This window comes from Patiria miniata, unplaced genomic scaffold (genome assembly GCF_015706575.1).
Source record: "Patiria miniata isolate m_02_andy unplaced genomic scaffold, ASM1570657v1 HiC_scaffold_11, whole genome shotgun sequence".
NCBI classification, from domain to species: Eukaryota; Metazoa; Echinodermata; class Asteroidea; order Valvatida; family Asterinidae; genus Patiria; species Patiria miniata.
In genome coordinates, this window is record NW_024037049.1 from 1622033 (window position 1) to 1690066 (window position 68034).

The following is a 68034-nucleotide window of genomic DNA, read 5'->3' on the forward strand; positions in this document are numbered from 1 at the left end:
TGAACATTCAAAGGAGACATCTGACTTTAAGTTACTTGCTTGCACAATGAGAAAAAAAAACCTTGTTGATTTTGCATTGTGCTGAAAATGTTTTACCATACAAACTACATGTTCTATTTAGTCACAGGGAGTAGGCCTAAGTGATTTTGTCACAATGCACGTACATACGTACCGGTATTTTGACAAAATCCTTTATGGGCTCCTTGCACCAACATAAAAGTAAGAGGGCGTTTTTTCATTACCACTTTCGATAACCCCCGTGGGCGGGACATGCCGCGTGTGCGTACTACCGTACCGGTGTCACATGAAAATCAGACTCTATGAAAATCGGACTCTTTCCCTTTTATTAGTTAAACCCTCTCACGTGACCGGTCCCTCTCCTATCTATGCATGAGCATGCGCAATACCACCAAAGAGTCCGTATTTCGTAAAACCTAAATTCATGCTACACCGGTACCATAGATATCTATGACCGGTATATGTAGTTCGTGCGCGTTTATCGCAAAGTACACACTACTTATTATATTCTGAATGTGCACAAAGCCATAGTGTCTTTGCATGAGTGTCGGGCGTCCCAGACAGTGCGTTGCCTAGAGAGTCAAGTCAGAATTGCTTTAAGTCGGTATCTTAAAAAAAAAAAAAGTAGCGAAAATCACTTAGTTTACGCCTTTCCAGATGCCCAACAAGGTACACTTCAGCGTGCGTTCCACTTCAGTGCCGTATAACAATGCGCACACACTGTATGTACATTATACAACACGCGTATTACCCCTAGAACTATGGGTATTACTTGTAATACCCATAGATAGGCATATCAACGCAAACATGCTGTATAATACATAGCCTTGGTCAAGGCGCTAGTTGCACTTGTACGCATGCGCATACTATCATTTCGCTTGTACCGTACCCCCCGCGGCGCAAACCGAAAATCATCGCTGGATCATATGCGTGCACGTTTCTAGTGTCAGGTTGGCTCAGTGCGGAAAGGGCATATTTTTCATCATTTTGGCAAAAAAACCCACAAAATCCAGCGATGTTTGCTCTGCGCATATTACGTGAGTATGTCATGAGGTGTAGTACGGAGTTTGGGGGCAAACTGTGCAGCGGTTCTGTGGGAAATGTCTCCATTTTGATGGACGTTTTTGTACTTAATTAGTGTTTTGTGCTGAAAACGATTTTGCGGGGTTCTTAATCTGCTCCTCACCATGGGATGCGTGTGCGTTCTCCGCGAAACTTTGGATGCGCGAATACGCAGACAACGCTGATTGCGTGTTAGGAATATTATCAAAACAATCTGCGCGCGTTTTTAAGAATAAAAACGCTCATTACCTGAAATACTGTGAAATGATTGGCTTCTACCGAAATCGATAGAAGCCAATCACATCGAGAATTAATTTCCATAGACTGTGTACAAACGTGGAACAAACCAGCGCGTACGCTTGGCAGATTGACCAAGTCTGGGCTGCTGCCAACCTCTTGCCCCATGGGTACGATCTTGCAGTGCCATGTTGTTTCCCATCATGCCTTGCGAGTGTAAGTGTAACCCGGAAAAATGGCACAAGATCAAAAATAAAGAAATACCTAGAAAAATCTGAACCGTGGGGACTCGCTTCTCTTCGGATCAACAAGAAAAAGTAAACAGGAATCTTTTAGGGAGGAATCGCGAGATAATCCTAAGAATAGAGACAACCAAGGCAGTGTTTAGATTTCCACTTCAACAAAAAAAAACCCAAAGAAAAATTTATTTCATGAAAGAATTATCTAAAGAGGCAATTTCTACAAAGCAACAATGTAGGGAACAAAAGGAATCAAAATATTAAATTGTATATTGAAGACCTTCATGAAAACAGATGGAAATATAATCTAATAATCAAAACTCCTTGTTCAAGTTAAAAAAGTTAAATTTGAGGTACACCACTTTTGAAAGCCAGACCCACTGTGACCTAGACCTGAAAAAATCCAATCCTTTACAGTTTAAAACAACAACCAAATATAAGTAGCAATGTCAAAAAGAAAAAGAATCTAGAACAAAGTAACCAAAAAAACCAACAACAGTGTTCAAAGAAAGTCATAAATCAAAAACACTCAAGCTTAAACAAAAAGAAAAGAAAACAAGAATATTCCAATTAAGCATCATATCAACAAAATGTGTGACAATACAGTAAAACATAATAATGTAAATAAACGGATAGTAAGTTTTGTTCTACACACAACTAATAAAGTTAAGCACCAATAAAGTTAATGTGAAACACCTGTCAACCCTGAACTAGAGATTGGCTACAGTAATTGAGACTAAAGCCAACAAAAAAAAGTCTCCGGTTTCTGGTATGCGCGCGCGTCGCCGTAGCCATGCGCGTCAGCAAAATGAAATTTTTTTTTTTCAATGAAAGATGATGTCTCAAAACCGCCACACTCACTGGTTTGACGGATCCTGTTGCTGCACAATTTTAACGTCCCATAATATTTGCACTAAGTTTAGTCGGGCACCATTTGCAGTCATCAGCCGACATTTGAAGCAAAAAAATCAGGTAAAAAAAAAAAAAAAGCCGCGTCGCCGCACCACTTTTTGGACAAGCTCCATACCAGAAACCGGAGACTTTTTTTTTTGGCCTAAGAGTGATATACTGCAAAAATACACTGCACCCGATTTGACCAATAGACAGGTCACAGAGTTCAAAAATTGTCACAGAACCACAAGCCAAAATTTTTTTTTTACCCACCGAGTTCAAGCTATAAATCTTAAATTTTTAACCTTCTGAGTTAAGTTGCCATAGAGCAGTAGAGCTTAATTCTTAACCTTGTCCTGACCTGAACGGTGAACTCAAAGTTTCCTGAACACAGAGTTAATTTATCCATCTGTCTTATTCTTAACAGAAATACTTATTTGACATAAACTACATTGCTATCCTATACAAGCTATTGTAAAAATTCTAAGAGTTCTCAACAACTGTCTTGCATAATAAAAACAAGGCGAACAAAACCGTAAAGGCCTAAACACTTGATCAAATAATTTCTAGAAATGAGTAAACTACCATACAACTATTCTAAAAAAAATCTCTTTAAATCTAAGTACAGGGAAACATATGAAACTCTTCTTACACACACACACACACCCACCCATACTTACACGAAGGCATATATGGGGTACCAGATTGTGGGGTACCGATGTAAGTACAATTGCTCCTTGTGGGCCATGAATATGGGGTCCTCAATTATTCCCCACAAGGATTATCAGTGTTTCAAAAACACAAAATACCCCACAAAGTTCCGAGTCAACAAAACTGTGCTTGAACAAGAAACTCTTTAATAAATGAAACATTGAAAACCTTAAGTACAAAAACTATGCTTGTACAAGCATGGAGGAATTCCTCCATGGTACAAGAAACTCTTTAATAAATGAAACATTGAAAACCTTAAAAGTACAAAAACTGTGCTTGAACAAGAAACTCTTTAATAAATGAAACATTGAAAACCTTAAGTACAAAAACTATGCTTGTACAAGCATGGAGGAATTCCTCCATGGTACAAGAAACTCTTTAATAAATGAAACATTGAAAACCTTTAAAGTACAAAAACTATGCTTGTACAAGAACATCTTTAATAAATGCAACAGTGAAAACCTTAAAAACACGAAACTTTATGCTCGGCCAAAAAAAAAGTTTTGCTTCCGGTTTACCCGACCAACCCTATTCGAACAGCCTCGGGGCTATTTTTTTCAGGAAAAAAGGACCCTCCCCCCCCAAAAAAAAACCACCCACCCACAACATAAATTAGGCCCCTACTACCTTTAACCTTTAAACCTCAACTACACGTAAGCTGTGTGCAAAAGAAATTCCCTACCTACCTACCTACACATTTTCAAATACCGTGTAATAATGAATCGGAAACATAACTATTTTTGTGGCCTTGTACAAGAAACTCTTTAATAAATACAACAGTGAAAAATGAAATAAAAATACAAAATTTTGAAATTTCTGGTAAAGTTCTAGGAATGGATGCATGCAGCTGTGGTGCTTTGCCCAACTTCTCGTTCAGGAATCCCTTTGGTTCAGGAAAGAACTGAATCGTTCAATACGTGACTTAAAAGCATCCACAATGTCTGACCAGTCAATATCCAATAACAACACATACTGTTGGGAAATGGCATGACATTAAATCATTCAATTTAAAAGAAAAAGATGCCATATAGACCTATTGGTTTATTTTGCATGTTCGATTGAGCAAGCTGCGTCAAAGGCAACAAGACTACAAGTTATTAAAAATGCACACATCTGGTCCGTTTTCCAAACCCCAGCTTAGGCTCCATCACTATTGCCAAACTGCATGAACGAAGCCAAAGCGGAGACGAAGCTGGGGTTTGGAAAACGGCCACTGTGTTCCAGAAGATAAACAAAGGGATAGTTTGGAGGCCAAGTTGCATATAATCTGCGAATGTCTAGCTTGGGCAAATCATCCTAAATTTCATGAACATTGTGTCCATTTTGTGCCTGAAATTATACCAGTATTGCATGAATATTGATCAATCAAGGAACGTCCGCCACCTGTTTAACTTACCATCCCATGGTATGTAAAGAATTACAATGTATTTTTGTGTGTGCGCGTTTCCAGTCTACTGTTCTTTTTCTCTTTTGATGTGCCGGTGTAGCATAAATTTAAGACTCTATGAAATACGGCCTCATTGGTAGTATTACGCATGCTTAATTAAGTGATGATCAGGATAATTAGGAGAGTGACCGGCACGTGAGAGGGTTTAACCAATAATAGGGAAAATGGGTCAGATTTTCACTGGAGTCTTTTTTTCATATCATACCATTACCAACACGTAAATTTGGCTGTATTAATCTAAAGCTATAAAAACAGTAAATACACCACGTGAATTTCCCGCTCGTTTTTTTTTTTTCCGGTTATTTTCGGTTTATTTCTTCTTTTTTCACAACATAGCTTACCTGACCCGACCCAAACCAAAAATCCCAAAGCAAAACCGAACCGAAACCGACCCGACCCGACTTAAATGATGAAAAAAACGTCCCGACTTGACTGAAATGATGGAAAAACCGACCCGACTCGACTGAAATGATGGAAAAACTGACACGACCCGACTGAAATGATGGAAAAACCGACCTGACCCGACTGAAATGATGGAAAAACCGACCTGACCCGACTGAAATGATGGAAAAACCGACACGACCCGACTGAAATGATGGAAAAACTGACACGACCCGACTGAAATGATGAAAAAAAACGACACGACACGACTGAAATGATGGAAAACCGACACGACCCGACCCCGTCAGTTTCGAGTTGGGTCGGTATCGGTTCTGTTTTGCACATTACTTGCCAGTGTGTCTGCATGGAGTCCAATTCTCTGTGTACTGGACTAAGGTCCAAATTCTACATAAAATTGGCAGCAGGTAACGTTTACTTTAAGCTATAGATTTGGATACAGTCATAGCGACTAGGCCTAGAAACAGCCCTGTTGCAGCACTGCCATGTTTGAAAATGGCCACAGTAAGAAATTACTTCACCATCAAGAAAAGATTTTGCCATTTCTTACAGTAAATGTTCCACCAAGAAATGCATCGAGATGTTACAATTATTACCTTTTCACTATGGAAATCAACTTCAATTTCTTTGTTTTACAAACGCCCATATTAAACTCTTAAAACCTGCAGTATCTATTGGTTGTCCACTTCATCTTCTAAATGAAAGTCGTAACATTTTAATTGGTACACCAAAGCAAAGTAAAATTGTTGACACGATATGGCTTACACAAAAATAAGAAAAAAACATGTACCCATATAAAAAAACTTTCACTGGGTATTCCAACATCATAATTTGTTCCTTCATCCTCATGCCATGCATAAATGGACAATAACAGTCTGTGTTTGCACTTCAATCAAGTGCAACCTGCAAAATATGGACAGAAATGATCCTATTTGATACATGTATAAAATAGGGACATTTGCTGTAATGTGGAATAAATGTTAAAGTTAACATTTTTCAACTGCAACAAGGATATACTATGCAACTCTATGAATGTTTCAGTTCTTTTCTTTGTCCCGTTCGATGCCACATAGAATAGTTTTCACCTTGTACTTAACATCCCTCCACGACCGCTGATTGAGAGCAGGATGCATTTTTTCCATGCATGCTTCACACTCACTTTTACCAGGAACTCTGTGACACTTTATTATTTCGTGTAGTCCTGTCCAAACAGCCGAAGTTTCGGATTTGCTCCATGGCCTTCGAGATTTGGGAGCAGTGCCTGAAAGAAAAATCAATGCACACTGCAACTGAGAACTCGGGCAAGATTACACAACACAAAGTGGCTTTAATAAACAGATGGCTTTTGCTAGTTTTGTTCACTGCATAAAATACGCCATTTGTGTGCAAGGATTGAATAATCCAATGTTCACATTCCACATTTAAATTGTAGCCTTTAATAGTTTTGCTATTTCAATGGTCTCATAGACTGCTAGCTATTTGACCATCTCGATATATACATGTATAGACTGGGTTGAAACTGGTTACTGCAATCTGCCTTGTTGCTCAAATGGTATAAGGAGAATGAGTTAAACCAACCATTGGACTTTCCTGTTGGCCTGGGACCTGGTTCTGGAGACTGCATCGGGCTGGACACTGCAGAGGCACGGACATCTGTCACATCTCCAGTGCGTTGTTTCTTCCTGGTGTGCGTTGTGGACCCTGCTGCTGCTTTGGAAGTACCGACAAAGCAAATATATATTATACAGCAAAGCAAAATGTTTTAATGTGTTTTAGAAGATATATCATTAGCCACACCTTCCTGTTTTGGTAGTTTTGGTATTATCTGCAAAGTCGCGTAACAAACAATCCATTACATTGTCTTGTACACAGCAGTAACCCCCAGCATGCTGTTCGATTTGCTTCCATCAAACAGATTCCGTTGTTATTTGAGTTCCACTCAGGTACTGCAATTCGTCATGTGAGTGACCACTTAGGTCTATCCAAATTTGTTTGTAAAACAAGAAATAATCTAGTGCATTAGATCACTTTGATCTGAAATTACTAGTTTGCAACTTAATTAACATATGTCACAAATCAGTATTTTGTGAGATGGTTTCAAACAGGCCTGCAGTACGGTAGCTTTCAAAAAGATAAGCTTTTTGCCATTTCTGTGTCTTGAGCCTTTACGTATTCTACCCCCTTTAAAGTGTAGCACCAGTACTCAAATACAGTAGCGAGAATGAGTTAATTAAACCAACCATTGGACTCTCCTGTTGGCCTGGGACCTGGTTCTGGAGACTGCATCGGGCTGGACACTGCAGAGGCACGGACATCTGTCACATCTCCAGTGCCTCGTTTCTTCCTGGTGTGCGTTGTGGACCCTGCTGCTGCTTCGGAAGTACCGACTGGATTATACAATGTACAGCAACAGATTAACAATTGTGCATCAGCAGAAAACAATTACGTTTTAGTTGTATTACATGCACATTTGTAAATTGTTTGCACTAGGTTGGTCTGCAAATCTTTTTGACAGCAGATGTTGCGGTAATGAGTTGCTTCTTCTTATGTGCTGGGCTGTTGCATTATACCAACATTTCTGGAGGAAAACCAGTAGTACACCCAAGGAAAAACAAACAAACAGTCATGTACATTATGCATGTATACAGCAAAAGGGGATTTTTCTCAGTAGGGCACTGTGTACAAAAACTAAAGAGGTATGTGTTTATAATGTTAAACACAAAGACACAATGGGACGTCCTTAGTTTGAGCCCATATACACAATTATTTGCACATGTATGTATGTTCACTGCAGTGATGAGCCAAGCATTAATTCAATTCCTGAACCAGCTATTTACACTTGGTAGTTCTTGGCAAAGCAATTTAGCAAGAAGTGAATCAATAATGCAAGAACATCACCCATTTCCAAACACAAATAATGGTTCTGGGCATTCAATATTAGAAACGGTTGTAACGGAAGTATGTACCTTGAGCTTCTTCAGTGTCTGAATCCATATCTGGCACAGGAATGTCTGTAAGCAAAATAGTGAACAAAAAAACCCCCAGAATAATAAGTTTACAAAATATACATTCAAAAACTTATGCATAAAATATGCATGCTAGATTCCATCAAAACACCTGCAGCTACATGTATGACTGGGCATGGAAAAATACGGAACAATTCATAACTTTGAGTGTCAACACTAATATCAATCATGTGGCATACACAACATCAAGTGACGCGGCAATGATGAATTAAATCAATTATCAGGAAAACAAAGCTTGTGTACATGTACTATGAATTTAGTCAAAATTTACTGACAGGTTTGTTTGCAACTTTCCAATGATGGAATGCAGCTGTTATTTTATATTTACTTGGGGATAATTAGGAGAAAAGTAGGAGATACGCATTCTGATCACTAGGTAAATCTTAAATTGTCTAAGCTCCACATGTATCTAAAATGATTGAAAACTTAATGAGCAATTCTAGTTATGAGCTGTTGCAAAAAATGAATGCAAAGTTGAGGTCGGTGGCATGACAGTATAAGGTGCAGGGTCTTCATCAGAGGTTAAATTCAAGACCCTGATGTAGACTCTGCAAGGGGTAAACATTAGGCTACTGACTACAACCTCTAAAGCTTGAATATGTGACACTCACCATCAAGATCTATTTCGTCCAGGGACTTCCCCACAAACTTCCCTACATTGCCACTGTCAATGGCCAACATAAGTTTGGCTACTTTTGTCAGTTCGATAGTGGGTGCAGAGAGACGATAGTAGTCTCTGTGAACATTGATGCTGTGTCCAAGATGGTCTGCTAACCAATCCAACTGAGAGTCCTTGAGGTTGAGGATCTGGCTTACTGTTGCTGTATACTTTCGCATTTTTGTGGTGCGAATTAGATGCGGTTTCTGCAAATTGGCTTCCTTAGTGAGTTCTCGCAGACTATCACAGGCTCGTAGGTTGGTGTTACAGCCAGGTCGAGCAAAGAAGTATGGATTCTCTTTGGGTACCCCACAAACATCACGACAAGTTGTCAGCTGATCCATCGCTGCCTTGGTCTCTGCCGGAATCAGAATGGGTACTTTCCTCCCGCGTTTACCACGTGTATACACCATATCCAATTCCTGCATTAGGTGGCGTTCAAGAGGCGTCAGATACTGCTTTATGTCGGAGATACTTGCTGCATCCCAGTTGGGCCGACTTGTATACGACTTGAGACTACATGAAAAAAAAGAGGTTTTTTTTAAGTACATGTTAAAGTGTAATAATAGGGTTTAAAAAGATTTTAACATTTGCTTGGTGGAAAGACAATATACACTAGTTAGAGGTTTGTGGATGCACAATGTGTTTCATCTCTTTTATGGTTACATGTATGTGTGGCTCTGAAAAGAACCAGGTTTACTCAACATATATCAAACATATGTATGCTCTGTTTGCATTCAGGAAACTGAAGATGGATAGAGCATACTGTTTGACATGTCGAGTAAATGTGGCCAGTTCTTCTCAGAACCACATACATGTATACTCACCAAAGAGATCAACAAACCTCTAGTGTAATGGGGTTGAAATACATTTTTATTGCCAATTTCATAACCAATTCACAATGAACAGGCATACATCATTGATTCTAGTAGGGTTGGTGCACCATCTGATATTTTTTTTAACTGACAAACATAGCTGGGCACATTTATCGTTACATGTTTTCAGTGGTGGCTGACATGTCCACTATTAAGTACTCAATGTTGGCAACACCCCGATGAAATTATCAGCTAAACCATAATGCATAAAAGATGTCAAGCAGGAAAAGTGTATTATTACCACAGAGAGAAAATTGGGTATTGACTCCAAGATGTTTGTGACTATTAAACATTTTAGGAAGTTGATAAAGAAGAGCAAATATGAGCAAGTCCTTGTGACATTAACACAACTTACGCAAGCTGCTCTGTTTCGCCTGTTCTTCGTTTGTTGAAGGTTGTGAGTCGAGCAAGGACTAACTCACTACATCTCCGAAAATTCACGGCAGATGCTCGTTGTTCCAGGTTCACTGTTGCTTTCTCGATGTTTTCTTGCAGGAATGATGTGAACATTTTTACATCATCAGATTCAGGAAGCTCTGTAACCTTGTTATACTTGCGCTGAGAAATTTTGCCAAGGACTTCTGATGAGATCTGCTCGGCCCATTCAGCTTCTTTGAGCTTAAGGAAACACTTGGCCTCCTGCTCAGCTTTCTTGTCTCCTCTTCTCAGGGCTGAACACCTTTTGATTGCCGCCAATTTGGAAAGAGTGTGGCCCAGTTTTAAGGCAACTGAAGGTCGCTCAATTTCATCAGTCTGGCCTGATGTCAAGCGCACACCACGTACCACAGTGTCAAACTTCTGGGGCTCAATAAAGTCATCTACTAAAGCATTTGACTGTGTGATCTCATGTAGATTGATCATAAGCCTTGCAACCAGTCGCATTTCTTGAGCAACATAATGCCTTCTTCTCTGCGGGTCCATCCCAAAAGTGCGACTATGTGCATTTCCCAGCTGAATTATTAGGGGATCTTGCTTCACCACTTGGGATATCTTGTCCTGCTTCATTCCTACTAGAACAGTTTTCACCAATGGGGATGCTTCTGCGAAATCATTCATGAGTAGACAACTTTCAAGCTTTACATTTCTGAAACTGTCTTCGGTGTCTATTTCACTTTCCTTGGCAATGCAGTAGTACTTCATGTGCTTTCGAAAGTCACTGATGCGATAAAACCCCAAGCAATCTGGGCAGGGCCCATAGTCTGTGCTGTCACTACCATCATCTGAAGGTCTTCTAACCATTATGAGCTCTCCTTGCTTCAATTCCTTGACCATTTTGTTGTGGTAATAATTTCCACGATTTCGCAAAAGTTCAAAAGCTTTGGCCCTCTCTGTGGTTTTAACTTCCATAGATGCAATCCTTTTCACTTCTTCTTCATCTTTGTGAGCATGTAGTAAGTGCTTGCTGATTTTTGTTACAAGTTTAGAACAGAAAAAGCAAGCCTGACGTTTGTTGTAAACTCTCTGTTTTGTTTCTTTACTTCTTGAGACAGGGGGGAAATATATCGTATCTCTATCAGGAGGGATTTTGGATTCATCAGAAAAGTGCATGTCATCATCTGAAACACACAGAGATTCGTCACTACCATCAGGGGTGTTGCCATCACCATGTCCATCAGAAGAGTTCTCATCAGGAACTGTCGAGCCATCAAGACAAGAACCAACAGGACAGGCCCTATCAGTAACTGGCAAACATGAAGATGGTGAATTTCTCGCACTGGCATGTGATGCAATGCCACTTTCAATGTGAGCAGTACTACTAGCCCTTTCCCCTTTGCCATTTGGACAGTTTTGCAGTACACAAGAATCAACAAGCTTAGAAGAATCTCCATTTGCCTGAGAATTATTGTCATCACAAGCAGTGTTTTCCCCCGACACAGAAATCAAGTGTTGACAATCTCCAGCACTGTCATTTTGCATACTCGCCAACAAAGACATGACGTCACAACTTACGAACTGTGCCACACCATCAGCAGCAGGTGACATGGCCATGTCTGCATGAGCAACTTCTGTCCCAAGTTCTTGAGGGGTAGAGCATGATGAATTGAGGTATGTTTCATTGTACAGAAATACAGGAACTGTGGCTCTGTTTGAAGTTTCCATCAATGGTTTTCTCGAGTTGCACGGTAGTGGAATGATGAAAGAGATCTCTGAACTTGTATCAGAGTCCTCTACATATGACTTGTTTGGAGAAACATCAGCAGGGCATTCCCTTTTGTCACTGGCTACGGAGTCCTTAGTAGCCTGAGCGTCAGCACAGTATTCCATGTGGCCATCGGCTGTAAAGTTCCTGTTAACCCAGGTGTCAATCAGCAAGACATCACCATTGGCTGCAGAGTCCCTAGATGCCTGAGTGTCAGCAGGGTAATCCAAGTGACCATACACTGCAGTGTCCCCAGTAGCCCGAGTATCAATAAGACTTTTCATGTGGCCATCGGCTGCAGAGTCACCAGAAGCCTGAGTCTCAGCAGGGCATTCCATGTGGCCATCGGCTGCAGAGTCACCAGAAGCCTGAGTTTCAGCAGGGCATTTCATGTGGCCATCGGCTGCAGAGTCACCAGAAGCCTGAGTTTCAGCAGGGCATTCCAAGTGGCCATCAGCTGCAGAGTCACCAGAAGCCTGAGTTTCAGCAGGGCATTCCAAGTGGCCATCGGCTGCAGAGTCACCAGAAGCCTGAGTTTCAGCAGGGCATTCCATGTGGCCATCGGCTGCAGAGTCACCAGAAGCCTGAGTTTCAGCAGGGCATTCCATGTGGCCATCGGCTGCAGAGTCACCAGAAGCCTGAGTTTCAGCAGGGCATTCCATGTGACCATCGGCTGCAGAGTCACCAGAAGCCTGAGTTTCAGCAGGGCATTTCATGTGACCATCGGCTGCAGAGTCACCAGAAGCCTGAGTTTCAGCAGGGCATTTCATGTGACCATCGGCTGCAGAGTCACCAGAAGCCTGAGTTTCAGCAGGGCATTTCATGTGACCATCGGCTGCAGAGTCACCAGAAGCCTGAGTTTCAGCAGGGCATTCCATGTGGCCATCGGCTGCAGAGTCACCAGAAGCCTGAGTTTCAGCAGGGCATTTCATGTGACCATCGGCTGCAGAGTCACCAGAAGCCTGAGTTTCAGCAGGGCATTTCATGTGACCATCGGCTGCAGAGTCACCAGAAGCCTGAGTTTCAGCAGGGCATTCCATGTGGCCATCAGCTGCAGAGTCACCAGAAGCCTGAGTTTCAGCAGGGCATTCCATGTGGCCATCGGCTGCTGAGTCACCAGAAGCCTGAGTTTCAGCAGGGCATTCCAAGTGGCCATCGGCTGCTGAGTCACCAGAAGCCTGAGTTTCAGCAGGGCATTTCATGTGACCATCGGCTGCAGAGTCACCAGCAGCATGAGTGTCAGGCTGAAACACAATTATAGTATTTTCATTAGATGAATTACACTAGGACTCGTTTAAAAATTGATGATAAGTGTTGATGGTGTTTGATTACGACAGTGGTTGTTGTGGTGCATCTGCTCCACCACAAACACTGTGCTGAAAGTGGTGATAGCGATGATGATGATGATATTGACAATGGTAATGACGATGACTGTGATAAAAATGATAATGATTTTAACAACGACAATTTATACATGGAATAATAATGAACATATCCATATAGCACCAGCATCTATCCAAAAGTGCTCATGGTGCTTTATATTAATATACATGTATTTAAATGAAATAATAATACAGACTGATGGTCTCTGGGAGTGGTCCCGTAGATCATACACATGACAAAATATGGATCCATTAACTTATTCCCTATTTGATACAATTCATGTTAATATAAATACAACTTACAACTCAAAAAGTCACTCATCCTTTTGACTGCAATCAGCATTTTCTTTAATGAAAAAAAACAGAGAAATGTTTGTGTTTACCTGCAGCTGGTTCCATGGGAGGTCTTTTTCAGAAATCCCATAATCATACAGGATCTCTTGTCCAGGAGATATATTGCGCAGGGCAAACAGGCAGAGTGTTGGCTGTGTGTCTATTTGAAGCACCTTTACATGTGCATTCTGTTGTCGTTTAGTGCCATGGTTGACTAGCCTCCCTAAGATCAGTCCTTCCCCATCAGGTTCTCTGGTTGCATCCACACTTGAATAATAAAAATGGGAAAAACAACAAATCCATTTTAAATGGAATCACATAGTGATGCAAATTGGTTGTTGAACAGTCGTGTACATTTGCACAAGCCATGTACATTTGCACATTTGATTAACATACCCCACATGGTAACCAGTGTGGGGTTGGTTGGTTGTGGGAACCATTTACATGTAGCACACAATGTTTGACTGTTACTACCGTATTTGAACAAGTACCCCACATGGTACCCAGTGTGGGGTTGGTTGGTGGTGGGAACCATTTACATGTACATGTAGCACATAATGTTTGACTGTTACTACCGTATTTGAACAAGTACCCCACATGGTAACCAGTGTGGGGTTGGTTGGTGGTGGGAACCATTTACATGTAGCACATAATGTTGACTGTTACTACCGTATTTGAACAAGTACCCCACATGGTAACCAGTGTGGGGTTGGTTGGTGGTGGGAACCATTTACATGTAGCACATAATGTTGACTGTTACTACCGTATTTGAACAAGTACCCCACATGGTCCCCAGTGTGGGGTTGGTTGGTGGTGGAAACCATTTACATGTAGCACATAATGTTTGACTGTTACTACCGTAATTGAACAAGTACCCCACATGGTACCCAGTGTGGGGTTGGTTGGTGGTGGGAACCATTTACATGTAGCACATAATGTTTGACTGTTACTACCGTATTTGAACAAGTACCCCACATGGTACCCAGTGTGGGGTTGGTTGTTGGTGGGAACCATAAATGTAACACACAATGTTTGACTGTTACTACCGTAATTGAACAAGTACCCCACATGGTAACCAGTGTGGGGTTGGTTGGTGGTGGAAACCATTTACATGTAGCACACAATGTTTGACTGTTACTACCGTAATTGAACAAGTACCCCACATGGTACCCAGTGTGGGGTTGGTTGTTGGTGGGAACCATAAATGTAACACACAATGTTTGACTGTTACTACCGTAATTGAACAAGTACCCCACATGGTAACCAGCGTGGGGTTGGTTGGTGGTGGAAACCATTTACATGTAGCACACAATGTTTGACTGTTACTACCGTAATTGAACAAGTACCCCACATGGTACCCAGTGTGGGGTTGGTTGTTGGTGGGAACCATAAATGTAACACACAATGTTTGACTGTTACTACCGTAATTGAACAAGTACCCCACATGGTACCCAGTGTGGGGTTGGTTGGTTGTGGGAACCATTTACATGTAACACACAATATTTCACTGTTACTACCGTATTTGAACAAGTACCCCACATGGTACCCAGTGTGGGGTTGGTTGGTTGTGGGAACCATTTACATGTAGCACATAATGTTGACTGTTACTACCGTATTTGAACAAGTACCCCACATGGTCCCCAGTGTGGGGTTGGTTGGTGGTGGGAACCATTTACATGTACATGTAGCACATAATGTTGACTGTTACTACCGTATTTGAACAAGTACCCCACATGGTACCCAGTGTGGGGTTGGTTGGTTGTGGGAACCATTTACATGTAGCACATAATGTTGACTGTTACTACCGTATTTGAACAAGTACCCCACATGGTACCCAGTGTGGGGTTGGTTGGTGGTGGGAACCATTTACATGTACATGTAGCACATAATGTTGACTGTTACTACCGTATTTGAACAAGTACCCCACATGGTTACCAGTGTGGGGTTGGTTGGTTGTGGGAACCATTTATATGTAGCACATAATGTTTGACTGTTACTACCATATTTGAACAAGTACCCCACATAGTTACAAAGCAGAATTAGAGTAAAAAAGATTGGAAAATGGAAAGCATTTTTGAAGATCAAACTTGTTTTTAAATGTAATGCATTTAAAATCAGAACGTGTTTTAAAACATCGAATGTATTTTTCCAAACCGGATGAAATTTTACATACCGAACATCTATACGATTCGAACCCATTTCCTAAAACCGAATGCAATTTTACAGACCTGTAACATCTTTTTACAATTCGAATGCATTTCTTAAAACAGAATAAAATATTACAGACCTACTGTAATATGTTTTTACGATTCAAATGCATTTCTCAAAATCTAATGCAATTTTACAGACCTAACATGTTTTTAAAATTCGAATGCATTTCCTTAAAAACCGAATGCAATTTTACAGACCTAACATGTTTTTACAATTCGAATGCATTTCCTAGAACCGAATGCAATTTTACAGACCGAACGTGTTTGTATGATTCGAATGCATTTCCTAAAACTGAATGCATTTTTACAGACCTAACATGTTTTTACAGACCTAACATGTTTTTACGATTCGAATGCAGTTCAAACCGAATGAAAGTTTACAAACCTACACTCCAATGCAGATAACCCGACATGAAACAGCCGTATATGTTTTGAATTTGAAAAGCGTTTCAATCTTTTTGGCCACATTCAGCCCGAATTTTACCGATGATCCGAAGTGCACCCAAATCTGCGTGAACCTGGCCGCGTATTCGGCCCGATCCTCCAGCCCCGTATTCACGTAGTACGGAGGCCAATAAACAACACTATAGTTATGAGTTTTAAAAACTATTGTTTTTGCAACAAAACCGCCACATTGAGGACTAAAGAGCAGTCAAAATGCCCATGACATAAATAAGGGTGTCGCCCTGTCTACACTAGATTTTTCCCTGTTTTAAAGGGGAATAGGGTTCCCCCCCTACAATTTGTTGTTCATTTTTTTACTCAGTCTTGTGAATTTCTCATTTCTTTTGTTGGTTTACTCGGGATGGGTCCACTAGGTCCCCTCGTAGTTTACTTGTTTTCAATATTTAAATGTTTATATTTTTTCATATTTCAATTTTTGATATGAAATGCCTTGTATTGATATTTTTTACATCTTTTTTTAAGTATGTTTTCCTACAACTGTTATTATTTTATGTTTAGATTGGCTTATTTTGTAAAAACTGCAAAGTGCCTTGAGGGTCTTTTAGGCGGATTTTGGCTCTTTATAAATATCCATTATTATTATTTTTATTATTATTACACTTTATTTTGGTTTCAGCTGTATGAGGTGTTGCACATCAAGTTTTGCAGTTTTTACAAAATAAGCCAATCTTAACATTATAATTACAAACAGTTGTAGGAAAACATACTTAAAAAAAGATGTAAAAATATCAATACAAGGCATTTCATATCAAAAATTGAAATATGAAAAAATATAAACATTTAAATATTGAAAACAAGTAAACTACGAGGGGACCTAGTGGACCCATCCCGAGTAAACCAACAAAAGAAATGAGAAATTCACAAGACTGAGTAAAAAAAGGAACAACAAATTGTAGGGGGGAACCCTATACCCCTTAAAACAGGAAAAAAACTAGTGTAGACAGGGCGACACCCTTATTTATGTCATGGGCATTTTGACTGCTCTTTAGTCCTCAATGTGGCGGTTTTGTTGCAGAAACAATAGTTTTTAAAACTCATAACTATAGTGTTGTTTATTGGCCTCCGTACTACGTGAATACGGGGCTGGAGAATCGCGCCGAATATGCGGCCAGGTTCACGCAGGTTTGGGTGCACTTCGGATCATCGGTAAAGTTCAGGCCGAACGTGGTCAAAAAGATTGAAACGCTTTTCAAATTCAAAACATATATACGGCTGTTTCATGTCGGGAAATCTACATTGGAGTGTTAGGTTTGTGACCTTTCATTCGGTTTTCGAACTGCATTTGAATCGTAAAAACATGTTAGGTCTGTAAAAACACGTTAGGTCTGTAAAAATGCATTTGGTTTTAGGAAATGCATTCGAATCGTACAAACATGTTCGGTCTGTAAAATTGCATTCGGTAAATTAGGAAATGCATTCGAATTGTAAAAACATGTTAGGTCTGTTAAATTGCATTTGGTTTTAGGAAATGCATTCGAAAATCATAACGCAATGTCCAGCTACGAAACACGAAACGAATTCGAAGTGTTGTTATTCCGCGAAGTTATGATGGCGCTGCACTATTGGTGGATTAAAAAGGCAAGTAACGTTCGAGTTATCCTACACAGGCAACCCATCGCGCAACACAGATCTGCGCGATCATCCAATAGTACAGATTGGCCAGATCGCGCTTAACATAAACGTGCACACAATCATGAGTATAACTGGTTTCCTACTTCGACTACGCAAAGTGTATATGAGTTTTGTGGGAATCATCGAAATTGCAGTTTCTCACATACTGCATACGTATAAGGACATGGCTTATACATTGCCTAACGCTATGTATGAATCGAATCCTTGTACACGTCCATGTGGCATAGGAATTAAGTGCTGTTTTTGTGTGCCGGTGGGGCCAGGGACGGGCGAACTTCCCATGCGGTGCGCCATCAAAAATCATGGTACTCTCGCTATTTTACCCTATTTTATTTTATTTTCCCCTCATGTTCTCAAAAATCGTACTCATATGATTTTCAACACTTTTAACAATATTTGATTGTTACTATCATTGAACAAGTACCCCACATATGGTAACCAGTGTACATTCATTGTTAAACAGCCGTACATTTCCACAAGTACCCCACGTGGTAATACCAGTGTGGGGTTTGTGGAGTTGGGTGACTCTGGAACCAATCAATTGCCAGTCATTGCTTTACAGGCCCAGCACATTTTCAATTGCACATGGCCGTTGTTATCATCTACATGTAGCACCCACTGTTTTTTACAAGCGTACATGTACAGTACATTTGCACACTAGTACCCCACATGGCAAGCAGTGTGGACTTGGCTGGTTTTGTACTATTTGGCAGTTTGTGCTTCACATACCGGGCCATTTTTAACACCCCCACCTCCCCACAGTTACAAGTCTGTTTTAGTTTTCAAAAATAAAACATGTAATACAGTAATTCCCAGGATAGAAGTAGAAATAAAATAAAACTTACCACATCCTAATTATTCCAGTGTGTGAAGTGCTTGGAGTGGTGAAGAAAAATCGAAAACATGAGCCTTCTTCCTTCTCTCTTTGCCTTCCCTCTTCCTCTGATATGAGGTCGCCATTATATATGCACAGAAATTCCCCCTTATGAATTTGTTCAGTTGCAAACACACCTCTTCCTGTTGACATGGCAAAAAGTGAACAATTCTGTAAATATACCATTTGTTCATTGTAGTCACTGAAAATAGAATTGTCCCATTCAAAACTGTTTAAAATGTGCAACTTGATCAGAACTGTGAATACTATCGGACATTGTTGAAATTTCACATATCCTGTAAAATTAATTGAGTCAACTCAATGTTCTACAGAAAGATCAGCTGAACAAGTACTTTTGAGGTGCAGTGTATATCCACGACCTAATAATGAATCATCTTGGGCTTCTATCTTGGTCAGCAAAGACTGGAATCAGAGATTTCAGGATAAAGTCTCAAACACCAAACCAACATACTAACATGTACTTCCCTAAACCTTATAAAATGAGCTTTCGCTTCAAATTTCTTGCAACAAATAGTATTTTATAGAAAAACCAATGTGCAATATGTCTTACCTTTAGAAACTGTTTCCTGCACGACAAACTTCTGCAGGTCCCTCCCAGTCCGTTTTGATGTTGTAGCAACATCAATTGGGTTCACTGCACCACTTCGAGCAGATTTGCGAGTTTTCCTTGGTGATCCACCAGGATGGACTCTGTAATTTCCAAAGCATTTTAGTTGTTTTAAAATTTCAAAAGTGAAGGGGGGGGGGGAGGGGGGCTTACCATCTTGACAGAAAGTTGAATTTGCAGCTATATTCCGACAAGTTATTCTCACCGTACCACTGCGTCGCGTCGTTCACGTAAAATTTATTTGAATTGTCAGCTACATTGTTGTTATGTTATTGTCATGTGACCCCGGGGCTCACGTGACGTGACGTGCATAATCCCATTCTTAAAATTGGGGGGGGGGGGGGGGGGGAACAATTTTCTCATGCGATAAAAAGGAGTTTTTGGGCATCCAATCTTAACATCTTGTCTTTTATAGCTGACAAAAAGGTTGTTACTTCTAACCTTTTTGTCAACTATAAAAGACAAGATGTTTAGATTGGATGCCTAAAACTCCTTTTTATCGCATGAGAAACTTAATTGTTCCCCCCCCCCTATTTTAAGAATGGGATTATGCACGTCACGTCACGTGAGCCCCGGGGTCACATGACAATAACAAAACAACAGCTGACAATTCAAATAAATTTTACGTGAACGACGCGACGCAGTGGTACGGTGAGAATAACTTGTCGGAATATAGCTGCAAATTCAACTTTCCGTCCAGATGGTAAGTTAACCAGCATACCACCCACTTAATCAGGGAAGTCTACAGATATCTTACATGTCTTAGGCTGCATATCTTGTCGTTTTATGGCTATTTGGGGGCTGAAAATAATGAAGGTTTTTTTTTTTTTTTTTTTTTTGTGGACGTGTGTCACACACAGGGATTTCAACGCGAGTTTGCGCTTGGACTCTACTATCGCCAAACCTGTCCAAATGTTAAAAAAGGCAATTTGTGCGGCCAAGTTACTCGGACTCGTCTAATACGGGCCTAATTTTGACAAACTTACCTTATGCAATATTTAGAACGATAGACAGCCATATAATTGTACTAAAGCAACGAATGTACCCAGCAGCAAGCCAATCAATAGGGTGACACAACAATATGTTACATTGTTTGCATGTTGCAGTTCTGATTTCAGTTGGTTACACTTGGTACATTCAAGTTTTGGCCTTGTACTAGTTGTAGTAGAAGCAGAACCCGAGGCTGCAGAAGGTTCCTCATGATCAGAATCATTGTGATGAACTAAAGTGCTGTCCCGGTCGGAGGGGAGTGAAATTGAGAAATCATCGCTGGATTGTGAGATTACATGTAAATCTCTCAGTGTAGGCATTTTTTTCAACATGGCTGCACGCCTACCGCCGGTAACGTTAGGATTCATTTCGTTACAATATAGGCCTAATGTGTATAGCCTAGGCCTACTACATACATAGGGCCTACATGACCCTAGCCTAGGCATAAAGCACTGATCAACTAAATGTGCCAAAAAGTAAACTTACTGTTTATATCCACGTCGATCCATGTCCAAAAGTCACTCATAAGTCTGTCCTATGGGTTTTATCTTCAGGGAAAACGCTCCACTTTAGCATCTTTAGTGGCCATCGAGGCAGACATTTTTACTAAATTGCAGCGCACGCCGTAATCTGTGTGTGTGAGCACCACATGTTGTCACTTGTGGGGCACCAGTATTGTGCCAACAAAAGAGGGCGCTATACTGTGTATGAACATGTAACTAGCACAGCTAATCTAGCCATATTCTAGTGCCAAAATAACAACACGTTCACACAACCGCCTTAAGGGGTATCACTTTTTTTTTATTTCTAGAGGTCATTCAAGGTCAGTGAAGAAAACTGAGAGAATATCTTTATGGGGTACTGATTTTGTACCCCACAAAGGCATTGTACCCCATATGGGTATGATGGAGTTGACAAAGTACCCCATATCTAGCCCTGCGTGAGAGCACACCCACACACAAACACAAAAAGAAGACATCGACAGTGTTCCTTATTCTACAGACCAAGGGTTTTCTGATCAGAACACTTCACTTCATCTATAGACCACAAAATATAATCTATCAATTCTAAGAAAAACAGTTCCTACATAATCAGGTTCAGTTAATCTCATCTAATCTACAGCCCAAACTAAGTGAAGAAAACACCCTGGAAAATCTTACACACACAGAAAAATAATTAAGTACATAAATTCATTCATCTCTTCCGTCAAATCCAGCTAATCATGAAATAACCCATATCTTGACTTTCCACAACAGATTTTATTGCAACGCACAAATAATCAATTAGACTCTTTCTTTGCACTGTTAAAAAGGAACATTTCTCTGTCATTCTAACTTAAACTTGAAACGCTACTTGAAACAAAATAACAAACGCATTTTACTTTCATCAGTTTAAAAAGTAATTGAACATCCTAATAAAAACCCTAAAATAAATTTCTAGTTATACAGTACACTAAAACTGATGAACAAACTTTCAAAGAGACCTAAACAAGAACAACTTTGGTTAAACTTACTAAGTCTACGGCAGACCAAGTCTCTCAAGGCAGAAAACAAATGAATGAAGGAGCAAAGAAAATGTGATGTGCTCACTCCACTGCCAGTCTGAAAATTGAAGGGCTATTTGGAAAAGGCATGGTCTTCAGGAAAATAATTAGGTTGCCCGGGTCAAATTCGCATACAATGTAAAGGGAATGGCAAGGCCAAGATCATAGGGGCACTTTTGAACTCTTAAAAACAATGATGGAGTATTAAAGGGGTGTCACTCCTGTACAAAAACAACAACTAACTAGAAATCTATGTCTGTTTGCAACAGAACATAGGGCTTTTCCGCATTATGATTTGTTTTTATCAGTTATATGCCCCTGACTATGCATGAACATAAAATCTGTCAAAGTTAGCCGAAAATCGGCTAAAACGGTCACTGTGGATAGGATTTGACCTCGGCAACACGTGCGCCGCAGGCTGACTGACATACGATATGTACAACGTACGTGCATGTATATGTACATTGTGGACGTCCTGTGCATGTTTTAAAGCAGAGGTGTTGTCAACCTGAAGTTTTAAGCGTGGGCAGGGCATGTCCGAGTTCGCTTATTGCCTCGAAGCTTTGAAATGTTTTAGACCTACCCTTAAATAGACAATTAAAGTAAAAACTAATATAAAAACTGCCATGGTTGATTTTTTATGAATTTTCAAAAGAAAACGGGTCTTTTCATTATAACTTCGGGTCTGATGATGTCATACGCCTAAAACTTCGCACACGTCTTAAGGGGGTCTAGGTCATCATATACACCAATATTTAGGCGATTCAGACAAACTTCGCCACAGACATCTATTCAAAATACATTTTTGAAATTGTTCAACCTGTTGCCAGAGGGCGCTCGAAGAATGCATGACGTCATCGGTAGATGATTTGAAGAACACTATCAGCCAAGAAACTAACACCGCTAAAAGCAAGTTCATATCTATTACCACTTTTAAATAATAAGCCACTTCCGGTTTTGGCCTTTTTTTTCGACCGGAAGCAAGGGTCACGTGATTTCACACACACTGAATGAAATAAAGAGCTTAACCTACTCTACCACTTGCCGGCAACAGAATGCTACGGACGCGTACGGTTGATTTCTTATGCATTTTTAAATATTAAAAGTGTCACAATTTAATTGCCCATAAATAAACTCCGGATGACATCATCATGACGTCATCATTACACAATGTTGTTTGAATTTAGGTGTTTGCTTGGACAAAGATTTGTGTAAATGAATTACTGGCAAAGAGTCAAAAATGCCCTTTGAAAATTGAGTTTTTTTCTTTTTTTATTTCTGTGTACAAAGTCTATGGGAATAATTCAATATTCAAAAATCTATCATAAATTAGTCGATGACGTCATCATGACGTCGCTCGTCCGCATACAACTATGCTGTATGGACTATGCCTATGCAAACTTTGAACGATATGCAACAAAGTTTAATGGCAAAAGTGGCGTGTAGAATAAACGTGTACAAAGTCTATGGGCTTTTGGGGAAAAAGAAGAGGAAGAAGAAAGAAACTAGATGTGGTTGTAACTGAACAACCACAGAGCTGTTCCCAACTTGTTTTTGGCTGTCTGTTTGATAGTACAAAATAATGTAAAGATTTTCAAAAAGCTCTAACTGTTAAAATGGAGATTAGTATCTTACATATTTGCATTTCCGGTAAAGACCGGGAGTAAGGGTCACATGACCTTGGCATACACTTGTTTATTTATAGCTCTTTCCTGTGTAGATATTTACCAAGTTTGGGATCAATCGGGTGAATAGTTTTAAAGTTAAGGGACTATAAAGATTGCTTCATTATATATTCATGTCATCATAATATGTAAACATTAAACTGGTCATTAATAATAATGCTACATATTTATCCTATAATGTTGCTTAATACTAATATATGGTGTCGACCCAATCAAATTTCTAATTCATTAGATATGCTAATTTTGTATAAATGGTTATTTGACAGAAAAACTGCAAATGTGCAAAAGAAATGATACATTTGTTTACAAAAGCTTTAATTTTTCCAAACAAACCCTTGCATAATGGGACAGGTTGGCTGGTGTACTGAGGTGTCGATGTTCACTGGGAATTGGATTTTGTCGTTGGATGCAACCTGGTTTTGCTTGAAATTTACGAATGTATTTTGATATTGTGTTTAAGTGGATATAGATTGTTTATATTGTAATTTGAATATTAATTAAGGCAATACTATAAAATCTCCATGTGACGTGTTGTTAATGTTAGTGTTTATAGTGTATTTCGAGTAATTCTTGGTAATTTGGCAGATTTTTGATAAATCTGACAGATTTGTGAAGTGCATTTAGCAGAATTTAGTCATGACTTTACGGTCAACCTGATTTGATTAGCTTTGTTTAACAACGGCAAACGCTTTGCCTTAGCAGCCACATGACTGGTTGTGGTAAATTTATGACCAAGTGGGTTGGGTAGATCGTAAGAAATATTTGCAGTGCAGAGAAAAGGGACGGATGATGCAATACATGATGAACACATGTGGTGATTTTATTCATAGAATTATTACAATTTTTACAATAACTGAACCGTTTCTTACAGATTGTTGGGTAATTATACATACTAGTTGATAATAGATTACAAATGAAGGGAGAACGTATGGGTATTAGCTGATTTGGAAAATCAGATATTGATCAGAATGACAGTCTGCATCGTTGTTTGTAAATCATGATGACAACTTTTTTGTATAAATACTCTTAGGCCAAAAAAAAAAAGTATTCGGTCTCTGGTCAGTGCGCGTGTTCGATTTTAATCATGTGCGTAAACCTTTCTTTTTTTCCGCGGTAGCTCCAACAGCGCTTTCTATTGCCGCCCCTCCTCTTTTTTTTTTTACCAAAGAGCACCAAAGAATGGGAAATTGCACCAAGGCAAATGATTGAAAGCACCGAGGCAAATTATGTAGGACACCAATGTATATGAGGTCACCCAATAAGCAAAATAGTACCCCACCTTGTCTGTACAATCCAAGGTTAAAGAAAGAAAAAAAAAAAAAAAAAGCCGCGTCCTTGTGTCAATTCTGGAACTTTGGTCTGACCAGAGACCGAATATTAATTTTTTTTGGCCTTATCTTGCACTTTAAAATCATTGAAATTTTGAAAAGATATTACAGAATGGTTTTAGAAATAATAAGTGATTGGAATGGTGTAGTAAAACAAGGCTGCAAAGGCCAGAATGGTGCATTGATGATGAAGGGAGGGCTAGTTTCAATATACACGAATCAGGTGTCATTATTTGTTTGTATAACTCTTGTTACAAACGCTTTTTTTGATTGGAGTGCCTATTGATTATTTCTCTTTAAATATGTTGAAATGTATGACCATTTGAAATGAGAATTATTTAAAAAGACAGTTTGAACTTCATAAAACTACTTTTCATAGAAACGTTTGAAGCCAGTTCTGTCACAGGTTTGGTAAGGCTAAGCAATAACTGATTAATTGAATTTTAATACAATGGAATGTTTGTGTAATTAAAGCACAAATTAGTTGAAAATTACAGGCACTTCATAATGAACCACGAAAAAGTTATATAATGTTTAGTTGGATTAAAAATGAGATTGTTTATCAGGAAATTTGAATGATATAGACTGCTGAGTCTTGAACAAACTGCAGTAGAATGTTATTGTAATTGACATTGAATTTAGAGGGATTTTAATATCTAGGAGAACAAAAAAAGTAGTGAGGATTAAAAACTTGTGAGCACTGGATTAGTCTACTGGTACTGCATCAATTACAGCACTTTGTATGGTATATTTGCAGTGTTGTGAAGTACCAAATCACCCCCTCCCCCCATAAAAATAAGAAGTTTCAATCCCACCTTGTTCAAATTTGCTCATATTTAGCGTATGAAATTTTCAGTTTTTGGGTTGTTGTCCAAAGTGTTTTTGCTCTACCACCTGTGAGATACAGTACCATCACCATATGGCCCAAACCTTACGCCATCCTAGAACTGCCCCCGCCCCTATGCCAACCCCCTACACACACCCATCCCATCCTCACCTCATTACCTAGACATCCCAACTCTACTCAAAGTCCAATCCCTATCTTCTTTCCCCCCTCCCCTGATTCGTAGTGTCTGCTACCTCAACCCCTATTTTCTTTATCTTCCGCCATCCGTCCTTACCCACCCCTACACATCTCCCCCAACCTGTATTCGAATCCCTAAATCTTGTCTACCTCATTCCCGCTACCCATACATCCTGAACCAATCCCGACCCGTACTCCCATCCCTATATACATGTACTTCCACCTCTCCCTTACCCAACCCGTACATCCACCTGTATACACCCCCAACCCAATTTGTACTCAAATCCCTATATCTCCCCCTCCCTGACCCCCTTGTATCCCAACCCCTACACTCATGCCCATCTTTCCCTATCTGTCTCTCCGTACCTGTCCCCACCCCACTCCTACAAATGCCCACCCCACCTAAACCCAGTATTCTAACCCCTATACCCCAACCTACCCCACTCCATCCCACCCCATCGTAGGTTCCCTACTCATCCTTACCATCCCACCAACCCAACCCTAACTCCAACCTCTATCCGCCACCCCACCCCACGCCTACCCGTTCCCTTGTCCAACTTGACAAACTAAAAGATCAAATGAGAACGTCATGTACATCCCCAAAATGCGTAGTGTACATGATATATTGGTACACATACCTGTACATGTTATACCGGTATACATACACGTAAATATTATACCAGTATACATGTACATGTGGAATACACTTTCAACATTCAATCCATCTATTTTCTTTATGTTCTACAAATATGGACATGAATTCAAAATGTCTGTGCCCAGGACGGCTTCAAAGTGTTTCGGCATGGATATTGACGAGTTAGCGCTCTAGTAATTTAATATAGCTCTATGATAAATACAACTTTTGAACTATTAAACAGTTAAAACGGTAACTCTTTAAAAGTGAATATACTATACAGTTATTTAAAGGGAAAATACAACATTTGCAAACATCAAAAAATAAAACTACCAAATCATTTTGAAATACCTTGCTGGACTGTTAGTGAATGACAGTGTAAAGCATCCTGTAAAATCATGGCACCTGGTATACTGTCATTTTCAAGAACAGTGGTATTTTTGTATCAATTTCCAACGCTGATCGGCCGATCAGCGTTGGAAAAAACTGGCTTTTTTCAAATACTGGCCCCAGTTGACCATCGCACTTGTTTGCAATCGATTACACACCTATGAACGGGTACGGGCCAGCTAGACTGGTTCCCTGACCTTACAATTCCCCAATATATGTAAACTGCTCTGTTTCTTCTTAAATGGAGTCAGGGAACCAGACTACAGGAAAATGATTGTTTTTCTTGGTTTTTATAGCATTTTCGAACCCAAAACCTCAAAAAAGTCAGTGTAACTATATTTGCTATATATTTCCAACCCCCCAATTCCATTCATTTCTGAAAATTACAGCAAAAGCAAATGATGTATATTCCCTTTAAGTATGGAACTGTTGAAACAGTTGTGAACAGCACAAAGAAGTTGATCTACTTTGGGGATTCGTCATTGTTGTCAGAGCTGAAATGTAAAGAAAGAAAATGAAAGTAAATATATGATTAGGAAGAGTATGTTGGCACAGTGCCAGCCATATGTTGCTGGACCAGCACTTCCCAAGCCCATGGTGAATGTTGTCTCTCATTGTGCGGTTTTTGGTGCAGCTGGAGATTTGCAAGGTGTATGGTACAGGAGGAGATAACAACATTGACCATGGGAGAAGGGGAGTGGGAGACTGGGGCAGGGTATGATTATTGTCAGGTGGTCCAATCATTTAGGACAACATTGTAGCTACGTGTACAAAACATTGGTCAAATTAAAGTGTGTTTATTGGACTTGTGTGAATGTTTGCTGCATAGTTGACATTCACAAATAATAAAGCACAAAAGCATGAATAGTGTGGATAAGGAAATTTTAAAGAGGAAAAAGTCTGCACAAGGAATTTTATGTGGAATGTGTATGGAGTTACAGTACAGTGTAGGAACAAAGGAAAACAAATGTGATGTGTCCACAGGGATATGAAAATTAGAACATGTGATTGTGTTCATGTGAAGTGTATAGAAAATGTATATTTGTACCCAATGAAGAATATGAAACAATTGATGTAAAAACTTAGACTTTTTGCATTCTGCAGAAATTGTATTGTGTACAAAGTGAATGGGGTAATGCTTAATGAGAGGAACAAATGAGAGATATTTGAAGTGTTGTGTGATAAGGTGTTTTACAGTAATGTGTCATCTTGCTTGCGTGGCAATTGTACACAGGTTGCTGTGCACGCATTGTCAATGGAAACTTTGAGGGTTGCAAGTCATCATGCGGTCATTTTAAAATGCGACTGCATCTAGCAATGTGTGCTCTTTTTGCTTTATGAACAAAATGGTGCATATTACTGTGAAACACCTTCTTGACTGTCTATGACTAGCATTTGAAATATTTGAAAGTGGCTTGTATTGTTTGAAATATGTGAAAATGCTTTAGAATTAGTGTGTCTGTCATCAGGGCAGGGACCACATTGCTGATATGAGCATTTGATTGGGTTCAATACTAGCCATTTAGCCATGTTATGGCCATTGAAACTTGTGCGTGGAAAGGGGAAATTTTATTTAAGTGTGTAGTGGAAGGGCACAAGCAACATAGTGGTAGTAGGGCCTGAACCCATGTATTGTTGTCCAAGAGTCAAACACCCTAACTTCTTCAAACACCCTAACTTCATTAATAATAGTTGTCACGACTGTGTTGTTTTACCTGTCACATGTCTTAGCCATGGAGGTGATGGTGTTTTTGCCTGTGACAGTCTGCAGCTCAATGTTGACAGTCAAGGGCAGATGTTGATGAGCTTCAGCAGGTTGCTGAATGGCAAGGGTGTTACAGAGTAGCTCAGCTGTGCTATAATACTCGATGTCAAGGTCATCAAGGAAAGTGATGTTGTTACTGAAGACAGAGATATGTGGAGAATACATTAGTTACTATAGGCAGTAGTTTACATTTGTAACACGGTTCTATAGGTAGAGAGTTAATATTGGTGACACAAAGTATTAGAAGTAGACAAAGTAGTTTGTCAACTGTTAATATATTTTGTACCTATATTGAGTATATGCCTTCAAACAAAGTTATAGATGTATTTGTTTTATTGTACCTAATAAACATTCATGTAGTTAATGTTCCTAATCCAATTGTTTGTTCTCATGAAAATGCTGATTACATGGATAAGTATGTATGTGTGTTAGTATCATTTTATGCATATGGGGTGATGTTAGTTTGTGCATACTACAGATGTGTGACAATTTGATCATTGTATTATGAAGGGAATGTGTAGTAAAGTGTTGCATAAACCTATGTGTTAGTCTACTATGTAAGCATGTGTGAAGAATTGTGTGTGTGGGTGGTAGATGACAAAAATAGCGGCTGGGATGTGATGAAGAATGGAACAGTGAGAATGTGGTTGATGATTGTGAATATGTATTTGGTAAACTGAAAAAAATATACAAAGTGTCCCAAAAATTGCATACATAAATTTGTAGCTACTTTATCACTGTGCTTTGACATGTGTGAATGGAAATTAAAATATAGAAAATAGTATTTAGTTCATAAACATCCACCCACATAGTGATGAGTTACACTCATTTAATGATGTGTTTGCAATGAATGTTACGATGGGTTAAGGTGATGGTATGTACATGAACGTTTATAGTATATGTAGTATGTGGACATGACAGTACAACATGTAAAAGGTACTGATTACGTTTGAGTAAAAATGAAAACAAATGCTATAAACAGTGTATTTTGGAGTACAGTGTATAAAATATATTTTAGAATTAAAACAAATTGTTTTGCAGATGTGGAAACCAGTATGATGACATGAAAGTATGGCTGGGCAGTTGTTTTTAGGATGCTGTATGTACAAATTTCTGTCATCAGCCAAGGAGGGAGGAAACCCTCCCCCATGCTGTGACATCCAAAAAGTTATAGCAATTACATGTACAGTAATAATAAGATGGTGACATTGTGTATGTGTTTTAATGTGTATATGTTGAGTGTTATGTATGGGACACTGGCTAGAAAGTATATTGTATTTGTTTGCAACAATTGCAAAATGGATATAATACAAATTTGATGGATGCGAACACACCACCCCCCCCCCAAGTACTTTCAGAATTTATTGTTAGTCATATTTGTATAACAGTTGAATGGCATGCAAATTTATGAGTGCATTTAGAGACAAATGTAATAGAGTGGTATTGTTAGTGGCAAGCTGCTTATATATAGTTGCTTGTAGGATGATGAAACTGTAATGAAGTGTAAGGTATTACCTGTCCTCAATGAATGCAACAAACGTTACAGTTTTTGCTGTCGCTGCAGGTGCTTCTTCTGTCTGCATATAACAAACAACAGAAAGATTATTGAAAAGAGTATCTGGTTGTAAAGAAAATTTCTAAAAATATGTGTACAGTACATTGTATGTAAGTGCTGATAAAACTTACCAAAAATGTTGTTTCTTGTGTGGCTTTGAGCACTACTCTGTCTTGATAGGAATCGGTGAGAAGATTCTCGACAGTCACTTCAGTTCCACTTGGTGGAATTTGTACTTCTGAGTTGCGGCCCCACAGGTTTACTGTGATCTTCTTGTTGCGTGTGTTGTCAACGAGATCTAAACTCTGAAGTGAGTACGACGGCCCTTCTTTAACGGGTGAGACCTGTTTGTAGAGAGGAACGTTGAAGTGAGACTGATGTGGCAGCTATATTGTGATATAGAATGTGGTAATTTTATTTTGCGTTAAGCAATATGGAGTTGAAAGTATTTAGTTGTGTTAAAAGTGAGAAATAAGGATTTGTAGTATGTGGGGTTAGTAACCATACATGTAGTAATGAAAATATATGCCGTATGGGGATGGGAATAGGAGCAAAATGCTAGAAAACTGTGCATAAAACTCGAAATAAATTTCAAATAATGAGAAGTTATAGATACATGTACTGTACGTATGACTGCAGTGGAATTTGGGTGCTATAGTACTTTGACTGGTGAAGTACAACTAGCTGTGGGAGGTGATTCATAAAGCATTGTTATTTTCCGAGGCGAAGCCGACGGAAAATGGAATGCTGGATGGATCACTGAGGGATGCCAGTTTTACTGCACCATGAGATAAAGGAGTCAATATTTGTTTTATAACACCTCTCCTGCAGATTCTGCTTGATTTTAAGTCATAACTGATTAATTTTATTGAAATACATGTACATGTTCCATGGAAATGTATTTCAAATTTGAATACGAGAGTAGGTGAAAGTATAGTTGCCGCTGGTCTAAATTAAACCATCACAAAACGTTTCAACCCATCTCATATAGTGCCAGTGCTTACGACCAATAGGCAGACTTGTATGACTCGTGATTCGGATTCGGACTCGAATTTGACTTGAGTCACATTTTTAATGACTCAGAGTTGGACTTGAGTCACTTTGACTCGGACTCAGGGCTATGGATTCGGACTTGGACTTGAACTGAGTTGTGACTTGACGGAAATTACCGCACTGCACACGTGCAAACAAGTTAAGTTGATTGTTCCTTTACTGTGCAATACATGTACAGGGTGCTGGATGCGATGCGTGTGTGGCCGTGCCGGTTACTGATGAATTGATTAAAGAAATCAATGTACCGAAACGTGTATCGTGCCGTTTGCACGTAATACTGCATTGGTGCAAGATTGATAGGGTAATGTACCAGACTTTTGTTGTCAGATGCCTTGTCGTTGACACGTGTATTGCTGTCGCATCGTGATAATGCGTAACACGATATGAATACGGTCTGGTGATGTGCCTGTTTTGGTAACATTAAATGGTATATCAAAGGTGACTGTGAATCTCTGAATTCCCTAAAATGAACGTTTTTCAAATGCAGTGTTAGAGGCAACTCGTGACTCGGACTCGACCTGGAGGACTTGGGATTCGGAATTGGACACGAGAAATGTGACTCGGACTCGGACTTGGACTCGATGTTTCATGACTCAAATACAAGTCTGCCAATATGTAGAAAGCATACACCCACACCTGTTATGTAATTTGCACACAATACCAGTTGTCATTGCATAGTACTGTGGTTGCTACGGGTTTTATACTGTGGTTGTTACAGTCTTAGTACTTTGGTTGCTATGTGTATAGTAGTTTTTGCATGTTGTGTACAGTAAGATAGCAACAATAGTGAGTGATATGTGAGTCGCTCTCGGTCAATGAAGATACAGAATGTGTGGGTGAGGTGATATGATGGTGTTTATTAGGCCTAAAGGATGTACTAATGCAATTGTAACTTACAGCTTCAATGACACCGCGCATACTGACTCGGGTGTCCTTGGGAAGGGCTACTGCCTCAGGAATGGTGACTTTCTTAGCGTGAAAGAAGCTGTCTTCCACTTCTTGTGCAATCGGAAAGGGTGCTGTATAAAAGATCTGAAAAACAAGATGAAAGATTTAGTAAAAGTGTGGATTTTGACATCTAAAATGTGTTGTTCTATGCTATATGGCAGAAGGTTATGGTGAAAGCTAGCAGTGTGATATAATTAGTAAGACAAGTGTAACAGTAATAGTGATAACAAGCTACATGTATGCATGTAACTTTGTGAAGGTGAGCAAATATTGTCAATGAAGGTAACAAGTGGGTAGTTTATTGTGTAAGATGGAGAGGGTCAGAGAATTGTACGAACATATTTCTGCCATTTAAAAAAAATGAAAAGTGTGGTACTTACCCTTGTTTTGTGGGTTAGTTTGAAGGCGTGTTTGTTAGTTGATTTTACGATGAACGCATTGCAGCCAACAAGCTTGTAGAACTTTCCTTGCTCCAGTTTGTGAGTTTGGTCCTCTGGTAGGAACAGTTCAAACAACTTGTTGTCACTCGTGACTACTTGGAGTGCATGGTCAAATTTCTTTGGGTAGGCATTTCTTGACAGAACTTTGATAGTGATGGTAGACATCTACAAGGAAAAGGTACTTTTATTGTTATAACAATGTTATGCTATACATTCTACAAAAATACGAAATGTGTTGAGTGTTTGGAATACTGAGAAGATGACAGTGGCATCACTTTTTACACAAAAGTTTATGAATAGGGATATATAGTATTATTTTCTATGCACAATACAGTTTCAGTAGTGCATTAATCAACCATGCCAGAAAAATTTAAGAAACATGTGGCATGAAAATTACTTGTAGAATTAGAAGGCTATGTAAGCCTTCTTGCATGGAGATTTTTTGGGGGTCAGCACAGTATGGGTTTTGGAAAGAAGTTTGATAGATGAAATATGTTTCAAACACAAATTCACCAAAATCATTGCCTTGGATGATCGTAGTAACATCATGCAATTTGATACATTTGCACACGTTTGCGAATCAAAATTTCAACATGAAATTTCACAAAAAATCAGACATCTGAAAAAGGCAGCACTTTCTGATTAGCCTATATAGAGGGTGAGTATGCTTGTAAAGCAAAAAAAACCTACAATTAAAAGTAAGTCTAAATGTGAAAATCAAAATTTGGCAAAGTCGACACGATTTTGTACATGTGGATGTGTGGCCTTAGCTCCATAAATGTGGCCTATTTACTGGACTGCCTCCGTAAACATAGGCCACACGTCCACATGTACAAAAATCGTGTCGACTTTGCCAAATTTTGATTTTTACATTTAGGCTTAGTTTGTAGGTTTTTTTTGCTTTAGAAGCATACTCACCCTCTTTATAGGCTAGTCAGAAAGTGCTGCCTCTTTCAGATGTCTAATTTTTGTGAAATTTCATGTTGAAATTTTGATACGCAAACGTGTAAAAATGAATCTGGAAATTTCACGAAAAATATACATCTGAAAAAGGCAGCACTTTCTGACTAGCCTATAAAGAGGGTACTCCTAGAACTAGGAGCCTCATAGATGTAGAAGCCCGCAAAATTGTCTGCAGCACAAAACACTAGTAAAGTACAAAAACGTCCATCAAAATGCAGACATTTCACACAGAACCGCTGCACAGTTTGCCCCTATACTCCGTACTTTACCTCTTGACATACTCACGTATCTTGGGCACAACTAACATAGGTGGATTCTGTCGGTTTTTAGGCCAAAATGATGAAAAATATGCCCTTTCCGCACTGAGCCAACCGAACACTTGAAACGTGCACGCATATGATCGAGCGCTGATTTTCGGTTCGCTCGGAGCGCGCCGCGGGGGGTACGGTACAGGCGAAATGATAGTATGTGCATGCGTACAAGTGCATGTACTGTACCCCCCCCCCCCCCCCCCCCCCCCCGGCGCGCTCCGAGCGAACCGAAAATCATCGCTCGATCACATGCGTGCACGTTTCAAGTGTTCGGTTGGCTCAGTGCGGAAAGGGCATATTTTTCAACATTTTGGCCTAAAACCCGACAGAATCCACCTATGTTAGTTGTGCCCAAGATACGTGAGTATGTCAAAAGGTAAAGTACGGAGTATAGGGGCAAACTGTGCAGCGGTTCTGTGCGAAATGTCTGCATTTTGATGGACGTTTTTGTACTTTATTAGTCAGGTTAGTGTTTTGTGCTGCAGACAATTTTGCGGGCTTCTACATCTATGAGGCTCCGCTCATGCGGAGCCTCATAGTTCTAGGAGTATAAAGAGGGTGAGTATGCTTCTAAAGCAAAAAAACCCTACAAACTAAGCCTAAATGTGAAAATCAAAATTTGGCAAAGTCGACACGATTTTTGTACATGTGGACGTGTGGCCTATGTTTACGGAGGCAGTCCAGTAAATAGGCCACATTTATGGGGCTAGTGTGGCCTATGTAGTAGTATGTTTACGGAGGCAGTCCAGTAAATAGGTCAATATCATGTTTATTATAGGGCTAGGCCGCGGTTAGCCCAGGTTGGACGAAGTCTTCATTGCAATACGACTAACGTCCAGGACAAGACTTTTCTACATGAAACCATCCCAACATTTTTACCAGAGTTTTGTTATGTTTTACCTCGTTATAGAAGCTTATTTCACGCCTACAAACTCTATGTATCCTTATCTATTGGCCACTGGGTTCAGGAATTCCATATGCGATGCTGACTGACGTTAATCAGGAAAATAAACTCAAAAGCAACGTTAAACTTGTACGTGTTTGTAGTCTCTTTTCATCAGTTTATTCCCAGAGTCGTACGTCATGCATCATGTACAATGTACATGTACAAATGTACGTGCGTACGATCCGAAAGCGCGCACGCACGCTAGCGCCCTCATTTGTTTAGTTTTGGTTGGAACCGTGACGTCACTCCAGCCAACCGATGTCACGAAAACGCTCAACCAATGACCAAAGCCGAAACGTGTTTCTGGTAACTGGCGCGTAAACACGCTCGGTCATTGGATTAGCGACCGCGCCTTCAAGTAAGTGCGCGTGCGTATGAGGGTGGTTACTAAGCAAATCGCGCGTGCGCACTGCATATTCATGCGGCATAGTCTGTCCCTCGGACCTGATGTGATATGAGCGTCGAGAATAATTGTCCGGTCTAGGGAACCAGACTACACGCTGCACAGACGTTCATGGTATGATGTACGACTAGAATAGACTCGGCGGTGAGAAACTGATGAAAAGAGACTAAACACGTACAAGTTTAACGATGCTTTTGAGTTTATTTTCCTGATTGACGTCAGTCAGCATCGCATATGGAATTCCTGAACCTAGCGTACTAACAGATAAGGACACATAAAATACTACGACGTAAAATTAGCTTCTCCAACAAGGTAAAAATATTGAAATTATTGGTAAGAAATGTTTTCGTTCGGTTGTGAGCACATGTGTAGTCAGGACTCCCTCCGTAACGTAGGGAGGAAAGGGAGTCCACCAGGGCTAGGCCTAGCCCGACTGCGTCTGGCCGTACAGTACTATCGCAAGCTCTGTAGTACGGCCAGACGCCCGATGCTTCCAAAAAGACTGAATTTTTTGGCCGCCGATGTAGCGATTTTGCTACATCTTTCGATCGCGATTATCTTTTCATCCAGGACACAAATTTCCAAAGTTAAGGTTCGTAGTCGTAGAGCAACTCATACCTTTTCGAAAAAAACGTTCTTTGGTCTCAATATTTTCATCCATCTGGCCACAAGACGAATTTCAGTCATCAGATTCCACAAATATCGTCCCCCATGCGATCCCCCATGCGATTTCAAAATGGCGGCCGCGCTGTAATGTAGGCATTAGGCGAGCGCGCTTGGGTAAGATAATGAATATGCATCATAGTTTATGACGTATGTCGGACACTCAGCGCGGCTGGCCATACAAACACGAGGTCATGAACTAAATAATGCATATTCATTATCTTGCCCAAGCGCGCTCGCATAATGCATACATTACAGCGCGGCCGCCATTTTGAAATCGCATGGGGGATCGCATGGGGGACGATATTTGTGGAATCTGATGACTGAAATTCGTCTTGTGGCCAGATGGATGAAAATATTGAGACCAAAGAACGTTTTTTTCGAAAAGGTATGAGTTGCTCTACGACTACGAACCTTAACTTTGGAAATTTGTGTCCTGGATGAAAAGATAATCGCGATCGAAAGATGTAGCAAAATCGCTACATCGGCGGCCAAAAAAATTCAGTCTTTTTGGAAGCATCGGGCGTCTGGCCGTACTACAGAGCTTGCGATAGTACTGTACGGCCAGACGCAGTCGGGCTAGGCTAGGCCGCGGTATGCTCCGCAGAGGTTCAGCGCAGCATACCGCGGCCACACTAGTGGGGCTAGGTAAGATTTGGAGCCAAGTTATCGCCTTTTTAGCAAATGTCCCAATGTCTGGTGTTGATATTTACCTTTTATGATGTTGTGGATTGCTGTACTGCTGATGTCCAGAGTGCAGTGAGAGATCTAGACTAGACAAAACGCTTGGAGTACGTATATCACCACTAGTCTGGTTCCCTAACCGCATTGTAGTTTGGACTTAATGCAATGGTGCGGGGAACAGTCTAGTAGTCGTACCGAAACACAGAAAACAGAGGCCGATTGCGATTGAGGGCGCTATTTGTAATTATTGTGTTCTTTTTTTCTACTGGCAACATAACAATACATCCAATTGATGTCCATATACACTGTCTGGTATATGGGAGATCAATGATAAAATCATCGAAAAAACGAGATCGATGGTTGTTTTTTTTAATATAAATTTATGATGGTGGTGTTTGTACAGTGCGCCCTCTATTTCAACAAGTGCATTGACCTCTCGAAGCAGTTGACAAAATAATAGTATGGTTCCAATAGTGCGATGGAATGTGATTCGTTTTAACAATGTGAAGGTTTGGGAATGTTGTGCCCATTCTTGAAAATCACGCATTCTCGAGAATGGGCATGCACATTCTTGAGAATGTGCAACTGGATCCTTGCTCAATCTTGGCAAAAAATAACTCTTCCAGATTGAGCGCACATTCTCGAGAATGCGCGACAAGATAACGGTCTTGTTGATGCCGAGCACCGGCTGCGCTTGGCAAGTCTAGCTGAATCCTCGTTCACTGATTCTCAATAATTATACTGTTGCAACGCAAGGCGCTGAAAAGTAGAGTGGATATGATAAGTAAAGGCGTATTAATATGGGGGGGGACCGGGAAAATATAAGAGACATAATAATACTAGTGCAAAGAATTCTGATTTTTGGGATAATAAAAGCGGTGGGGGGGGGGACGTAAGAATGAAGAATGTGAAGAATGAGAATGAATACTGCGACATCCCATAGTGCTAATGCTATTTCCCATTTAAATTGCCACCAATTTATTGTTCACATCCCACCATAACGTCGCAGAGCTGGATTCTATCTAGTCAAAAGAGCAATTTTGGCAGCTTCTGGACATCGTTTTTTTTTCGTGGCACGCATATGATACATGCAGGGACTTGTAACTTGTCTAGCCTAAACAAAGCACTTCCCAGACTAGTTCCCAGTCCTCCGTTATTACAAAACTTCCCATAGTGGGCAGAAAAAAGCAATAATAACAGGTTTAATTTGATTCAAATTATCGTAGTTATACGAGTACAGAAGCATAGCACATTTTCTTTCCTCTTTATATGAATTGTTTCCCTTTTAACCGCTATACAATTCATTTAACATAATTATGTCGTGCAATGTTTGTTAAGATTGGGCAAAATTCATAAATTGTGCACGTGATATTCCCACCCAATCTTAAGAATGAGCGCTCATTCTTAAGAACGCGTGCTCGTTCTTAAGAATGGGCGCTCATTCTTAAGAATGCGCGCCCATTCTCGAGAATGTGCATGCCCATTCTCGAGAATGCGTGATTTTCAAGAATGGGCACAACAGGAACAAGATGCATGTGCATGTGCACGCATTGTTTTTATTTGCAGGTACGCGTACGGAGTGCGTGTTTGTTTGTGTAAATATATGAATGAACAGGATTTGCTTTCGTGGGATTTTCTTATTATTTTGTAGTATAAATGAAGCAGTAAACTATTAGATATTGCTAGTATGTCGATAAAGAAGGCTCTGAGGTTTTCTTTGAGACGTATAAAAGTTTTTTGTCACTTATCAGCTACTCACTTTGGTCATGTAGACCTAGTTCATGTTGCACGTTGATTGGTCAGTTGGTTGTTAAGTCATGTATGTTTGTGTTGTTCGTATTTGTATTTAGTCAGTGTACATATCATTTGGTGCATAATACTTGTTGAGGGCTGCATTTAGGGTTACAGTGTTCTAATGATGGAGTTTATTCTAGCTCCATGACCTGATGTATATGAAGTCGCAAATATATGGATTTTGATGCATGTGTTATATGTGGGAAAGAATGTTGCATCCTGACACTTCAGCATGTCAGTGGTTGTGTAGAGAGTTTATGGAGAGTTAAGAAAATGTAGTTTTGATTTCTTAACAAAAGTGGAAATGTTTCTAACTCAGTGCCAGATTCATGTCTTATCATTTTTGCAATGAGTGTCATTCATTGAGAATATTATTATTACGTGAAAGAAAAACTGGTGTCACAGTGCAACATCGTTATGTGTTAGCTGGAGTTACCCAGCCCTGAGTTTTATCATTGGGTTGTCTATTAGGCAACCCAATGATAAAACTCGGGGCTGGGTAACTCCAGCTAGTTATGTGTTAAGTAATGATTAAAATCACTAAGTGCACGTAGTATGCGGCAGATTTGACATGTTGGACATTTGTTAGCGTGGTTAGAAATAGCTGATATACATTTTGTTTACACGTGTTGAAAATCACATTGAAAGTGACACATTAAAATCTGGTCGGGAACATTAAAGGGAATATACAAGTACAACATTTGTAAACATCGGAAACAAAACTACCATTTTTTAATGAAATACGTTAGTCCGAATAAAAAAAATATTTTTCTCAACTGGATTTTTGAAAAAAAAGGAGAAAGAGGGGCTTTTTATTTTTATTTTTAATTTTTTTCAAGATGGCTGCCATTTGAAAATTTGCTGCAACTGTTGGTGTTTCCACTGTCCAAAGACACTTTTAAAATGAAAGACAAGTTGGACAAGAGAACTGAACATATTTACAGTGTACAAAGTGACCAACAGAGTCTATACTAAAAACTTTGACTCGCATATTTCACAAGTTTTTATTTTCCGATGAATTTGTGGACTTTTTTGGTGTTTTTAACTGCACTTTTGAAAAATAGAAAATAATAAAAAAAATCCAGGCTTCTAAAAAGGAAGCGAGTGGGGACGAGAAACGGGGGAACCAGAGTACTTGAACATTTGTATTTTTCTTGGTTTTCTTGCATATGCCAATGATGTACAATGTACATTCCGTTTAAGCTTACTACATCTATAAACAGGCATGCAACCAGGAATTTAGAAAAACAAAATGAGCCAACTCCAAGCCCCATATTTTTGTAAGTGTTTGTTATTTATGATTGTTTCAACTTTTTTTCTACAGAAAACTACCAAAGAGCCATCATGAAAGTGAAGAAGGAGTTGAGGTGTGTGCGAGGCCTGAAGAAGGGGAGGAGTTCTCCATTTCCCTTGTCTGTCCGTGGTGTGTCTCATTTCATTTCCCAATCATCCATCCAATCATTTCATTCCATCCCGTCCGTGTGTTTTGTTAATTCATCATCACTCACTTCATTATCCTCTGTATGCGGGGCTCACCAGGCCGCTAATCCTGGCAGAATTACGGAATGCGGGGCTCACCAGGCCGCTAATCCTGGCAGAATGAATGAATGCGGGGCTCACCAGGCCGCTAATCCTGGCAGAATGAATGAATGCGGGGCTCACCAGGCCGCTAATCCTGGCAGAATGAATGAATGCGGGGCTCACCAGGCCGCTAATCCTGGCAGAATGAATGAATGCGGGGCTCACCAGGCCGCTAATCCTGGCAGAATGAATGAATGCGGGGCTCACCAGGCCGCTAATCCTGGCAGAATGAATGAATGCGGGGCTCACCAGGCCGCTAATCCTGGCAGAATGAATGAATGCGGGGCTCACCAGGCCGCTAATCCTGGCAGAATGAATGAATGCGGGGCTCACCAGGCCGCTAATCCTGGCAGAATGAATGAACATTATGATAACAATTATAAGACATATAGTAAATGTATGATGAACGAATGCGGGGCTCACCAGGCCGCTAATCCTGGCAGAATGAATGAACATAATGAAGACAATGAAATTTATGATGACATACTGAATGAAGTTGAGCAAGCAATGATCATGAGCAAAGAAACTGAACAAAGATATGAGCAGACAGCTGAGCAAAGTGATGAAGCAGTGATTATGTCAGTGCAGAAGAATGAGTGTATTGTGCAATATGCAGTAGAGAATATCACAGTTGAAATGAGTGCAGAAGGTTATGTTAAATGGAATAAGGTTAAAGAGAAGTGCGATGATATAGAGGCAAAAGGTGATGCTATTGATGAAGAGAAGACCCAAAATGGTGGTATGAAGCATGAGGAAGATAATCTTGACAAAGACATGAAAGAAAAGGGTACAAAGATAATGGCAAGAAAGTTGAAAAAGGTCAAGAATGCAAGTGGCGACTTGAGACTGAAGGTAAAAGAAATGAGGAGAAAAAGACTGTTGAAGTTGACCAAGAAAAGAGTTCATGATCAGAGAGGTATGAGGAGGTTGCATGGTTACTTGAAGATAAAGCACTGCACCAGAAATAGTAATGGCAGGTGTATGCAAGATCAGCATGAGAATAGATCAAGAAAGAAACATATCAAAGTTAGTAGAAAGAGAAGAAGAAGAGATATTTGCAAGGAATCCTATAATAGAAGAAGAAATGGAATGAGGATTGAATTGTGGATGAGCAAGGAAGAAAAAGCAGTCCATGAAAAGGTTCAAAAAAATGCGTTCTGTGAGACTAAGCGAAGTCTTTCATTTGTTTTGAAGAAGATGAAAGATGTCAGTACAGAAAACAAAAATAAGAAAAGGCAGAGGAGTAATGGAAATTTTGCAAAAGTTGTGAAGGAAGATGTGAAGCATACATGTGCTTCTGAAATGAAAACACCAGAAAGGAGGCAGACAATTCTGGACAAGAAAGTTGGGAAATCAGTACTAAAAAGCAAAAACAGTCAGACGTGTGATCGACACAGACATGATCAAACCGTCAAAGGAAATCAGTCCAATGAAGAGTGCTGGTTGTGTGATCAGACTATCGATGTGTTTGAAAGGAAAGTGCAATGTGATGGTTGTAACATTTGGTACCATGTCAAATGTATGAATTTCTTGAAGATGGAGGAATTGTTGGCAAACAGAGCAGTGGTATGGATGTGTCGTAAATGTGGTAAGAGTACTTACTCTCAATCTCTTTTGTATGATCTTGGTATTCCAACAGATGACAATGTATTTGAGATGACTGTTGAGGAGACATGCACTATAGATGATGTTGTTCAGCAGACGTGTATTGGAACATGTGCACAAGATAGCAACTGGGATGATGAGACAAATGATGTAAGTAGACAGGGAAGATTGACAAGTTCAGTAGGCATTGAAAAAAGTACATGTACTGTACGATTGACGACTAAAGGAAAACAACTGATATGTCAGCAGACAGGTGGTTATTCATTAAGAAAGAAGAAAGGCCAGTCTTCAAATTCACAGAATGTAGATGGAAGTAAAACTGAATTGGTGAAAACAGTTGAAAAGGAAAGTGGAAATTGTATTGCACGCAAACATGTCAGTGATGGTGTTGGTGATGGTGTTAAATATGATAATATAGAAAAATCTGAAGCTGCAGATATGCAAGGTGATGACAAAGAGGCATTACAAACAAAACGAAGCAGAAGATATGAAATGAGAAGTAGAAAACGACAAATGTCACCTACTACTACAAGCTGTGAAGTGAAATGTAAAGAAATGAAAATGATGGATGTAGTTGAAGAGAAAAAACACGAAATTAAGAATAGTTTGAATAAATGCACAGTTCAGAATAGTGGGAAATTTGACAAAATGATTGTACAGGGCACCTTTCATCAAGGAGATCATAGATTTGCTGGAAACTCTGGTAAACAATGTGTTTCAAATTCTCTGTGCGCTGTTTTGATAAGTAAAATAAAACAACTAAAAGACTGGTCTTGTCAAGATATGGATACTACACTGAATACTGGAAATGAATTGTATAGCCACCTGTCTCGAAGTTCTACAGTTACTCATGATTATTTGCTGGTAAATGAATTGCCAAATGAGCTAGACCTGCTGAATCATCATTTCAATATGGAGTTTCATGATCCTGTATGTGGTGCATTTGGAGATCAGTGCAATTTGCCTGAATTTAATATGATGCCATTGAATCGTGCACTAGAACAGACACTTCAGCAATACTATGCATGTTTCATATGTTTCCATGAAAATACGTTTGTTGTGATTGCTCAAGATGGGATGTATTATATTTTTGATTCTCACTCTAGAAATCAGCAAGGCTGTATGGCTAGTGAAGGACGAAGTTTGCTGAAACATGTTTCTGATTGGCAAGATGTCCACAGGTATTGTACTGATTTGGCAAGATCTATGTGTTTGTCTAATAATGAGCAGTTTGAAATTACAGGTGTATCTGTGTGGTTTGATGATGAGCCAAAGCATTACATGGATAGTACATCTTGCAGTGGTAGTAGACTGGAGAATGCTGTGCACAAGACTGGTCATAGTACAGCAAAAGAGGTTGGAGGAATTGGTTCTGAAGCAAAGCTTGATCCTTGTAGTGGTTTGTCAATTAGTTGTTCAAGAGATGTCACAGACAGTTTAGACATGATAAATGGCAGTAATGAATGTGATGAGACTAGTGATGTTGAAATCAAAGAAGTGATTCAATTGCACAATTTTCATTTTGCCCCACTGACACATGCAAAGAAGAAGGAACTATGTAAGATACATGGCTTGATAAATGTACTCTGCAAAGGCAATGGAGTTTCAGATGATTGTGAGGTGATGGGACCACCTAATTGCGTAAAGAAAATCAAAGGTGATGGCAACTGTTTTTTCAGGGCAGTTTCATTTTGTGTATCAGGAACTGAAGATAATCATTTGAAGTTACGGATGGCTACTGTGAATCACTTGTTGCAAAATGGAGATAAATTTAATGGTGTTCTGCATGAAGGGTTCAGGAATGTGGAAGAATATGTCACCAGGCAGAGAATGTTTGTTTCTGGAATATGGGCTACAGAAGTTGAGATCATTGCAATGGCAGATATGCTATGTACAGATATATATACATATGATGAATTAAATAAGTGGTACGTCTTTTCTCGGAGTATCTTAGAAAGAGAGACTTTGAAGTCAGACCAAGGAATTTACTTGTATCATCAGCAAAGAGTTCATTACGATGTTGTTTTGTCAGTTTGTCAATCTACAAGAAAATCTGTTTCTGATGTGAATGGTCAACCAAAGGGAAATTTACAAGAAATCTCCAATAAAGTATCAAATGATGATGAAAGAGCGAAAACAAATATAACGTCTGACAAGATTGACAAGAGTGACCGACAGAATAAAGATACAAAGCGTAAAAGGGTGAAACGTGTTAATGTGCAATTGAAGCGAAAAATTGCAAGAGAAAAGGCTAGGGAGAGATACAAACAGAAAAAAAATGATAAAAAGGAGGATGACAAAGGAATGAAGATTAGCAAATGTAGTTCTCATGATGGGACAAAATGGAGATCAGGAAATGCAGGAAATCCTAAGGACAAATTAAAAGATGAAAAGAAGTTTTGTAAAGATGATTCTAAGCAAAGAAAAAGAATCTATGATCAAATGACATACAAAGAAAAAGCTGACAAGAAGAAGAAAGTATTGAACATAAAGTATCGTGATGACACTGAGTATAAAACACAGCGACTAAAGGCTGAAAAGAGAAAGTATGAGACAAATGCTTCATATAAAGGGACCAAAATAAATGATGGTAAATTTAAGTACCATAATGATCCTCACTATAGGCAGACTTTAATAAAGAGTCAGAAATCAAAGTATCAATATAATGCTGCATATAGAGAAAAGGTAATTAATTCTGGAAAAACAAAATATCATGATAATTGTGGATACAGAGAAGGGCTAATTAATTCTGGAAAAAGAAAATATCGTGATAATTGTGCATACAGAGAACAGCTAATTAATTCTGGAAAAGCAAAGTATCAAGATAATTGTGGATACAGAGAAGGGCTAATTAATTCTGGAAAAAGAAAATATCGTGATAATTGTGCATACAGAGAACAGCTAATTAATTCTGGAAAAGCAAAGTATCAAGATAATTGTGGATACAGAGAAGGGCTAATTAATTTTGGAAAAACCAAATATCGTGATAATTGTGCATACAGAGAACAGCTAATTAATTCTGGAAAAGCAAAGTATCAAGATAATTGTGGATACAGAGAAGGGCTAGTTAAGTCTGGAAAAACAAAGTATCGTGATAATTCTGCGTACAGAGAACGGCTAATTAATTCTGGAAAAACAAAATACCGTGATAATTGTGTATACAAAGAATGGCTAATCAATAGTGGTAAAGCAAAGTATCGTCAAAACTCTCAATATCGAAGAAAACTAATTGAAACTGGAAATAGAAAGTATAGAAATGATGATGTGTACAGACAAGAGAAAATTAACAGAATGAAATGTACATACCATGATAGTGCTTCATATAGAAAGAAACTGATTGCAAGTATCAAAAAGAAATATCGCTGTGTTGTCTCATACAGAATGAATTTGATCAAGTATGGGAAAGAAAAATATAAGACAAATCATCAATACCGTAGAAACATGATAATCAACAATCACAGACGTGCCCTTATGGAAAAAGAAAAGAGACGTAAAATGTGTATCGTGACAAAAAAATTTAGAGAAGACATATCTAAAGGACCGGAATATGTCTGTGCCTGCTGTCATAAACTTCTTTTTCGAAAACAAGTTTTGAAATGCAATAAATATAAATATGAAGACCAGGTGTATATTAGTGATGAATATCTGCACGTGTGTAGTGAAAATTGTGAGTTAAAATGTATTGTTGGAGAATCAAGTAGATCGCATTTGTGGATATGCTACACATGTCATAGAAAACTACTTGTGAACAAAGTACCTGCAGAAGCAAATGTAAACAATTTAAACCTGATTGATATCCCTGATGAATTGGCTCGTTTGAATACACTAGAAGAACATCTAATCGCAATAAATGTACCATTCATGAAAATGATTGCATTACCGAAAGGTGGCCAGCATGGTGTACGAGGTCCAGTTGTTTGTGTACCATCAAATGTAACAGACACAGTAAATGTATTACCGAGGCCCAAAAATGACAATCAGTTGATCCGAGTCAAATTGAAGAGAAAATTGACTTATAAAGGATATTATCAGTATCAATTTATGAATAAGGAGTATGTTGAGAGTGCCTTGAAGTACCTAAAGCACAATAATAAATGGTACAGTGACATTGAAATAAATACTGAATGGGAGAATCCATTGTGTGAAGATGTTGATGAAATGGAGCAGTATGTGGATGATGCAAAAGAAGAGGTTAATAATGAAAGTGACAGTAAAGATGAAGAAAATGATGACGAGGAAACAGATGATGACCGTTTGCGGGGTGTTGCATTAGACAGTTGTCTACAGCCGAGTAATATAGGCCAGGAAATACTGGATCAGTACTTTGATGAAGTCATATGTGTTGCACCTTGTGAAGGCAATAGTCCAATCAGAATATTAATGGAAAAGGGTAATGAAGCAAAATGCTTTCCAGCATTATTTCCGATAGGTCAGCCTACATTTGATGATGATCGTAATGTGAAGTTAACTCTGTGTAGATACTTGCACAATCGACTAATGAATATAGATAATAGATTTGCAAAGACTACACAATACATCTTTTATGCTCAATACTTATCCGAGATTCAGAAGGTTATGTCTAGTGTTTCTATTGCATTGCGTAAGAGTTGTGATAAAAAGCACAGTGGTGAGAGTGTTAATGCTTCCATGATCAATGACAGGGACCAACTACAAGATATTTTGAAATCAGACAGTGGATATAAATTTCTCAAGCCTATTCGTGGTACACCCCCATATTGGCAAGCAGCACAGAAGGATGTTTTGGCTATGATCAGACAACTTGGAATACCAACATGGTTTTGTTCGTTTTCTGCAGCAGATATGCGATGGCCTGAAGTAATTAATACAATTCTGAGACAGCAAGGTGATTCTAGAGATGTGAAAGATTTGGACTGGAATGAGAAATGTACGATATTGAGAAGCAATCCTGTGACTGCTGCTAGAATGTTTGATCAACGATTTCATACATTTTTGAAAGATGTAATTATGTCTTCAGCAGAACCGATAGGAAAAGTCAAGGACTATTTTTACAGAGTGGAATTCCAACAGAGAGGGTCACCACATACACATTGTCTCTTTTGGATTGAAGATGCACCAAAATTGGGACATGATAGTAACAAGGATGTTGTTAATTTTGTTGACAAATACATCAGTTGCAAATTACCATCAGAAGAGCAAGATGAACAGTTGAATGAAATCATCAGTCATGTGCAGTTACACAGCAAAAAACATTCCAAGTCATGTAAGAAGAAAGGTACTGAGTGCAGGTTTAATTTCCCCAGACCTCCATCTGAACGAACATTCATAACAGATCCTGATATGCCAATGGGTGATGAGAAAGAAAGTGAAGAAGATGACATAAATGAAAGAAATAAGGCCAAGGAGTTGCTGCAATCAGTTTGGACTGCAATACAGAAAGCTGAGAATGAACATATGACAACTACTGAACTATTTGGAAGCATAAATATTACACAAGGTGATTTTGAGAAAGCTAACAATGTCTTGAGCAGGAAGGCCAGTATTGTTCATAAGAGACAGCCACAAGATGTTTGGGTTAATTTGTACAATCCTGATTTGATACGTTGTTGGAGTGCAAATATGGACATTCAGTACATTTGCGATGCTTATGCTTGTGTTGCTTATGTGGTATCGTACATGTCTAAGGCTGAACGTGAAATGGGTATATTGTTGTCACATGCTCAGGCAGAGGTACAGAATGGTAATTTGGATGCGAGACAGAGTATGAGGGAAATTGGCAGTGTATATTTACACAATCGTGAAGTATCAGCACAAGAAGCAGTTTATCGTGTCTGTAATCTCAGATTGAAAGAAGGATCAAGGAAAGTAGAATTTGTACCTGTTGGAGAAAATCCAATCAGAATGAGCTTGCCTCTAAGTGTAATTCAAAACAAATGTGATGAAGATGATGATAGTATCTGGATGACCAGTAGAGTTGATAGGTATTTAGCAAGACCAGAAACTGATCAATTTGAAGCCATGTGCTTAGCGACATTTTGCTCAGACTATAGAGTGATATACAGTAACATGGCCAAAACAAGTCGTTCTCCAATACATGAATTGAAAAATGGTCTAGGTCACATACAGAAACGTAGTAGGACAGATCCAGCAGTTATTCGATTCCCAAGATTTTCAGTAGCAAAATATCCAGAGAAGTACTATCAAAGCATACTGCAATTATATCTACCTTATCGTATTGATGCTCAGCTTAAACCACAGCAGTTTGAAGCATATGAGGAATTCTATAGAAATGGTAGTGTTAAGTTGAATGGTGTGCTGAAATCTGTAATGAATATTGTTGAAAATAACCGGTCATTGTATGAGGCTAATGCTGAACCCATGGATGAAGCTGAAGAAATGTTAGAAAAGTTTGGTCCACAAGAAGATGCTTGGGCATTAATAGCTCCAGAAAGTGAACAGGAAAGACTTGAATGCAAAGCACAGAAACAACCACAAGAAGAAGATAGTGAGAATGAGTGTGATATTCCTGATTTGAAATCTAATCAAGATAATGATATAAAAAGTACAATTGAACCACATCCGCTGAAAGTATCCAAACAAGAAGCGATGAATATGTTAAGGTGTCTGAATGACAAACAAAGACAAGTATTCTATAAAGTGAGACAGTGGTGTTTGGATAAAATCAGTGGTAAAAATCCAGAAGCATTTTATGTATTTGTGACAGGTGGAGCAGGTACAGGAAAGAGCCATTTGATTAAATGTATTTACTATGAAGCAACAAGACTATTTGGAAGAATGATGGAGAGTCCGGACGACATATCAGTTCTGCTTATGGCGCCTACAGGTGTTGCTGCATATAATATCCATGGTGCTACCATCCATAGTGCTTTGTCAATTTCAACAAATGTGAGATTGCCGTATCAACCACTGAGTGAAGAAAAGATCAGTACACTTAGGCATAAATTAAGGCAACTACAAATTGTAATTATTGATGAAATTTCAATGGTTGATCAAAAAATGTTGCACTACATTCATGGTCGTCTTCGACAGGTCAAACAATCTCGTAATCATAATCCTTTTGGGAATGTGAGCATACTTGCTGTCGGTGATTTTTATCAGTTGCCCCCTGTGAAAGGAAAATCTTTGTACCAGACTGATGTAACAGGTGATTTGTGGAATGAAAACTTTGTCAAAGTGGAACTGACTGAGATTATGAGGCAAAAGGAAGATGTGCAGTTTGCCAAACTTTTAAACAGGTTGCGTGTAAGAAAGAAGAAAGAGCAGTTAGAAAGTGAAGATGTTGCTTTGCTAAAATCACGTGAAACTGGAGAAGATTGGACCGATGCTCTGCATATTTATCCTTGCAATAAACAGGTGGATGAGTATAATAGACAGACTCTTTTTGTGAAGTGTTCAGAATGTATATGTGTTCTTGCTAAAGATTTCCAGAAAGATGCAAAAAGTGGGAAAATGATACCTGCAGTGAAATCAGTAAAGAAATCGTCACGTACAAATTTATCTGACTGCTTGTGGCTGGGTGTAGGTGCTAGAGTCATGCTTACAAGGAATCTTGATGTATCTGATGGACTTGTTAATGGAGTGTTTGGAACTGTCTCTGAAATAGTGATGTTACCAAATGAACACTCAGCAAAGATTGTGAAAGTTAAGTTTGATAATGAGAAGGTTGGAGCAAAATTGAAGAAGCAGTCCTCTTGTAATTTTACAGATGTAGTTTGTATTGAAATGGTAGAAGACAATGTGACTCAGGTCTTTGTGAGACACCAGTTCCCTCTTAAGTTAGCTTGGGCATGTACATCTCACAAGGTTCAAGGAATGACTACAGAAAAGGCTGTTGTATGTTTAGATCGTACTTTTTCAGCAGGACAAGCTTATGTTAGTTTGAGCAGAGTGGTCTCATTAAATGGCCTAATAATCGAAGCATTTGATGAAAAATTTATTTACTGCAATGAAAAAGTGGCTGAGGCAATAAGTGAAATGCCATTATATATTGATAATGAACAAGGCAATGATAGTGTTGATGAAATTGAACTTGCAAGGTCCGGTGGAACCTATTGTACAACCATTGCAATGCATAACATTCAAGGTCTTCAAGCACATTTTGTCGATTTGAAGAGAAACAAGGAAATGTTGTCATGTGATTTGATATGTCTGACAGAAACATGGAGTGATGGAGACTTCGATTGTGAGATGGATATGAGTGATTACAAATGGTATCATCAGCCAAGATGTATGTCGTATGATAACACTAGTCGTGTTACACATATGTTGAAAGAACAGTGCCATGGAGGTGTAGCTGTATGTGGCAAGAAAGACATAGTGTTTAGTAGGCTAAACTTACCAGTCCACAACCTAGAGTATATTGCATTTCAGATAATTTCTAAAGTGTCAGTAGCCATTGTGATCATTTATCGACCAGCTTCATATGTTCTAAATGAATTTCTACCAATTGTTCAAATGTTACTGAATGAGCTACATAAGGTGTCAAACAAGTGCATTGTCATGGGTGATTTCAATGAAGATATCATGAAACAGTCTTCTGTTCAGAAAGTGATGCTTGATCATGGATATAAGCAATGTGTTACTGAAGCTACTACTGAGAATGGCACTTTACTTGATCATGTTTATGTCAGGAACATAGACGTCATTGAAACTTATGTGAGCCCAACATATTACAGCTACCATGAAGCAGTGATACTTAAATTGTGAATTTCTTTTTGTGAATGTGTATTGCATTGAAACTATATTTGTTGGTGTGCTACAATGTAGTTATTTGAGCATTTGGAAGTGTAGTCATTGATTTTAAAATGACACTACAGGTACATACCTGCAAAGAGAGACCTGTATGTAGTGTAAGGCCAAAATGACATTAATACATGAATTCTTACAACTAAAAAAATGAGATGGGGTTTAAGATATAAATTACAAAAAATAAACTTCTAAAGTTGAATTTTGAAAAATGAAGTATGAACTTTTACTTAAAAGAGAGTACAATAATAAGTGAATTATGGAGGTTGATGACAGCTGTAAATAATAAATAAAGACAAGAATGACACACAGAAACAAGTATGATAAATGACACAAGAATGCACCAGATACAGTGAAGTTATTGACCAATAAAGTAAATAAAAATTATAAGTAAAATTACATTATTGCGGTACTTGTAAGTGATCAATATGGGGCCCATGAACAACAGTAAAGCATTAGTAGACATAATGTACATAATAACGAATGCTTTATAATAGTTTTAATAAAGTAGGTAATTCTAGCACAGATTGCCATGCATACATTCAAATACATGTAGTTGTTTCTCTGATACATGTACACAGAACATGATTAATAATGTCAGCCTGTTGATACCCACACTATCAAGGTGAGTGACAACATTTTCAACATTATGTGATGATCTGATACTGAAACATGTTATAAAACATCTACACATACAATACATTTTATTTGTATCATCGATCAAGAAATGCGCTGATGTAACTGACCAATTGAATGCCTGTAGTGCTATAAAAAAAACATTGCTGTTATTATGTGAATTTAATGTCATGACGTAATAGTAACCATTAAATGTATTATTTTATAGAATATGTACTTGATGTATGTACAGTGTAAATGGTCTATGTGTAACCATACAAGTCCTTATGAATTGTCATCTGCAGGCTGTCAGCAATTCATTGTGGCCTGTGACTTTGCACAAGATGGAGTGTGAACCACAACACTGCCTGCCAGGCGTCCAACACTTGAGGGCGGGTGTTGTCATCTGCAGGCTGTCAGCAATTCATTGTGGCCTGTGACTTTGGACAAGATGGAGTGTGAACCGCAACACTCCCTGCCAGGCGTCCAACACTTGAGGGCGGGTGTTGTCATCTGCGGGCTGTCAGCAATTCATTGTGGCCTGTGACTTTGGACAAGATGGAGTGTGAACCGCAACACTGCCTGCCAGACCTCCAACACTTGAGGGTGGGTGTTGTCATCTATTTTTAATCCTATATTTTGTCCTATTTTTAATTTGTACAGTGCATTGGGACTCCATGTTTAATGGGCTTAATAAGAACGGTTTTATTATCATTATTATTATCTGCAGGCTGTCAGCAATTCATTGTGGCCTGTGAATTTGGACAAGATGGAGTGTGAACCGCAACACTGCCTGCCAGACTTCCAACACTTGAGGGTGGGTGTTGTCATCTGCGGGCTGTCAGGAATTCATTGTGGCCTGTGACTAATCATTGTTCATCCCTGGCTTTTGACTTGACTTGTGACCACATTTGTAACCATACATAATTGGATTTTTGTCCTCACTAATATATTTTCATAAACACTTTTAGATGTATTTATAAAAATATGTCGGTGAACGGCTAAACCCAATTTTGAATTTACATCACTTCGATGCAGGTTCAATGTGATGAATAGACTGCAGTTAGCAAAGAACTTTTCAGTGAACTTGTGAAAGGATTTGTGATGGACTGGACTACAACATATTGGTCTGAATATTGATTTACCAACAAAAGTTTGTAAGGTCGGTTAATCACACTGTTGTCCAACTTCCAGACCAAATAAAATGCACAAAATTTGTTTTTCATAGCAATCTTCTCTTTCATGTTTTTTTCAGTGTAAAATCCCATTGCAGTCATTGATGTGCTCTTATGACCTGCCATCAGGTGCGATGTGGATGACCTCCAATCATCCGTCAACAACGCTAGGAGTAAACAACGCCATGCCCAATGCAGTTTGTGTTCTACATTTGGTGTTTGCTTGAAGAGTAATGAACAAAATCTAGTGTTCAAATAGCAATATGACCTGCCATCAAGTGTGACGTAGATGACATGTAGTCATCCACCAGCAGTGCCATGCCCAATGCTCTTTGTGTTCTACATTGTTGTTTGCTTGGAGAGTAATGAAGATGTTTTAGTGTTCCAATACTGATTACAAGCTAATACCAACTTGGTTTATTTTATCTAATAAACAACATTGCAGTCATGGCCGCAGCCGCTTATACTCATTGGAATGCAGTTGCCAGCTGTGGTATGCCGTGGCACACAGCTAGTGGGTAGTTCCACAGCTGCTGCTTTTGTGCAGTGCCGCTACCACACAAAGGCTGTGCAGTCATGCGGGCCACTTGCTCTATGTGTGGAGGAATGTCCCCATTACAACCCGTCCTTAAGGGGTTAAGGAACAAATGTCACAAGTGTCAAATGAATGAAAATTCCAAGTTATACTTCAAAGATTTGACCAGGATCTATCTTATAGCTCTGTCTCAAATGACATCATTTCCTACAGACCAGCCATATGCATCGGCATTTTTTGCGTCATGACCATGGGTTACATGTATGTCGTAAATTGCACCCATTTTGAGCAACAAGTGGGCATGCTGTGTTTGAAACATTTTCTACAATGCGCAAAGCATGCTTGGGTTTATAGAATACGCAGATGCAGTTCTCCAACAGAGATGGCCATTTTTGAGAGAGACCTATTATGCTTATTCAAAAGCAAAATTTTGGTTGTATAAGATCACAGATTGCACTTGCCAGCCATGCAAGTCCTGCATTAGTAAGCAGAAATGTGTCAGTTTGAGTGTCAAACAAGCAATGTTTTCTTTCTCAACAAGATTTGGAAGAGAATCAAGCATACAGTACTTGGAGGTTATTTTATTCAAGTTAGAATCACATATACTCATTTTAATTTGTGTTGATGCTTAGCCATAAACCATTGTTACAAACACTGGTGAAGTCATCCTTCTGTCTTGGCATTGCAGAAAATGAAATTAAAATGTGAAGTCATGTAAATAGTTTGTGGATTTATTTCTACAATCGTATTGAATACTCAGCTTTTCACTTTATGCTTGATACACAGTGACTTACAAAACTTGTAGAAAGTACAAAATAATAACTTTGTTAAAGAGAAAACATTGACTTGAAATGTTTTTTTTTAATTTTTCACAAAGATTTGTTTTTAAATAACACAAGAACATATCAAGTACAATTTTCTATTGTAGTCTCTACCAATTAATTATGTATGTAATTTGCAACTTTCACATATGCATGAATTGAAACGTGAGGACTTCAGCTTTACTGCAGCACAATGCATGCACCCTACACAAATACATTGTACATGTACATGCATATGAGTATGTCAAAGTTGAAACTATGTCTGGGCTTGTTTCTATCTGTAATAAAAATGATTGTAATTTCCATGACAAATATGCTGATTTAAAGATGCTTTTCTAATTGTGTAACTACAATTGTTATGGCTTATCTCATAATTTAATCATTTATCATTTAGCAAAACACGACAATTGATTGTAATTCTGGACTCTACTATGAAAAATAAATCCCAATACTTCAACTGGAATCACAATGTGTGTACACGTGGATAATTTTGTTTTGAGATGCAGCTGTGAACAATCAGATAAATAAGTATAATTTATTCATTATGTTATAGTCACTCAATCTTCGCGATCTTCAGCAAAAAAAGAATAAGTGTGGGGGAACAAAAGGAACCTTGTTTAAACACCTGTGATAAATAACATTTGCAAATACACGAAAACATATTGGAGGGAGTTCCTAGTATATCAGTGCCTTTGCGTGTAGTTTTTCAATTTAAAAGAAATATTGCTGTAAATTGTAATACACATGGTAGAAAGCGGTAATCAACGACAGCGGTAGCGTCTCTACATTGTATTAGTTATACTGTTGGGCACTATATAGAGGGCAGTAGATCACCATTATGGGCCGTACACAACAAAAATTGTCAACAGTAGAGGGCAGTAGATCACTTGCACAGTGCCAACGCGTACGGGGCGCACGCGAAGTCATCAGTGCACGCAGTAGAGGAAACACGTGCATGTACATGTACATCGTGGACGTCCTGTGCATGTTTTAAAGCAGAGGTATTGTCAACCTAAAGCTTTAAGCGTCCGCAGGCCATGTCCGAGTTTGCTTATTGCCTCGAAGCTTTGAAATGTTTTAGACCTACCCTTAAATAGACAATTAAAGTAAAAACTATTATAAAAACTGCCATGGTTGATTTTTCAGGAATTTTCTAAGGAAAAAGGGTCTTTTCATTATAACTTCCGGTCTGATGACGTCATACACCTTAAACTTCGCACACGTCTTAAGTGGGTCAAGGTCATCATATACACCAATATTTAGGCGATTCCGACAAACTTCGCCACAGACATCCATTCAAAATACATTTTTGAAAATTTTCAACCTGTCGCTAGAGGGCGCTCGAAGATTGCATGACGTCATCGGTAGATGATTTGAAGAATACTATCAGCCAACAGACTAACACCGTTAAAAACAAGTTCATATCTATTACCACTTTTACAAAAATAACCCACTTCCGGTTTTGGCCTTTTTCGACCGGAAGCAAGAGTCACGTGATTTCACGCACACTGAATGAAATAAAGACCTCAACCTACTCTACCACTTGCCGGCAGCAGAATGCTACGGACGCGTACGGTTGATTTCTTATGCATTTTTAAATATTAAAAGTGTCACAATTTAATTGCCTATAAATAAACACCAGATGACGTCATCATGACGTCATCATTACACAATGTTGTTTGAATTAGGGTCTTTGCTTGGACAAAGATTGGTGTAAATGAATTACTGGCAAAGAGTCGAAAATTCCCTCTGAAATTCGACATTTTGAAAAAAAATTCTGTGTACAAAGTCTATGGGAAAAATTAAATATTCAAAATTCTATAATAAATCACGTGATGACGTCAGCATGACGAAAAGTTTCGGCATACATCTTCAGATGATGCTTAATAACTATGCTGAGTTTAAAGTTGATCAGATTTAAAATAATTGCCAAAGTGGCTTGTAGAATAAAAACGTGTACAAAACCTATGGGAAAAGTGGAAAAAGAAAAAAAAAAAAAAAAAAAAAAAAAAAAAAAAAAAAAAAGGAAAAAAAAAAACTTTAACGAAAACAAGAGCTGTTCCCAATTGAAATTGGGAACAGCTAAAAAAATCAGAACAAAAAGAAAGGCTTTTCCGCAACTATGCGGAAAAGCCAAAAATTCACCCTGCAACATAAGGAACGAGCACGCGCCCCTGGAGTCGAGGCTGGGTTGCTGCATCACTTGAAAATAACATGTACATGTACGTTTTTAACATGATGGTCTGGATTCGACGCATGAGGGCGTGCGTTATGTACTGTAAGGACGTTCTGACCCAACCTCGTCCCCAGTGCTTACTTTATTTCCAACCGCGTTTCCAATAGTAAACCCTGGATAGGAAACTTTCTTCCTGTATCCTGATTGGATACCGCAATTGGCTAGTAATGGATTTTTATCGTGTACATGGATTTTCGATGCTCTGTGGTGTGATCTGAGGCAATTTCTTACCACTTTAACCAATAATTATCTTAGCACAAAAGATAATAATTTAAACATAATTTTCGAGGTTTTCTCAGCTAAAGGCATAAGAAAATTTTTTGAACATTGTTTTCGAGGTTGGAGTTATTGAATCAGCTACCAGAATTCTGAGCTATAGGCGTGGGTTCGGGGTCCGCTTAAGGGCCCCGAAAAATGTTGGATTCTAAATGCTCTGTGGTTCTATCTGAGGCAATTTCTGACCACTTTAACCATATTTTCTAAGCAAAAGATACATTGTAGTACATAATAGGGCCCTGTAAATGAGACACAAGTTAAAAAATCTGGGGGGGGGGGGGATATTTGATATTTTGCCCCCACCCTTCAAAAAGTGGGGGGGGGGGGGGGGGACAGTGGCGTAGCCATCGGGGGGTCGTGGGGGGGCGACCGCCCCCCCATGAAACCTTGTCGCCCCCCCCCCCCAGGTGCCCCCCCACTGAGATTTTGAGTTTCTAAAACAAAATTATCATTGATCTACATGACGCCATGGGCCCTATTATGTACTACAATGTATCTTTTGCTTAGAAAATATTGGTTAAAGTGGTCAGAAATTGCCTCAGATAGCACCACAGAGCATTTAGAATCCAAAATTTTGGTAGCTGATTCAATGACTCCAATCTCGAAAACAATGTTCACAATATGCCTTTAGCTGAAAAACCCTCGAAAATTATGTTTAAATTATTATCTTTTGTGCTAAGATAATTATTGGTTAAAGTGGTAAGAAATTGCCTCAGATCACACCACAGAGCATCGAAAATCCATTTTTTTTCGGGGCCCTTAAGTGGGCCCCGAACCCCACACCAATAGCTCAGAATACCGAAAGCTGATTCAATGTCTCCAACCTCGAAAACGATGTTCAAATAATTATCTTTTGCCGAGAAAATATTAGTTAAAGCATGGAGGAAAGTCGTAAGAAATTGCTTCAAATCACAACACAGAACATCCAGAATCCATTTTTTTTCCCGGGGCCCTTAAGCGGGCCCCGAACCCCATGCCGTAAGGGCTTTGCGCTTCGCGCTTGCATCAGTAATGATCAAGGTATTCCCCCCCCCCACTTTTGAGAAGCGATTGACGCCCCCCACTGAAAAATTCCTGGCTACGCTACTGGGGGGGAACCCAGTCCCCCTGTTCCCCCAGGATTGACGCCCATGGCGTCATGTAGATCAATGATAATTTTTTTTAGAAACTCCAAATCTCAGTGGGGGGGGGGGGGGGGGGGGGGGGTCTGGGGGAGACATCCCCCCACGCCCCCCCCCCCCTCCCCCGTGGCTACGCCACTGATTTCAAGGAATTTTAATTGGTCTATTATTATTATCTGAGCTTATATGAATGGAGGAAAAAGTTTGTGCTTGGCCGATTTGCATGATATCGCTGACTGATACTGTGTGACCCACGGACACCTGTCTATAAAACGTGTTCCGTGGTGTGAGCGAGCAGTGCAGTGGGTGTTAATACGCATTTTAGATTATCATTATGCGCTACGTCACGCCGGTTGTCAGCTTACTGGTCCGCGGTCGCCGGTCGAAGGGTGGTTTCTCAGTGATCATCATGTGGACCATTCGCAACTATTTAGATTTAGATCAATGATAATTTTTTTAGAAACTCAAAATCTCAGGGGGGGGGCCGACTGGGGGGGGGTGACAAGGTTTCACGGGGGCGGTCGCCCCCACGCCCCCCCCCCCACGCCCCCCCGGTGGCTACGCCACTGTGTATCTCACAAAATGTGTAACAAGTGACTGTGAAACCTCGTACATGACAAAAGCTTGGTAGAATCTTTCAGTTCTGCTAAAATATAGGTTTTCTCGGTCAATTTCGGCAAATGAGCAGCCAATTTAATTTTCGTGCGTTCCAATTGAAGCTATTTTGCCTCTCCAGTTGTTACTGCGTTTCAAATTCAGAATTCGGCCATTCAATTTCGTTTTGAGGCATTCAAATTCCTTTAGCACTGTGTTCAATTTAGCAAATCGTCATTCTTTTTCGTGACACACAATCATCATTCAATTTAGCAAAGCTGGTTCGACTGGAGATTTTAGTGATTTAATTTTTTTCAATTTCGTAAAGAGGCAATCAATTTCGCTTAAAGAGAATTCAAATAAGTACGACTAAAGAAATATGAATAAACAGATAAACTGTACTAGGCAACTGTTTCGTATCTTCACTTTAATTCAAGCAAACCTTGTTTTCTTTATTTATGCTTCCAGTAGACTTTACATGGGGCCAATGAGGTTTTTTCTTCTTTGTTTTCTTCTTCATTCTTTTTTGGGGATCTTTATTGGTTAACTGACCAAGACCTAATTTTGTATTGTGTTTGAATGGGGTGTTTCTTTATGTTTTTCCTGGTTTTTTATTGTTTATGTTGTTTCTTCCTCAACCATCAATCTGTTGGCGTGCCAGACATCTTGGCAAATATGTTTGGGTATGGTTGTACCACTGCATGCACTTCACTTGGGTGATGACATCAACGCTCTGGATGGCTGCTTGTTGAAGGAGATCGCACCTCCACTGCTGCATGTTCATTCCTGCTTGCTGGGCAGCCTGTCTGTCTCCGACACGTTGTTGCCACTCAGGTAACCCAAGGATGCGTTTAACTGCAGCCTTGAATGCAGAGTGTGCCATCTCCGTGCTGTTCAGGAATGGGGAGTAAGGAGGGAGGCGCTTCAGCTGGATCATTGGGTTGGCACCTTCAGGGAGTTGGGCTCGCACGTGAGGCCTCTCATTGTCGTATATGAGGTAAATGGGTTCGTCGTCTGGGAAAACTGCATCACACTCTTGAATTGTGTCCGCAAGAAACTCCTCGAATCTCTCTCGCGTCACAGTTTCGAATGCGATTCGGTGGTGCACCAAGCCTACTTCACTAGAAACAGCGAAGGTGACATTGCAATTTCTCCCTCGTCTGTCGACGACTCGTCTTGCAGCGATCCCTCATGGAGCTCTACCCTGGGAGCGTCGAGTCCAGACGTTATAACCTGTCTCGTCAATGAAGACTAGATGCGCCAGAACACCATGCTGCAGGAACTAATCACCATACTGGACGCGTTGATCAAGAACTTCAGGGGAATTTCTTGCATCAGGGACGTCCTCCACTAGTTTCAGTGTAATCATCATCCCATCCAAGGCCCTGGCTATGGTGGCAGTAGAAACCTGGGGCTTCTCTGGCAGATGCTCACTCAAACTAGCCTTCATTTGTTGAAGTGTCAAGACGGGATTAGCGTCAAGGATGCCTTGCAGATGGTTTCGCATGTCATCATCCATCTTGCTGTGGGTTGCTCCTCCTCTTGCCAGCATCTCTCGCCTTCCAGTCCTCAAATATGTTGCAACAATTGATCTGGCTGTGGACTTGTTGATGTTCAAATTGACCGCAAGCTGAAGGTAGTCTTGCTCGTTTCCCTCGAAGGCCTCAATCAACCTTTCTCGATCTACCTGGGCCACTCTAGCGTAGGGACCACGAGCTGCCATTTCTAGAAATATGCGTGTAAAACTGTAGCGAAAGCTCGTCTTCGAAGTACATCGGCAAAGTGACTAAAGTGCCAAAAAGTGAACCGTATTTATGCCTTCAACATTCTAAAGGAAACAAAAATTTAACAAAGCGTTTTTTAGATTGCACAAATTCCAGAAATGACTGCCCAAAAATGAATTTGAATGACTAAACACACGCCTCAAAAAGCTCCTACGAATTTGAATGCTGCTTTGTTGAATTGTTAAATTGCATGATTATTTTGTTAAATCGAATGACGCAACAGTACATTTGACTGGTCATAAAACGAAATCGAATGACCCTTTTCAGTAGCATTTAATTTCGCGCGAAATAGAATAGCGTAGTGGTTAAATTGGCTGCTCATTTGCCGAAATTGACCGATAAAACCTATAGAATAAAGAATGCATTAATTTTAAAAGTTATTGCCCAGTAAAAATTGCATATTTACAGAAAAATGACTTTTTTTACATAAATGAACAACTGGGAATTTGAAGTGCTATCTTAAAAAAACCCAGGAATTTTCTGTCGGTGTTTTTCCCTCTCAAAATTACATGCTCGTCCTTCATAGATTGTACAAAGATACTTTAAAACCTACAAATTGCTATAATTTTGAATATATAGTGTCACAAAAGTCGTAATTTATTACTTTTTTCAGAATCCACTATTTTGTCCAAAAATAGTCAATATTTGGCACTTTTATTTTAATCGTAACTCAAAAACGGCAAATTGAAATCCTATAAAGTTAAACATTTTTGAAAAGCACTCAATGAGATCTATCCAACTGTAGCTGTTTCAAGACCCTTTTACCATTGCTGAAAATTGGTTGTTGGGTCTACTCTTAGCTTGAGTAACTCCAGCTGACATGCTCATCAGGAACTCACATGTAATGCTGGAGACAGAACTATGTTGTAAAAGTGAGATCGTAAGAGAACCAACACAAAAAAAAACAGCCTCCACAATATGGTCCCTTTCCCTCTAAATCCCAACCCAGATTCCATTTACATACCTCATAGCCATGCAGCAGTCATTCACGAAGCTAATGAATGACTTGAAACTGATTAAAAGAAACAAGAATGTGAAAAATGTTGATGATTTCGGTGGCTTGTCCATAAAAATTCCACTTCCCCGGCCGTCATCCATTTTGTGTGGTTAATTATGCAAAGTGGGGCCGCCTTGATCGGTAAGTTCTTTAACCTTACGGTATTTAATTTTATGAAAATGTTGAAGGAAATTTTCTTTGTCTTGACACAATAATACTCGGGACAACGCTCTTGAGTATATAATACCCTTCTGAGGTCAGTAGCCTTCATGCTCGCATCACATATGTAGAATATCAACTCTGTAGCTTGTGGATTACACTTTAAGACATTATATTCCTTGAGTTCAGTATTAAACCTCCATTCTTGTAATTGTTTGACGCAACATATTCTTGAATAGTATAGGTTTTCCCGTCCAATTTCGCACTTAGTGCATGCAAAAATAAAGATAGGTCATTCAATTTCGCACATAGTGCATGAGAAAGTATAAATAGGTCATTCAATTTCGCGGATAGGGCAGCCAAAATCACCAATCGGCATTCAAATTCGCTATAGTGCAGCCAAAATGGCCAATTGGCATTCATAATCGCTGTAGGGCAACCAAATTCGCCAATCGGCATACGAATTCGTACATAGTGCAACCAAGTTTGCCCTTGAAACCCACTCGAGCTAAGTTAGAGCATTCAATTTCGCCATGGGGCATCCAATTATACAATTTGTGCATCCAATTTAGCACATGTAATTTTTTTTCTATTTTTTTTTTACAGCTTTCTCATGTTTATATCTTCTTCCACTTTATGAGTTACTTTGTCTATATTAAGTCGCCGAATAAAAATCATATTTATCGGATGGCCCAAAGGCATATGAATTAACATAGGGAAAATTTCCTTACATTTCCCTCTGTTAATTCATATGCCTTTTTTATCTTTGTAAATTTTCTTTAATAATGTATATTTTCTTGTGGTCATTTGCACCATCTCTTCAATTATATGCATTGACTAGAGACATAAAACATAGCATGTATACCTTTCTAAAATGTAACCCAATATACACAGTACATTTGGAGGAAAAGGAATGTGTAACAGTTGATGTTAATTGCGTAATGTCTGCCAATGTAAATTCTAAAGCTGCTGATAATTATATGTGGAAACCAAAAGGTGAAATGCAAACAATGCATTACCAAAGGAGATGAAAGAAATATATATATACAATTTGCGCCAAGGCGCTGGTGAGGAACAAAATAACTTGCTCAATAAGCAGGCCAATGCTTCTATAATTTACATTTCACCTCTAGGAGACAAAACAAATACAACTATCGAAGTCCAGGCATCTGTAAAAAAAAAAATGTAAATTGTCCAGTGAAGTTTTATGAATGGTCATTGGTGGCACACATATTGCAGGTTGGGGAAAACGCGCAAAGAATATTTGAATATGTATTACTGTATACAAGTCATGTAAATACAGTGCTAAATTTAATGCACTAGTTATGAACATGAATACCCTATGGCGAAATTGTATGCTCTATCTTCAGTCACGTGTCCTTCCGTGCTAACTTTGAATGCACTATGGCGAATCTGAATGTTGTTTTTACACTTTTGATTGCTCTATGGCGAATCTGAATGCCAATTATGAATTTTTGGCTGCCGTATGGTGATTCTGAATGACTGTTTTTCTTTTTTGACTGCCCTATGGCGATTTTGAATTACTAGTTTCAATTTTTGGTTGCCCTATAGCAAAATTGAATGAACTATTTATACTTTTGTATGCACTAAGTGCGAAATTGGACGGGAAAACCTATAATAACTAAGAACACACCACATGATCTTTGCATTTTAAAAAGTCGAAATCCTTTAATTGACCATTGCATTCATACTCACATTTATGTAAAATATTGTACAGTACACAATTAATAAGATCTGCTTATTTTGGATCGAGAATCGAGGATTCGAGGAGTTTGATAATTTGGATAATAAAAGTACATGTTTGGCGAATGAGGAGTTGTACATGTTGAAAGTACTTGGCAAGGAACATTTTGTATATTTATTTGTATTAGTTACAATTATTTATGTTAATACAGTGCTTGAACTTTGGATCATGGAACACTGTTTACCTGGTCGCAGATTACTAGGACAACTCTGAATTTAGATATATTCCTCTTTAGGAAATACATGAATTAATAATGTGCCTTAGACTTAAAGGTCAAATGGGAATAAGTCAAAGTCAAGTGTGTATGCATGTAGTCAGCTTAAATATTCTTGTCTTGAATACAGCATGTATAAACTGCATGTATCTGCAGTATTAACATGAACATTAACGAGTCATGATTTTTCTTAATTGAATCAAATACTGGAACTTACTTAATTTTTGCAACTGTGCGACGATGCGTCCAAAACCATGAACTACTACTGGATGACTGATAACATACATTATCATACTAATGAGTCATGTCATCCTCAGGTAAATCGATAATTTATATGACGATTGAATTGTGTATACAAATGTAACAGAGGATCTAACAAACTTTTCTATTTTATTTTAGGGGGGTCAAAGAAGGAGCATACACGTTGATCGCGATCCCTGTGAGAGCTTTCAATGAATTTTGATAGCCAGCAGATGGCATAGACTACAGCTGAACATCTCTACACTGTACACATCTGCAGCCAAACAGTGAAACTGGTTAGGTGTGACTCGCGTCTAGGGAAACCCACACCATCTGGTGGGGTGGAGTAATAGGCGGAAGAGGGTTAACTTTCCAAAGGTTGAGTCGGCCTGGAGGATGGCACCCCCAGGCTAGTACAGCATTGCAAAGCAAGATCACACGCAACATAATATAAACTAGAGATCATTTGTGCTTAGAGAGCACAACCTTAGTCATCGGTGTTTGACGAAGGTCATGCACTTTTCATAGCACAATAAATGTCTTCACCATCGCCTACAATGCGCAGCGTGGTCATCACTTCTCCCCTTCATACTTATGTTTATATTTACAATCCCCTCTCATAGTACGTGTCGTTAAGCAGGCGCGGATCGGGGGGGGGGGGGGGGGGGTCAACCTCCCCAGCTGTCAAAAAAAAAAAATTATCATACAAATTCATAAAAAATAAGTCGAAACCCCCCTGCTGCGACACCCCAAAAGGAATTATACTGGAATAATGTCTGCCTGTTCAAAATACGGTACACCATTCTGTAAGCTAGTGTTAATAATCGTCGAATTTGAACAGCGCCCCCTATTGAAATATGGTACCAGGGCCCCCCCCCCCCCCCCCCCCAAGTTTGATTTTACGGAGGCCAAGTGTCTGGGGGAAAAAAACCTGTGTACATTTTTAGATTGTTTTGCTGATGACCCCCCCCCCCCCCCTGCGAAAATTCCTGGATCTGCCTCTGTTAAGTTGGACAAAACTAAGTTAACGTCTTCTTACCAGTAAATCGGTCTTTGTGCAAGAAAGGGGCTTCGTACGTACATGGTGCAAGAAGACACTCCTATTTTTATTGTGTGATCCATTGCTGAAAGAGGGCGTTATAACACGCCAACCACAGGGTGTCTGTGCTTCAGGTGCAAATGTCAGCCCAATTGTCCGTGTGTCTCCAGCCACTTTAGCATTTACTGTGTCTTTCATGAAAGTGACCACTACTCACCGCTGTCAAGAGCTTAATTGACTATTAAGGATAAACTTCTTCTTTTTTGCATTCTTCTTGAAAATGACCGCTGCTGACCACTGAGTAAAATTATGGGCAAAATCGGCTAAAGAATTCGGCCTGTAACCAAAGTAAAGAGTACAAGTGAAAAATATGGTCTCAACATGAACCTGAAAAAGACGAAAGTTAATAGTACAAGCAGAGACATGCAAATTCCTAAAACTGGAGTGCAAATCAACGGTGGTATCATTGAGCAAGTGGACAAATACCTTTATCTTGGCCAAACAATCACACAGGATAGGCGTTATGAAACAAAGAAAGAGAATTGGCTTAGCGAAAACAAATTTTCTGAATATGCAAGTGGTACTCACAGCTAGAAAGTTAAACCTTAAATTAAGGCTACATGTACATCTGTTCAGATGCTACATCATCTCAACACAGAGGTATGCGGCAGAAACCTGGACTTTACAAGACTCCATAGTGAGGCTGGAAGCACTAGAAATGTGGTTTTACAGGAAAATGTTGAATCTCAAATGAAGAGGTTCTGGACAGAGTAAACAGGAAAAGAACACTAATAAATGACATAAAGAAGAGAAAGCTTCAATATTTTAGCTCCTTAGTCACCAGAGGCAGCTCATAGAGGGAAAGGTGGAAGAAAAACGGAAGAGAGGACGCCCCAGACGCAAGTGGACAACAGATATCTTGGAGTGGAGCGGCAAGACGTATGAGGGATGTGCGAGAGCAGCGCAGAACAGACAAGGCTGGAGATCTCTGCCCACCTGCTGACAAGGGGAAGGCACCATAACTGATTGCTGTAACAATGAACAAAGGGCAACAATAGGGACAATGGTACCCTGCAATAGGGACAATGGTACCCTGCAATAGGGACAATGGTACCCTGCAATAGGGACAATGGTACCCTGCAAGTCTGTCTTTAGAAATTGAAGTACAACATAGCCCTAACCCTATGTGCTTTGAGATTTCTAAAGGGACAAAAGAGATCAAAAGAAGGAGATTAGGGTTGAACAATAGTGGTACCCCATAAGCTAAGTGTGCTTGTGTGGGTGATCTGATACACTGTGCCCTCTGGAGATAGGGAACAAAAGATTGTATACGTCTCCACAGGACAATTTCTATGAATACGTCTTCACAAGATTTTCATGAAATAGATACATGGATTTTACTCGAAAACTAGGAATTTCCAAGGTGGGTTGATCAGTCGCAAATGAAATAGTTTTAGAAAAGGGATATTAAATCCAAATTTCAGCCAAGAAACTTTACTACACGAGAACAAAGAAATGTCTCCACAAGAATACAAATTTCAGTATTTGTGTGGGTGTTATGTTAATTCTTGTCAGCACCATAACTTGAGATATACTTTATCTTAGCAACTTGAAATTTGGTTTGTGGAATGTTCTTGATAGTCTTAACAAGCCTATTGATTTTGAGCCCGACAGGTCAAAGGTCAAGGTCACTATTGCTAAAACAAAAGAAATCTTGTCATCGCGACAACTTGAAAAATACTTTAACTTAGGAACTTGAAATTTGGTTGTGGGTTGTTCTTGCTAGTCTTAAAAAGCATATTGCTTTTGGGGCCGACAGGTCAAAGGTCTAAGCCAATATTGCTAAATCAATAGAAATATTGTCAGCACGAATGCTTGAAAAATACTCTACTGAGGAACTTCAAATTTGGTTTGTGGGTTGCTCTGGATAGTCTTATCAAGCCCATTAATTTGGGGGCTGACAGGTCAAAGGTGAGGTCACTATTGCTAAAACAATAGAAATCTTCCATTTTGGTTAGGGAAACTGACTTTATAAAAAAAATTGCCAGCATGTCAGGGGGATTGCGCAAGTCTCACCTGCAGTATTTTTAATTTTCACAAAATTCTGTATACACCCTATAATGAGGCTCGGGATGCAACTGACCAATTTTGGCTGTCATTGGATGAAGACTGTGAGAGAAGTAGCGTTTGTAATTTTCAATAAAATTATCCCTAGTGACCACTAGGTGACCTTTGACCCGGATATGACCAAACCCTGCCAAATGAAGCTCGGGTCATTTGTCAATATGGCCAAGTTTGAGTTGACATCAGACCAAGAATTTGAGATCATTGTAAAGAAGAAAAACGGCTAAAATACAGTACCTTAGTTTTTCCAACGACTAAGGTAAATCCCACACAACTTCCAGCGGTGGGAGTCCTCAGGAGACCCACTGCTGACCAAGATCCTGGTTCTTCAGGGCATTATGACGACGGGTCCTTAAACCCCCCAGGAAGGGATCAGTCCGACAACAGAGTCAAGGCCACTGCGCCCTTCTTAAAGGCAAAAAAAAAGTTGGCGATACTATCGACTTTCAATGCCTTCACCATATCAGGGAGGAGTTGAGGTGTGAGGAACTGGCAGGACGAAGTTGGAACTGCGGAATTGACATTCTGGGGATCCAGGAATATCACCATGTCCATGAAAATGAAGAGGTCAGGTTCGGAGAGGTGATGAGCTTCATCACATCATGTGCCTGGAGACAGCCAACCACAATATCTGCTCAACTTTCTGTCCGCTACACCTAGCACACTAATGAGTCCAACCGAAATGGTCAAAACCTAGTCAACCTTCTACAAGGACAGGACCTCTAGCAAACACACAGTTCGAGAAGCGATAAGGAAAGCTCTTGACGTTCCAAGACAGGGCTACTAGAATCCAAGCACCAGATCGACTTTATCCTCATCAGGCATAAATGGCGCAGCAGTGTTCTCAATGCTGAGGCGTACAGCAGCTTCAACACTGTCATATCAGACCATCAGGTGGTATCTGTGTGAGTGAGGCTTAGCTTGAGACAACCAAAGTCAACTGGCCCTAAAGAGAAGATTGACTGGAAGTACTTTTCTTCCGACATGAGCTGCAGGACCAGTACATAGTGGAGGTGGTCAACCACTTCCAAGCACTGGGAAAGGAGGAGGGAGGAGTGTGAAGAGGAGGAGGACATGGGAAACAAGGAGAGTGAGCATAAAACCGCATTACCAGCACTTCATGACTAACTCTGAGGCAACGACGAGTCAACCCAAGGAGAAACATGTGAAAAAAAGCTGCCACTCCTACCACCCTGATGTTGTCACAGCACGGAAGGAAGTTGAAGAAAGCCATGAGAAGTACATCCGGGGCAAGTCTGACAAGCTCAAGGACAACTTCAAGGCAGCCGAAGCTCAGCTTTTCGACTGAGGTGTATGACAGGCTGAGGGAGGAGCTTGAGTGCAAGATCAGTGAGGTGGTGGCAGCAAGTGACGGAAAACGATATGGAGAGGCATGGAGGATTGTGATAGAGATCAGTGGTAGGAGGAAATCCAAGGCAAGCCAAGTCAGCTGTCCTTCACCCGAGAAACGTGTAAAGACTTGGTTCACCCACTTCAAGAACCTGCTAGGTGACCTCCCCCCCAACGATCGCTGATAAGGACAAAGACATACAGACTGTCCTCATGAATACATGTATTGATATCGATGATGGACCCTTCAAAATGGAGGAGCTTTAGGAAGGTGAAGACGTCTCTCAAGTAAGGGAAGAGTGCATGTCCGGACAGCATCCCTCCAGAGGTGCTAAAAAAAGAGTGAGCTCAATGACATCGTACCGAAGTTTTTAAACATGGCATTACTGATGAATGACAAACCTACCCAAATGGCTCTAATCCAACATCATCCCCTTCCCAAAATCCGTTAACCTGATGAAGACCGACAATAAAAGTGGGATCTGCATCACGTGTCCTAGCCAAGATCTACAACCACCTGATTCTCAACCGTATCAGAGGACGGCCATACACCCCAAGCTGAGATTCAACAAGAATGGCTTCAGAGAAGAGTACAGTAGTCACACAAATCCTGGCCCTCCAAGCATCATTGAGGTCAAGAAGAACAATCTGCCAGCTGTACTGACTTACATTGACTTCAAGAAAGCCTTTGACTCATCCATCAAAGCAAAAT

General features: G+C 39.5%; 3 protein-coding genes across 5 annotated transcripts; 1 reads left to right on the forward strand and 2 right to left on the reverse strand.

Moving 5' to 3' along the window:
* Positions 1-5219: 5219 nt before the first annotated feature.
* Positions 5220-19334, reverse strand: LOC119741562. Its single transcript, XM_038217365.1, has 9 exons — positions 19171-19334; positions 18571-18742; positions 13469-13685; positions 9919-12947; positions 8642-9204; positions 7971-8015; positions 7245-7391; positions 6583-6714; positions 5220-6265 (listed from the first exon to the last, which is right to left on the reverse strand). The coding sequence occupies exons 2-9, from the start codon at positions 18573-18575 to the stop codon at positions 6042-6044; spliced, it is 4362 nt and encodes a 1453-aa protein (XP_038073293.1). The 5' UTR covers positions 18576-18742; positions 19171-19334; the 3' UTR covers positions 5220-6041.
* Positions 19335-27168: 7834 nt separating this feature from the next.
* LOC119741570 lies at positions 27169-36706 on the reverse strand. Its single transcript, XM_038217378.1, has 7 exons — positions 36582-36706; positions 32523-32747; positions 32092-32226; positions 30273-30485; positions 30102-30163; positions 28537-28722; positions 27169-27315 (listed from the first exon to the last, which is right to left on the reverse strand). Exons 2-7 carry the CDS (start codon positions 32745-32747, stop codon positions 27285-27287), a joined length of 852 nt encoding a protein of 283 aa, XP_038073306.1. The 5' UTR covers positions 36582-36706; the 3' UTR covers positions 27169-27284.
* A 3773-nt stretch (positions 36707-40479) lies between these two features.
* Positions 40480-53892, forward strand: LOC119741579 (nucleosome-remodeling factor subunit NURF301-like). 3 transcript variants are annotated; one of them, XM_038217389.1, is made up of 5 exons: positions 40480-41682; positions 42639-42713; positions 51198-51498; positions 51623-51709; positions 52148-53892. In XM_038217389.1, the coding sequence occupies exons 1-2, from the start codon at positions 40504-40506 to the stop codon at positions 42660-42662; spliced, it is 1203 nt and encodes a 400-aa protein (XP_038073317.1). In that variant the 5' UTR covers positions 40480-40503; the 3' UTR covers positions 42663-42713; positions 51198-51498; positions 51623-51709; positions 52148-53892. The 3 variants fall into 3 exon arrangements, with proteins under 3 accessions (XP_038073317.1, XP_038073333.1, XP_038073325.1); XM_038217405.1 differs by having other exon boundaries at positions 51305-51498; XM_038217397.1 differs by lacking the exon at positions 51623-51709.
* The last annotated feature ends 14142 nt before the right edge of the window (positions 53893-68034 follow it).

What these genes read in the sequence shown, in the direction of transcription:
- LOC119741562 (XM_038217365.1), bottom strand. An exon ending in TCCCATGGAACCAGCTGCAG is followed by an intron (nt 12,948 to 13,468) that starts GTAAACACAAAC and finishes ATTGTGTTTCAG; the next exon opens with CCTGACACTCATGCTGCTGG. An exon ending in GCCAACAGGAAAGTCCAATG is followed by an intron (nt 6,266 to 6,582) that starts GTTGGTTTAACT and finishes TTTTTCTTTCAG; the next exon opens with GCACTGCTCCCAAATCTCGA.
- LOC119741570 (XM_038217378.1), bottom strand. Translation starts at nt 32,747, where the DNA reads ATGTCTACCATCACTATCAAAGTTCTGTCAAGAAATGCCTACCCAAAG. An exon ending in AACTAACCCACAAAACAAGG is followed by an intron (nt 32,227 to 32,522) that starts GTAAGTACCACA and finishes CTTGTTTTTCAG; the next exon opens with ATCTTTTATACAGCACCCTT. An exon ending in GTTGCATTCATTGAGGACAG is followed by an intron (nt 28,723 to 30,101) that starts GTAATACCTTAC and finishes CTCTGTCTTCAG; the next exon opens with TAACAACATCACTTTCCTTG.
- LOC119741579 (XM_038217389.1), top strand. Translation starts at nt 40,504, where the DNA reads ATGTCAGTGCAGAAGAATGAGTGTATTGTGCAATATGCAGTAGAGAAT. An exon ending in GGGATGATGAGACAAATGAT is followed by an intron (nt 41,683 to 42,638) that starts GTAAGTAGACAG and finishes TTCTCACTCTAG; the next exon opens with AAATCAGCAAGGCTGTATGG.